This window comes from Tinamus guttatus, unplaced genomic scaffold (assembly GCF_059628265.1).
Source record: "Tinamus guttatus ecotype Peru unplaced genomic scaffold, ASM5962826v1 Tinamus_guttatus_pri_ptg000240l, whole genome shotgun sequence".
Classification (NCBI taxonomy): domain Eukaryota; kingdom Metazoa; phylum Chordata; class Aves; order Tinamiformes; family Tinamidae; genus Tinamus; species Tinamus guttatus.
The window spans coordinates 9,568,714-9,640,802 of record NW_028288774.1 but is presented as its reverse complement, the minus strand read 5'-3'; the positions used below and the strand labels follow the sequence as shown (position 1 = coordinate 9,640,802).

The 72,089-nt window shown below is 39.4% G+C and overlaps 1 protein-coding gene across 2 annotated transcripts; it reads right to left on the bottom strand.

The window, feature by feature from the left end:
• Window positions 1-30,882: 30,882 nt before the first annotated feature.
• On the bottom strand, window positions 30,883-71,409 carry LOC104580981 (mucin-5B). Of its 2 annotated transcripts, XM_088525843.1 has the most exons (48): window positions 70,999-71,409; window positions 69,232-69,487; window positions 67,528-67,642; window positions 66,012-66,099; window positions 65,204-65,337; window positions 64,590-64,815; window positions 63,781-63,906; window positions 63,109-63,226; window positions 61,768-61,906; window positions 61,175-61,276; window positions 60,187-60,256; window positions 59,823-59,960; window positions 59,316-59,480; window positions 57,899-57,993; window positions 56,197-56,323; window positions 53,956-54,208; window positions 52,846-52,898; window positions 52,373-52,473; window positions 51,944-52,095; window positions 51,165-51,303; window positions 50,240-50,350; window positions 49,377-49,556; window positions 48,803-49,039; window positions 47,743-47,899; window positions 47,439-47,567; window positions 46,924-47,008; window positions 46,661-46,698; window positions 44,913-45,068; window positions 44,100-44,165; window positions 43,705-43,797; window positions 42,723-42,964; window positions 42,199-42,376; window positions 41,645-41,895; window positions 40,991-41,174; window positions 40,279-40,471; window positions 39,418-39,596; window positions 38,947-39,016; window positions 38,677-38,798; window positions 38,503-38,534; window positions 37,877-38,054; window positions 36,782-36,886; window positions 36,135-36,175; window positions 35,436-35,558; window positions 34,473-34,568; window positions 33,163-33,291; window positions 32,629-32,668; window positions 31,805-31,928; window positions 30,883-31,257 (listed from the first exon to the last, which is right to left on the bottom strand). In XM_088525843.1, the coding sequence occupies exons 1-48, from the start codon at window positions 71,078-71,080 to the stop codon at window positions 31,083-31,085; spliced, it is 6,393 nt and encodes a 2,130-aa protein (XP_088381969.1). In that variant the 5' UTR covers window positions 71,081-71,409; the 3' UTR covers window positions 30,883-31,082. The 2 variants fall into 2 exon arrangements, with proteins under 2 accessions (XP_088381969.1, XP_088381970.1); XM_088525844.1 differs by lacking the exon at window positions 44,100-44,165.
• Window positions 71,410-72,089: the final 680 nt, after the last annotated feature.

The window sequence follows — 72,089 nt, the reverse complement described above, 5'->3', positions numbered from 1 at the left end:
TGAGCTAAAAATCACTAAGGATATACTGCTGTCATGTTACTGCTTTCATCTGACTTCAGCAATCTGAAGACATGTGAATATAAAATCAGCGCTGATAATAATAGCCTTTGTTGGGCATTTCAGTACTGTTGTACATGGCAGTCAGTTGACCATATAAAGGAATTTATTCTCTGTATTAAAGCTTTTAACACTAATGGCCACAGAGCTATACAAACAGAAACCAATTAACATTTGAGAGGGCTTGTTGGAAGCTGTGTAACTTGTCAAACAGTCGAGAGAGGGTATGGACATGGAACATGAAAATAGAGTAAGTATATTGTGGTTTACCTTAATATAAGAACAGTCACATGGATGCCTGTGAAGAAATAATAGAAGCAATTAATCTTGTAGTGCACTTGTGTTAAGATTGAAATCTTTATAAATTACACAGTAAAGATAATCCAGCATCAAATATCCTTCTAAGTCAAGCAGTACTTTTCAAGACATTTACAAAGTTAATGTTTCACATTATGTTTCTAGTGGTGTTAATAACATAAATGTGATGTAATTGTAGCATTAACCAATGAAATAAAATATATAAAAACAGAACCAATGCAATATATTATAAGTAAAAATGCCAGATAGTTTGAGGATAAAAATCAGCGTGTTTCATTCTTTATCAGAGACTTTTTTTTTATAAGTAAATAACTCTTCCTCTCTAACATCTATTTTTCTTCTGATTCTCTTAAGCAAAAGACTTTGTGAGTGTGAGAAGAAAAACTCTTGTGATTTGATTCTTGGAATACTGTATGAACTTACTAATAAAAGGTACTAAAGTAAACATGTTGGTAAAAATAGGACCTATTATAGTTTAAAAGTCATGTGATTGTATTGAAACATGATACTAATTTTTAAAAAAGCCTTTTAATTAGCCTCTCTTTATTCAACATTGTATGTATGTATTTCTACGTAAACAAATGTAAGCAGTTTGAATAGTTTTAGAGACTTATTTGAGGTGCAGTATTTGCTCTACATTTTCTACTGATAATATTTGGGTTTTGTTAAAGTCTAATATTCCTGATATTCGTAATATTCAATGTATATTGAGACTCTGACTTTTTACCATAGTTCTCACATTAGTAAATGGGTTTTTTTGACCAGTATCTTTGTGTATGCAGGTAACATATTTATTTTGTAGAGTTTAACAATCACCATTTATGTCTGCTTTCTTGACAAACTGATGATGAAGAATTCTAAAAGTTCCACTTTGCAATCTGAAAATACACTATTTAAAAAGTAAACTATTTAAAAGCAAATATTATTTCATACTGTTTGCAGGTAAACCTGAGGGAGAAGTGAGTTTTCAACAGTACTCACCTTCGGTGGAGTAGTAGCAAGCTGACAAAATAATATACGAGTACCTGAGAAAATACCAGATCACAGTTAATTTGCTTTCCTTTCTAAGATCACCTTGTTTTTTTTCGTAACAAACTCAGAGTGTTGTCCTGAGCTGCTTCCAACAAGTGCTGTTACTGCAGTAGAGTGCGTAACAGTCTGTTCATCTGCTGTTCATTGATCCTCAGAGGTTTTATCGCAGCATGCTGTATTTGTTAGACTTTCTCTGAATCGAAGGAAACATCTCCCTAAAACGTGACTTTGGTTCTTGGAAGGTGTTTCCAGACCTGGAGACCTGAGGATTGAAGGGTTCCTCTTTCTGCGGGGCCCTTCAGAAAGACTCATTGATTCCAGAGAAAGGGTTGGGGAGCTACTTCCCAGCAGCGCTGCAGGTTTAGAAGCCAAAAAGCTGTTTGGTGAAAATGGCATTCTAGAATATCCTTTTTACTTAGTAACTGTAGTATCTGAGAACACAGTAATATTTAAAAAAACTGTATGCGAGCTTATGAACTGACATTTTCTTTGTATTTCCAGCTAGCTAGCGGTTTTTGTTATTCTTTTGATCTAAAACCCTTCCTTCCTTCTTTTTCAGCACTAAGTTACACTGAGGCCAGCGGACTCAATTAACTTTTTGATGAACTTGGGGATATTATATCTATGTATATATATATATTTATGTATATAGGTATACACACTAGCTACTGGTGTATTGTATTTGTATTTTGATGGCAGCTGAAGGCAAAGCTTGTAGTTTAGCTATATTTGTTGAGAAGCAGAAACAGCAAAGTAGTAAAGGTGGGAGCAATATTACTGTATAAAGTACCTATGTGTGGAAGAAAATATAGACCTGTATAATGATGCTAAATCAGTCTTTCTTTTGATCTTTTCCTTGTGGACCTCCTCTTTTGCTGTCATTCTTAGCACTGGATTTATGAAATAGTGGCTATAGTTTGATTGGCATAAATGTGCTATGTGCATGAAGAACCATTACAGTGGAGTGTAGTACCTTTATATTATGCTAATCATGGTCTCAGTAAGGACTGTGCTGGTCAATTAGTGATAAAACATGCCTCAGGACATCTATGGAGGATAATGGTCCATTATTTTTCCTAATTCAGATGATGAATATTCCTTTACCTGAACACAGCCACGAGTAAGAGGATGTGCTACATTAATTTTATAAAAGAACCAATGCAATAATAAGGCGGCAAGTGGCTTGACATACTTATGAATGAAGAATTATGTGAAGGTTACAGTGCAGTTTGCTTGAGCAGTCACCCATCTGGCACATCTTTCTTCCTTGCCTTCTGCCACCTGAGCTGGGCACTGGATTTTTATATTTATAAATTTTTACTTTTTAGTGGGGAAAATATATTACACAGTCAGGCTTTTCCTGAAAATCTGTTATGCAACATACTATCACTGTAGTCCATGTTTCAGATTCCCTGTGATGAAGTCATAAGTGCATTACGGTGTTTGGGATAGATAGTCATCAGAAGTTCGTCATAGGGGAGTCATTTAATATGGGGCATTTCCAAATTAATCCATGCTGGTCTAAATCAGCATGGTTCAGAGCTAATGATACCTTGAGCATGCAGAGGAGAAATGTAGCTTCTCCTTTGCTCTATTCTTTTGCTTCTTGCTTCTCCTCTCCAATACATAGCACTCAGCAAAGTGCATGGGGAGCGTTCTCACTTTGGCATAATTTTGACCTCATTGACTTCCTGGTACCTAGAGACATTGTACCCATGGGTGGAGGAGCAAAACCTTAAGACAAAAGTTTCCCCAAAAAAGGCAGGGGGTGGGTAGATCCTTATCTTTAGTAACCATAACAAACCTCACTGTATTGTATATTTTTACGTTAACAGTACTGAATGAAAGGGAATGACGCAAAAGAGCACCTCTCAGTTGATCTGCTGTGAGGATAACAGTTTATAGATAGGGGTACTATTTCTAGGTTGTAACTTATTAGAGGGGAAAAAAAAGGATTTATCTTAACAGCTATTTGATATATTCAGTGTTTGTACTGAATGCCTTTGCCTCCCTTTGCAGAGACAGGACAGGCATAGGCTCTTTATAGTACTCTTAATGCTGTAGCATTCATAATGTAGTAGTGAAAGTACATCATATGAACTTTGTCATAAAATTTGTGAGCTCAGGGCTCATGGGAAAGAGGTAGTGCAGTATTGCTAGACCTTCTCAAAGACTATAAAGTCTCATTCTACTTTTGTCCTCTATTTTCACGTAATTTGAAATATGGAATTAGTTGAAAGCACAATTAGAGAAACAAACAGAGAATCTATCATTTAAATTCAATTATCTGATTTATTCCTCCTTTGATTTATTTCTTTTTATTTTTAATTAAATGTCTATGGCAAAATATTAGTTTCATGAGGCGTAGACTAAGCTTCATCAGTATTTGTGAACATCTTTTTATCTGTTTATACAGTTGACTAATTAATATATTTATCGTACTTTTGAGATTATTTCCAGTCTCCAAAGGGGCGCAAAGTCTCATTTGCACAAGCAAATCTCTCAGTGGTTTCTCTAGGGCACAGGCCTTCCTTGTACTTTCTTCCTGGGTTTCAGTTAGGTCTTGAGTAAGGTTGACTGGAATTAATTAATAGCAAAGACAAAATCCTATAAAATAGGCCATGCTGCTGCATTCATTAACTTCTCAAAAGAAAACTTGGCTGCTTGAATCCCTTTCCAGCTTCCTGATGTATCTGACAGGTGCATGGATGTATGCAGAACAGTATGGTACCTGATAGCTACTTTTGATTTAATAACTTACTAAAGGTGTTGATCGATAAGTAGATATGCAGCCAAGGAGTGAGGGATGCACATGAGAGAAAGACATACAATAAAGTGACTGGCTTTTGGACCATGTCCATTCTGAAGACACAAAGCTCAGACTCTCAGCCTTGGTCCGCAAACAGGTAGGCACTTGAAAAGTTTTATTGTGAAAAAAGCCAACACAGTTGCAAAGAACATTGCACCCAGTTATTTCACTGACTGCTTTGTGAGATAAAACAAGAAAGGATCTGCCAAAGAGTCCCAAGTATTGCATACCGGAGATGACCAATACATAATGTGATTATAGGAGGAATTTGATATGTCAAACCATAAGATTCTTGTAGGATGTTTCCTTCTAGATGGAAATCTGATGGGATGTCACCATGAATCAAAAACACTGAGAACTGTACTAAATGTAGACTGAAACCTGTTGAGCCACTCTAGTACAGTCACGCAAAGCTCATTTACAGTATCTCATCTGTGATTAGATTATGATATGTGGATGTTGCCATGAAACTTGTTGTCTAGGTAAAAACAGTGAGCCAATAGCATGGCCTAAGTAAACATCCACAGAGATTATAAGGCAGTGAGTTTTGGTCAAAGTGAATAGCAGTAGTACAGATTATCGTTAAGAAAATCTCTTTAGAGGGAAATCTTTGCTGTGTTCCTGTTTTATTTTCTGGTCTCTAAAGTTTAATCATTAAAGACAGTGGGATACCCTTTGATATTTTCAATTAAAGTGTTGCATACGTTCCCAACATTTTTTTTTCTATACCAGTAAATTTAAAAAAAACGTGAAGCATTACTTTGAGCGTTAGGTTACACATAGCTGATTTTTCGGTACAGCAGTACCAAAGTAACCAGGAGTCTTGACTTCTAAACTAACAAAAACTGAGCAGTGAAGGAAGGATTGGCCTTTGCTTCATCTCCATAAACAAATGATTTGATATAAATAAGTAAAAAATTGCATAATTTCTGATCCTTTGAAAAGGAAAACACAGCAAAATCTTGATTGAAAAAAAAATGCAATAAAATCAATCTCTGCTTCACTTCACTGTGGTTTTAGAGCAGAACTGCTGTAATAAGTCTCAAAAAACACAAGCTTTTTCTAACGTCTCTGCAAGAAGAAATACCTGATGGGTCCACTTCAGGCATTTTTCTGGTGCAATCCCTTGGAGCTTTGGTTTGGATATATGTGTGTTTGTGTGTGTATTTGTGAGTCATGAAGGATCTCAAGTTTTTAATAAGGAGAAGTAATAATATTTTCAGGAAAGAAATTTCAGAGGACATTCGCACATCTAAATTTAATGATGATTTCCATTGCCTTGCTTCTTTACTTACCGGTGCTAGTAAGTGATTGTGACATCTATGAGCCCTGTAATTCTTCTTGCTAGATACAATCTGATAGCATAATTTAAGCCTATTTATATTAGAACAGCATCTTCTACAGACCCTTAATGTGTGTCATTGGCAATTCAGTAGCTCAGTCATTCACCTTTTATCTCAGGACCACTGTTCCCATCCATTGTGCACATCATTAGAAGATGATGTTTTACTTAAAGAATAATTAGATAAATCAGATAAGAGATAAAATTGAAAATCATGCACAAATTCAGTAAAGTAGAAGATATTAATCCCATATTTTGATCAGATACCAGGCTGATGGATTTTCACGGCTATTAATGTTGCCCTATACTTTCAGCTCAACCTAGTACAATTCTTACCTGCAGTTTCTCTCTGTTCTGTGCTTAGCCTAGAAGTAGAAATGGTCAGTCCACACAATATTCTTAGAACAGCTCATAAAGCCTCAAGGGACAAAAAACTCTAAATTAATGTAAGATAGTCCTATCACTGGGGATGTATATGCTTGAAGGGTAGAGAATACTGCAGGTGGGACAGTAGAAATATTTATTCTAGTAGTTTTCTTTTTAGTTCATTTTCGTTAGAACTGTCTAGTGTCACAAATTAGCAGAATTAAGGGAACTGAAAGACCACCTTTTTTACCCAAGTATGTCAACAGTAGAAGTTATTACTTGGGAAAACTTTTGTTTGTTTGTTTTGAGGAATCTATCATCAAGTTGCCTTGTCTAAGATTTAGCTTCTGAAAATAGTGGGGAAACTTATGATGAATATTACATTTTAAAAAATCTGTTCTTTCCATATTCTTACCTGGTTTTGCATCATTTCCCTAAGTCAGGAAAGCTGTAGCTGGAGTAGAAATTACATTGCCCTTAATGTTGGCCTTGGGCCCGTATCTGCCTTCCATCTCAACTGTAGGATTTTTTTACTTGACCCTAAACGGCAATCCAGTCTGGCTGTGATGGTAGGTCTGGTCACCTCCACGTAGCATGCTGACCCTGCTGCTGCTGATTTCCCAGTCGTCCCTTCTCTGCAGCATGTTTGGAGTCTATCCACGTGCAGATTTTAACGCAGAAAGCCGATGGACAAGAATTGCACAATTCCTTGTTCCTGGCTTCTGACCTGTCAACATACCATGTCTGTTAGTAGAGAGAAGTGTGGAGGAGAGGTAAGTGTCTGCAGAGATGTTGCTAGCAGGGATGAACATCTCCTGGCAAGGTCACTAGCAGCAATCTTGGTGCTGGCTCAAGAAATGCTCTTTAGATAACAAGACCTGGTGTAAATGAGGTAGGGTGACTGGTGGAAGGCAATCTTGGCATACAGATTGTTTGTGCTCCTGTGTTTGTGAAATGGTGTGTTCTTCCCTAAAGTATATAGTAAAAGGGATTCTTTGGGACAGGATAGCTCCTTTCGAACTTCGCAGTTGCAGCATCATCCTGTTGTCAGTGCAAAATGAGGCGTAGCTCCTAAAGTGGATGGAGAAGGAGAATACTGGAAGTTGTTTCACCAAGAAAGCAGTGAAAGTTTTCCAAGAAGCGTGAAGTTGTGATCAAAGCTGCTAAAGGGAGTTTCAAGGTACCTTGGAAATGTAACAGACTTTGAATGAAGACAATAATGGGATTTTTCATGATGCTTTTTTTCTTTCATTTTCTAACAAAACAAAACCAAAAAACAAGGAAAGAGAAAGGTAGAAAAAGCTTACAGCCCTTCCCCATCTTTTCCAGAATTCCTTACTTTTGACTCCCAAGCTCATTAAATTCCTCTTATTCTAGGCTCAAACCAGGAATGCGATAGAGCTGCCTTATGCCCTGCATTTGAAAGGGAGTTAACCAATTTAAATTTCTATTAAAAAAAAAAAAAACTAACACAAGGTTAAAAGTGGTATTTATAGCAAGCTTGCTTTTAGATCATACCTCTTATCCAAAGGATCCCAAGCATGAGTCACCAGCGTTAAGTATGTGCAAGAAGCATCATCGTAAAAACAGCAAAATGAGCCCAGAGAATGCATCAGATAATTTCTCATTGCTTGGGTGGAAATATGCAGAGATCTAAACTGCATGCCACGGGCCTCCCTAGGAATTTACCTCTATCTAAAATTTCATAGCAGGGGAGATATCATAAAAAGCACATACCAAAATGATAGGTAGAGGAAAGTAAAAGCTTAAAGGGCATATTGATGGCTCATGTCCTTGTCAAACTTAAATATCTGTATTTGGTCAATGTTACTGTTGCAAATAAGTTCGTGCCTTATCAGAGTGACCACAGAGGTTAAACTTCTTCCTGGATTTGATATCTTTCCAAGAGTGTGTAGCAAATGATTTGTAGAGGCAAGCCATTTTGCTACAGGTGTTGCTGTTAGACAGAAGAAAAGAGAAATCAGTTGGACACAGTAAAAGCTTATCAGAAATCTTCCAAAAAAACAGAGAATAGGCTCCACTTGCATAGCATTTCCTTGTGTCAAAGCTCAAAGACTGTTTGTGCCTGTCTTAAAGCCAAAATAGCTCATGTTCAGAGGTTACATCAAAATCTCATCTTTCCAGGCACTAGAGTGACAGCACGATAAAGACCAAAAGTGTCAATAAAGTAGACAGTGCTCTATGAGCAGAGGATACTGTGGAAATGTTGCTGCAAGTGACTGCCTGTCACTACAGTTGTGGTAAGGAGACAGCATAAATTTCAAACATCAGTGTGCCCTACTAAAAGCATTTTGCTTGTTTGTTGAAAGGTTTCAGCATATAAAGGGACAATTTTAAATATATTATATATTTTTTTTAATTTTTCTTTTTTATTTTTTTAAGTATTGTCCTAGAAGAAACTTACCAGGAGGCCATAAATTAGAAAGCTTCCTCGGATATAGTCACCAAACTGGCATCAGTTGACAGCAGTGAAGGATTTGGCCTTTTCTTTATACTGTCTTGATCTGCCTCAGATCCAGTTCTGAAATGCATCAGTATTTGAATTTGGCATTGCCTCTGGATAGGTTTTCCATAGGTGCTTTTCCGTAGTGAGGTGTATAATTGCCTTGTGGTGATCAATCAGTGATTACACATTGATTTCTTCAAGCTCCCAAGTCTAATCCTATTCACTGAGTGTAGGATAAAACTGAACCAAATTGTACCTCTACAGTTTCATGCAGATTAGAGGGATTTGGTTAAAACAACACACAATAAAAATATTAGCTTAAGCGATTTAAATTGAAAATTCATTCTAGTATCGATTGCCTTCTTCTTAACCAATTGATAGTTGGTGAACAGTTGGTCTGATCTTTACTGCCCACCTTGTGAACCCTAGAGTAGGTCCAGAGCTATCAGTTTTTTGATGGACTATCAAAGAGCTAGCAAGCCATGAATTATGTTGGATAAATGGTAAGATAATAATATCATATTAAGTCAACTTTTTCTTTTTTTTTTGAAGTATAGAACATCTAACGTTCCCTTAGGAATCATAATCCACTAGTAATTTTTACAAGCTACCTTTTCAGAATATCTAGAAGGAGTTTGGAGCAAATGCTGTTGCTTTGTGGCTTGCAGACTGACCCCACTGATGGATCACTTTTTTTTTTTTAAGTGCATGTTTCTTTTAGTACTATATTATCATTTTAAATCAATCTGCAGTGCACATAAAGAATACTACAGGCAAAACTGCTTAAAGCTCATGAACTGGAGCTGGTGTGAAAAATACTCATGAAACATTTAGACACTAAGAAGAAATAGAATGGAAACATTTCACAGGACCAGCTGACAGAAAATGACAGTTTTCATCAGGAAAAAAATTGCTTCAGCAAGGTAAGAAGTGTTACTTTTTGCATTTCTAATTTAGATCGGTTTTTATTATGTCTTGTGTTATGGGAAAATATCAGTATTAAAAAATGCATGGACTATATTTAATACTAAAAGAAATTTAATGTGCATGTTTGTATATTTATATGCAACAGCATTTAAATAAATTAAAACTGTAACACCAAAACAAACCAAAACAGAAAAATGATATTTTTTTTCCCCCTTTAACACCTCAAAAGCCTCATTTTAACCGATCTGGATTTTAAATGTCTTTCTTTTTTTTTTTCTTCCATTAAAATTCAGTCAGTTAAGCTTGCCTGCTGTACTGCTTGTAAACTTTTGATGGTTCAGAAAGTATTGACGAAAGACAAACTGATGAGAGCAAGGCTGTGTCTGTTGTAAAGGAAATGTTGATGAGAGCAAGGCTGTGTCTGTTGTGAAGGAAATGTAAGGGATCAAGATAAGAGCCCTCTTTATCCAATACTGTATGAATAGGATTCTGCACAAACAACTTTGTTACTAGTTTGATTTTATGACAAACCAACAGTGGTTTGTCATAAAAATAAGAGATTTATTAAGACAAATAAGATAACTTTCCTGAAAGTGTCAAAATTGCTAAATCCTTATGTTGTGTATGTATAGATTTTATTATAGTCTTTAACTGGCACTTGTCTAATCTTTGTTATTCACATAACCTGATAAGAAATCATTGAGGCATGTAACTTGTTATAAAAGTTTTATCTTTTTTTTTTCACTTGTAATCATGTTATGCCACCATCAGATAGGCTTGGAGACTTCTTTATTGGTTCTAAATGACTTTTGTATAAAAGCAGCCTGTGGTTTTCAGTTGGAAACATCTGAAAAAGCTTCTTGAATGATGTCAAATGTCTGAGTGTCTTAAACGGAATACCCAGGAACCTGGTAATTTTCAATTTACAGTATTTTTCATACATAACTAAGATCATCATATTTTCTGCTAGCTCTTTAACACTAATTTATTGCTTAGATTTTGTCTGTCTTTCCCTGCTCCTTAGACACATAGTGGCCTAACCCCTCAGTAATGTAAACTAGCATAATTTCAGTTAATTGAATGTCACTCTTACGTTTTTGAAGGAAAACTGCAAACTACATGTGCTCATGCTGAAATTAAAACTGTTAAGTTTTTACTCAATTCAATGCACTCTTTAGTGTTGGCAGGATTAGGAATTTTATATATGCCTCAGGTGCAAGCAGTCCAGGCATTTCATATTGCCTCAGGGTAGTGTTTGTTACAGTAGATTTTCTGTTATTTTTACTTTTGGCATGCTACCTCCAGTTTAATTTAATAGAAAATAGGATCTTGACTGTTAGTTATAGAAGAAGAGAAATCCTGTGTGTAAAATTTTCATGTGCTCTATCATCAGGGTTTGCTCTTCCCGTCTCTTTATGGAGCATTTTGTGGACTCACCATGTCCTGTTCTGTAATGGTCCCATGACAGCTCCAGCATAAACTGGGACTAGTTCAGGATAAGGCCAACTTAGATTAATAGTTTCATATAAGTATTTTGAAATATATTATGAATTATTTTGAAATATAATTTGGAATAGAATGGGTAATGGCTTTATAAGAAATAAGCATCTCAATTCTTTTTAGCTTGCTAATTTGTCACAGTTAAAGTTTGAAATAGCTCATGTGACTGTTCACGTATAACTCTAAAATAGATTATTTTAAATATGAGGAAGAAGAGCTGTAAATGTATGAAATCAATGACTCCTGGCCATTCCAGTGGTGTAGCATTTTTGTCAGGAGGCAGTTTATATCAGATTTTTAAGCATCCTGGCCAAAAAAAGATGTAATTTATGTTTTGACCCTGAGAGCTGTCACGTAAGTGGCCATTATGAAACAAACAATATATCATACTACCTGGGCTGTGGGCTATGGTTCCCTGAGGGAAAAGGCAACCTCACCAGTCTACAGGAGATCACGTTCCTTTCACTTCTGGCTTTTTTGAGGCAAGTGCCTGATGGATTTTGGTGTACGGACTGACTCCTTGTCCCTGTGTCTACTGCCCTCCAGATCTGCCTGCTTTGAAGTTGTTTCTGCAGATACATGGAGTCCTTCCTGGGTGAAGTTGCCTATCACAGACTTTGGTTTTGTCTTTTTTGGTGTTTCCCCAGCTTTTCTATCCCTCGCTGTGGATAGGATTCACAACCCTGACCCACTGCTGAGCACCAGAGTCTTAGTCTTGGACACCAAGCCAATGAATGTTGCTCTGCTTCCCATCAATAGCACCAAAATTTATCCAACTGTTCCCTTTTAGTAATTTACAACCCCGTCTCCAGAAAGAAAGTGATTAATATTGACAATGTGCATTTATTTATATAGTTTTGCATAACAATTCAGTGATTATGGAAAACAATGGGAATATTTGTTTAAGGTCTGCTTATCAGGATGCTTTTAATCTAACAAAGTCAAAGGAGAAAATGTTAAAACTAACTGAAGAAATTTGATCAGCAACAAAATCATTATCTGAAGGTGGGTTATTTTCTTAAAAATACTGTCGATGATTCTTTCCCAGAGATGGTAGGAAAACCTGGGGATAACTTCATTTTCCAAGGTCTTATATGTGACTTAGAGGCATTGTTCAAGATTAAAAAACAGGTACAGGCCAAACGCAGGATAAAAATCCAGCAACTGAAATCAATAGGTTGGAAACGTACTTTAAGAAAGGATTAGCTGTCATTACGTGACACTTTATAATGAAGCATGAAATACAATATTATGAAGACTTTCAATGTCCTGACAACAAAGTAATCTTTTAAGTGTAACCTTGTTGTAATGGATGGGATGAAAGAGAGGTCTGGAGAGAGTTCACAATGCAAAATTTGTTGTAGGATAATAGGAAGCTGGATGAAATTTTAGTAATTGGCGTGGAGAAGTGTAACATATTGTGAAAAAGAAATAGTCTTTATAATTTGCTTTAGTCATGTTGGAATGTTCCTACCGGTCTGATAAGAATGTGTGATAAGAGCGGATGTGGAGGCACAAGGTCTTTCTCCAACTGACTAGTGGACAGCCCTCTTTTTAGCTGAGTTATTCCTGCTGCGATACTGAGGGAGGTCCTTTGATTTACTGTAGACCTTGCATTAGTGTTCCCTCCTGGGACTGTGCACCCGTGTGTTATGCATCACTACAGCCCTGCTTTGGAGTACTTTTCCTCTATGTCAGGTGATACACAAAATTGCCAGAGACAGCAAACTGAAAATGAGACCTTATTCAAAACCAATGGTAGACAGTGAGAATCTTTCTATTGACTTCTCTGCCCTTTGTACTAAATGGACTGCCTGATTCTAGAAGCTGAAATCGTCCTCTAATACTGAGATGTAGTTATTCATGGAAGGTTACATGTCTGTTTGCTTGCGTTTGCTTCCATGAAATGCCACCGATCATAAGTGTACATGTGATAAGAATGATGCTGGGATTGGGTAGCTTTGCAGGGCTAAGCGATGGAATCAGTGACTGCTATCAGAAATCAAAGTAATATTTAACTTGACTTTTGCTGACAGTGCTACTGAGTTGTATTTCCCCAGAGTTATGGAAAATTTCTTTGGTTATAATATTAATACTGTTTTAATGCTGGCTTTCTAATCTTCAGTGAGAGTCTGTAGTCTTCTAACAAACTTACATCAGGATTTCTCATTTTTACTGCTATATGAGAATTAGAATTGTGAGCTTTGCGGATGAATGTGGATAGAAAGCATTTGTTTCCTACAAGGAAAATACAGAAGGAGTTGTAAAGTACCTGCAAAATAATTACCAAAAAAAAAAAAAAAAAGTGAAATTTGGGTGCAATCCTTAATGGAGTGTCCCCTCTATATTAAACCCTGTTTTTCTGATGGATAACCAATAGGGAAACTGAGAGATAGTTAGATAGTTTGTGCTGTGTAAGTCAGATTGGAGCCCTGCCTAGTATATTTAAATGGTTACTCATAACAATTGCTAATTTTAATCAATGCCAACAATTTACCCACCAGTAAAACATGGGGGTTCTGAACACATTCAGGCTCACTTGGGCACTTAACTGAGGTACCTAAATTAGGACCAGAGACAAGGAGCAGCAAAATAATGATCTCTAATAGGCCAGGCTGCCTGGCTGGGGCAGTCTTGCTGGAGTGCTGAGGGTCTCAGTTTCACTACTTCAGTTAAATGACTAAAATTAGGTAGAATATCCCCAGTGTGACATGCATTTTGGGGTATTTTGGGGTATAAGTCCACCTATACAGACTAGAACTGAAAGGGGATCTTAGGAATCCACATTAATTTGATGGCCACGAACACTCAGAAAATTTTAAACTTTTTGAAGTTTTTGCTACTGCTGTTGTGAACTACAGCCTGAGACCTGACAGCCAAACTGCCCGGGCTATTTCTTTTCTGCCTAAGCATTGTTATGGTTTATATTGTAGCCTTTGTCTTCTGTTTCACAGGGCCACAATATAGCGTAAATATTTGGACTATCCCTTCTTAATCTTCATCAAGCAAACCTATGGCTTAGGGTCTGCACCTAGCTCATGTAAACACAGAAGCAGATGGAGCATGGGGTCTGCATGTTATATTGTGCAGAATACAATACAGATGCTCCAGGAGATTTGTGAGCAGTGTTGGTGTTATGCCAGTCTACGATTATGCAGGGTAGGTTAAGCAATAGGTTGTATTTTCTCATTAAATGAGTTTAAACCAGTGTTCCCATGGAACAGAACTGCTGAGTATGATCATGAGGAATTCAAGTGCCTAATGATCATCTTAGCAGTGATGAGAAAGAAGCAATCAACTCAGGAATGGCAAGGCACCATGTGAGAGACAAAAGAGAATAAAAATTAGAGCTACTGGTCAGTAAGTAAGTGAACAAAGTCTTGTGTACTGTTTGATACTGCAGGATCTGTATATCATTATTTCTGGAGATATTTCTTCTACTTGGGCTCACTTCTTTTTCTAGAGGTGAGTTTCCTTTTTTTTTTAAGCTGGCTCTGCATAGCAGCTGGTGCTGTATTGACCTGCCTGATAGCATCCTTCTTAGCAGAGGGATTGAATGTAATGCTAATGCAGTTGATAATCATTTTTAGTGATTTGCTGTTAGGATTGATTTTTGTAGATATAACTGAAGGTGCTTGTGATACCTTTCTAAACTGTCTTCCACCAGTCACCTCCTGCTGCCCCTCTTTCTTTGTAGTGAAGCAGAAAGACTCAGGCTTAATTAAATCCACTTGGCCACTTCCTTTCCTCTCACTATGGCTCTGAACACAAGTGTTAAAGCTTCACCTTATGGTATACTGTGCAGAAGACTAAACAACCTGGAAAGTTTCAGTTTACTGGGAACTGTTTGGAGTAAATTGCTGAGATTTTTTTTTTCTAAAGCTATGACCCAATTCTGTGCCAATCCCAACTGCCTATAACAGGAAAAGTTTTGACTTTCTTCTCAGTTTACGAACCATTAATTCAGAAAACAATGCCTTAGTTCTTAACATCTCTCCCACTTCTCAAGTTGCCTGGTTGCATTTACTGCATTAACTGTTCCAGCTCTCCAAGTGCAGTAATCTTGGGGCTATACACTTTCTACTGTAGGCATGTGCCACATGCTGTTTTTGCAATTGCATCCTGTACCCAGTAAGGGAAGGAATGCATGGAAGAATGAAGGTAAGATGCAAGAGAGGTGATGTGAGAGGACAGCAGCCTCTGCAGTGTGTAAAGAACCATATCCTGCCATCATCTCTTTTGGGCAGCTGTGAAATAGAGAGAGGTCCGATGGAGAGGAGACATTCAGAATCCAGACTGTGAGCACATTAAAGTTCGATTGGTTTGGGGACGAGGATCTGGTTTGAAAACAACTGAAGTCTTTCTGATTTTGTCTGGGGGGGACAAGGGTTTCAGGCCTTAAGCATTAGGAATTATGTGTATGTACTTGGGGCCTATGTTTATTTAGTAACTGGGAATGGTGCTTAGTAGAAGCAGAGGCAATTTTAATGACTCTTACTTAACTGTAAAATTCCAAATTGTAAATCTTTTTGCAAATTGTAAATCTCTTCATTCACTTTCCTAGAGAAAAAATCCTAGCCAATGGAGAGGAAGATCATCTTTCTCATCCCAACCTCCTTATTCTGCTACAAGGATGGAAGTCAACCAAATGGCAACTGGGACTGGGCTCTGGAGAGCGGTAATTGTATAAGGAGGGATCTGGCATGGTTAAGGCAAGCCAAGTAAGAGATGATTTGGGGAGGGAGCTGTGCTCTGAGGAGCCTTTCACTTACAGAATGGTTTTGAATATTCTCGGACTGCCCTGATCATTTGTACCAAAAATGAGATGGTCTCTACCAGGGCAGGATCCTTATTCAAGAAGCCGATTTTAGCATGTGATTCACTTTAGGCCTCAGTTCCACTGAGTTCACATAAAGCTGCGTTCATCTCAGTTGTCAGAGCAGCTCAAGATATTTGCATTAGATTGAGACCAGGAAGTGATGTTTTAAACTTTTGTTTTTCTCAATTTACATTGTATTTTAGTGACTTGGCATCTTTTTACTCAGACCTTCCTCTGGAAAAAAAACAGACCAACAGCAACACTGTTTTTATTGCTCATGCTGATGGTGTTCTTGGCAATGAATGCAGGGAGACTGGAAAATGATTTTACTGTAGGAATTTCCTCAATACCTTTGGTATTAGACACAATGGAGTGAACATAACTTTGACGTAATAAATCCACTGGGATATTTGTTTAAGGCCAACCCTCCATGACTCCTGAATGTACATCAATCAACAGGGGATGGGCTGGCAGCTCCATAATTTATCTTTTTAAAGAAAAAGTGTCTTTTTTTCAGAAATACCCACTGTAAAGGCAACAAGTATCAGCAAAAATGAAATGAACTTCCTGATGCCTCTTTTATTTGTTGGTCTCAGCTGCATGCTGTGGCTGCTTAAGGAATGGAGAAATGTATCTCTAAATGTAATAGGACTCATTTTATATATTTTTTATTTTATTTATTATTTGCTTTTTTAGAAAAAAAAAACGATCTTTTGTCTTGAGGTCTTGAGACAAAAAAAAAATTGTCTTTTTGTCTCTTCTGAGTGCTACCTTCTGCTTCTTGGTTAAGCAGCCAGGGAGTGGCACATACAACTCTGGTTTTGAAAGAGCCTGATCATCAAGAGCTATCAGTTAATTGCTGTTTTGAGACCAGACTAAACAATGACTAAAGTATAAGTGTAGCCAATTTTCACTTACTTTCTGGAAAATGGCTAAAGTGTAGAGCAGTGGAATTTTCCCAAAGCAGAAGAAAAATTACGAAACCTGTGGTAAAGATCTAATAAAACCGAGTGCCTCAGAGAGAGGGAAGTAAGATATGGCCATGTAGAAGGCTGTGTCTAACTATTAACCAAGATCAAAGGAAATTTGTTTATACGAGATAGATTCCATGATTAACAGGAGAAACCATCAGCTTCAGATACACTATGCTGCACATGCTGCAGCAGAGAGACAGACTCTGGTGAGCTATCAGTAGGGCTGACCAGGTGACACCAGGGCCACAGAGGACCACAGTCTGCCACCATACATTTATATCTTCAGACTGGAGTGCCAACTTTGCTGCCTTTCTGCTCTCCCAACACATCCCTCTCCTTGTCACCTGCCCCATGGTTCTGCAGGAAAGAGGCTGTGGCAATGTGTGGGGCTTTGTGAAACATCATAGGGAAGTTACAGGACACAAAGGGCATCATCTTAGAAAGAAAGAATTTGTGGGTGGCCAGGAGTCACATAAGATACAAAGGTGCAGGTTGTGGGTACATGACTGTAATTTCAGCTGTTCAACACTAATTTCTTATCCGGAGGCACCTAGACGGCGATACATATAAAGTACCAAAAAGCAATGAGAAGCTTTTGGGGAGCAGGGGAGAAGGGAGAGTTGCCATGAAGGAGTATGCTGCAGAGCAACTAGATTGATGAGGTGGAAAAAAATGACTTGACCAGGCCAGACCTCCAGGACAACTGAAAGGTGGTGGTCACTCCAGATGGTGACTGACATTGCTTATGTCAGGGGCTACTCTAGGCTAGCCACAGCCTTGAAGAAGTCTTTTGCTAATCTGGATCGTCTTTGCAGCCTGCAACCCCCTGCAACATGTGCAAGGGATTTTTGAGTGCAAGAGTCCCTTTCAGAGAATGGTCTCATCTGGTGAGGGAAATGAACCCAAGCAAGGCACATGGCTTGCCCATGAGTGCTCTCTCTCTCTCTCTCCACCAACACTGTACTGCTTTTATGCTTTTTAAAGAAGAACTGTGTTTACATGTCCTTAGCAACGTCCAACGGGGATTGCTGTAAATCCAGAGCACCCACTGGGCTGGAGATTCCAGAGAGCAGACTGTGAAGCTGAGGGTGGTGCAGGGAAAGCAGCCCTGGCACTCTTTCCCTGCATCTCCCTGCTGAGAGAGAGAGGCTTTGCCAAAGACATGCAATTGAGAGACAAAAGAAAACTCCAGGACTACCGAAACCCCTGCCCGGGGAAGCTGGGGAGCACAATGGGCTCAGCGTGGGGCCCAAGCCCATCGACCTGGTGGTTGTCCAGATCTGTGACAGACGCACTCAATCAAAACACCTGCGGCAAGGTGAGAAAGTGAACCACATGCAGCAAAGTGAAAAATGTCATCACGTCCTTGGAAAGTCCATAGGGCCCGCGATAGAGCGGGGTTTCCTCTCCATTCCACGTGCCAGAATCATTATGCAATGGCATTTTATAATAGGCACGTTGATCTCCTAGCCTTTAAAAATGAGATGTTAATTGCCAAAATCGGAGAGCTGAGACTTGTGTTATACAGGAACGGATCTTGCCAAAGTAAGCAATATCCCAACATCTCACACTTCCCAAATTATCTCTCTTTCCTGCTTAATGCATTGTAAATGAAATTCAGTTGGACTTTGGCATTATTATGGACTGGATTCAATCCCATTAATATTTCAGCGAGATAGGAATTGATGATAAAGTGATATTGTTTGAACAATTAGTTCACTTCCCTTGCAATAAGTCTTTTAATTGTTAACATATTAATAATGATATTCAGACATTGCATTTATAATGGTGCCTTTCTTCACCAAGGATTTTAAAGCACTTGTGAAACAAGCTGGTTGTACCATGCATGTCCTATCTTAACTGAAAATACATTCAGTACTATAGATGTGCATGTAAATTATGCTTTAAAACACAAAGTTACCTCTTCTACCAGTCCATTGCATTCTCAGTGCCTTTTTTTTTTCCTGTTAAATATGCATCTGCATGTACCTCTACAGAGCTTATGGAGTGTTTTAACAGGAATAAAGGTGCAGGAAAGCTACAGCATTAGGCAGTTTTTCTAAGGCAATATACCATTTGCTGCTTCATTTTTCATTCTGCAGCCTTTCCTATTAACTTTGTTTTCCTTGTTTTCTTGTGAAAATGGGACAAAACTAAGCATATGGGGGGGAAGTATCCTTCCTGAACAATATTAGTATTTCCACAGTGCCAAACTTTCCTTAATGTTGACACTCTGGGAGTGCAGTAAACATGAGGTAAAGTCTCATTGCCATGTGAAGTAGGAATATATTGTGTTTTTTTCAAGAAATCTCTCTGAGGCCAACTCAGGAAAAGAGTCCCTTAGCAGATCCGGCTGCTTAGTTCTAACAATCTTAAGGTATAAAATAAACAATCCCATGTAGATAAGATCCCTCCATCTTCTTCATGAGAAGTGCTTGTAAAGCTAATTCAAGGGCCAAACAGGACTGTGGGCCAGTCTGACTAGTTTACTAATTTATAAATAAAGCTTTGCCTTCTTGCTTCAGTACATGTTCTTGGACAGTCTTGCAAAACTCATATAATTGTGTTTAGTTGAACAAGGCCACTCGATCTGAAATAAATGTTCAGATAATTATTTGAGTGTTGAATACTAATTGATTATTTGTTTAAATCCAAACTGAAGTTTGGATGACATCTAAAGAGGAACAATTCCTCTTTCTCTCATTCCTTAAAGTTTCAACAAGGATGCTTTGGAGGAGCTTTCTGGGAGCTGATCAGTGAAATGCCTTCCACTGTGGATAGCTACTGTAAATCAAGAGTGTCCCATTGCCAACGTGGTCTTCACTGCTACAGTGTCTCTGACAGAGGGGGGAGATGCAATAGTCCCCATTTGTGGCTAGGGAATGAACTGACCAACTAGCTTGCTTGGGGTAGCTGTACTGGAACAGTAAACTGCACCTCAATTCCCACATCTAATTTCAGCACAAAGCCAACAGCTGTGTGCAGCAGCAGCATTAATGTGAGCAACAGGAATGAGCCTCAGTAATGTGCACCATCAAATATTGCTAAGAACATTAGCTGTGCCACCCTATGAGAACACGAAGTGATTTGTTTCTTTTCTCTCTGGATTTGTATATTATTATTATTGTTAGCCAGTGTAGCTAGTAAATGTAGTCAATGCTGGCACTGCTTACAGGCCCCAGCATCAAGATTTAATCGGTCTCTATTCTTTTGGTGTAGATTTTTAGTTGTTAACATAGAGTGACTATGCTAATTATATCTACTGGCCTTAATGATATCTAAGATCAGAAAAATAGGGAAAGGGAAAAGAATGGCAGTCGGGATGAAAAAAAATGGTAGAGGAAGAAACGTCAAATCACATTTCTGAAAACAAAGCGGGGAAACTGTTATTTCTAGGACAAAAAAAAAATCCCCAAATCTTCTGTTGGCCACACGTGAAAAATGTCTGCTCCTTAGATAAAGGTCTGAATACTTAAAAGAATGAGAGAGAAAAAAAAAATAATACGTGGTCTATATAACTTTCTTGAGCTGGTAGTTGTAATAACAGGAAACTTCATAGGGATGCCCTGCCCTCTGAGCCTCTGAGCAGCAGCAAATGCTGTGGTCAGAGCAACTGGAAGTACAGCACTAACTTGGTGGAACAACATGGAATTATACATGCTGTCAAGTCATTAACAGGCCTGCCTCTATTAAAAATGCTGTAGGAACTGCAATGTCCACAAATGAGGATGAATTGCAAATACTCTCTGAGATGCCGAGTCAGGGTGCATACAGAGACTTAGCAGCAGCAAATAAATGTCTGTTGTCTCAACTGAGATCAGATTTTGTGGCTCCGGAAAAGCCTATATTTGGAAGATTTTAGAATAGGAACTGCCGTGCAACTTGTTGTCTATGAAGGCGATTACAGCTTTGTTTTGATATTGTATCATAATGAAAATGTGCAGTATAAATTGGGCAGGGAGAGGGTTCATCCTTGATCGGCCACAATAGTCAATGCAAACAGCCCTCATCCTCCATCTCCACCTGCTTCTTTTGGGCTGCTACAAAATATACTTACATGATTGAAAATATACTTACGTATCATTGAAAACTCCTTGTGCCACACTCTTATGCCAAACAGGTGTATTTGGCAATGAAGGTGATTCAGAAGAAAAGAATTCTGAAAATGGAAAGAGCATCTGAGTCTGAATTAGCTTCCTCCATAGACCACTCTTTATTCTCAGATAAGAGCAATCGCCTTGAAAGCCAGGGAATGGCAAGCGACACAGTTTAAACTCATACACACCCTTAATCCAAACTCACTTCCGTAAGGAGATAAGCTTTCAGCAAGTCCACTAAACAACCACTATAAGTGGAGGAATCAAAACTGGAGGTGTGGGTTCCCTGCTCAGTTTATTTTCCAGGATTTATATTTAATTTAAGTCAGAGGTGAAATGAAACAAATACTCCCATTCTAGTTTACAACAGGTGTGTGTCTTTTTTAGCAAGCCAGTATCTGCTGATAAACTCAGTGGAAAAAATAACTGGGAACCCAAAGTGGAAATGCCACAGCTTTCCAAAGGCAGTGGTGTACTGGTATACTTCAACCATTCTGGATATCTGCTGATTTGCAAGCTATGTGAGAAGCTTAGAGCAAACCTCCCATGGCTATCCTAATATTTGGCTGAATAGAGACCCATCCTTGGTGGGTTTTCAAAAGATACAGAGTAAGGATTATCAGGAAGATTATTAAGGACAAAACTAGGAAGCTACTCATTCTAGTCCCTCTCTTTGCGAGTTTGCTGTACTGGACCATTTCCAGATTGTGAATCTGAGGTTCAGCCCAAAGATGAGACCTTTGTGCCTGTAACAGAGTGGGCTCCTTAGCTCCAGATCATTCTCATAGGAGATCAGAGTGCTATGTCTAGCAGACCTGGTTTTGTCTCATTACTGCTTTATTGGCAACCTTTGATGAACTCATCAGAAGCAGTTTGGCTCAGGACCTTTTTGCAGTGTTGGCCCTCATCATCTCCCACTGGACAGGTTTTGTTTTGTTTGCTTGGGCAACAAGCAGTAGGCCTTCTCCAGCCACCACATGGATCATCTGATGCTCTGTAGGTGGCTCCTATCACTTCCTCTGTCAGTCAAAATTTACTAATTTACTAAATTTGTTCACCTGTGACATTGGCACTTGGTAAAAAAAAGTACTCGGGACTGCACCTGGATAGGACAACTGTAGTGCCTAATATCTTAAAGCAGTTCAGAAGAGCTTGTTCAGTTTGAGAATGCAGACAGTTTTTCATCCTGGTTTTTGAAAGGCATTGGCATCAGCTTGTGGATGCTTTTTTGTAACTAACTAAGCACAGAACCTGAGCCTGTGGAGCCAGCTGTGGCAGACATGACACTTACTAGCAGACTGGACAGAACAGTGTGAGCACAGGCACTTTCCTGTGCCAAAACCATAAAAAAACACAATATACTGTATTTTAGGGTGATTCAGTTGTAGTGACATTTGATTTAGGGAGAAATAGATGTTGTGCCAGTAGAAACAACTTCACCATTGCAGTTTTATTTGGGGCCTTTTCCAGCTCTGCCATGTGCAGTGGCACAAGGTTAGCTGTGCTGTGGCAGACGTGGGGAGCAATTTAATGATTTATTAACTCTATTGTATGCAGGTTTGGAAAAGCAAACATTGTCCAATGCAAGAACACCCTTAGTGACACATAACTTTTTGCTTCACTAATGCTTTCCTGCTTTTAAGAACCTTCTGAAGTATGTCCGAAAAATGCTAGACTACCACTTGTTTTCACAGGATGTGCTATCCTAACAAATAATAAAATTGAACAAGGTTAAAGAGATACAGTCCTATCTTTTTTCAGTATGAAAATGAAGAGAGGCTCTGAGTTCACACCAGCAAATTTCAAACAACATGTGAATCATGGAAAAGAGATGGATGTTAAGGAATCCGCCTCTCATTCTCCTCACGATAAAGGAGGCCAGGTCAGACAATCAACCTCAGGTCTTCAAATCTGTGTGTCCGTAGTGGAGAGTCACTAGTAAGATCAGGTCGCATTGCTGCAATTATAATGGGAATCTTAAACCTACTACTAAAAAAACAATGTGGTAACTGCATAAGGAATGCCAGCTCAGGATGTATGCTCAGTTTGGCAAAGGTCCTGAGCTGTCATGTCATTGCAGTCTCCATTTATCTCAAATCATGTCTTGAAGGCAAGAGGATGAAGTTTAACTTGGCTCTTCTATAATAATGCCAGTGCCTGGGACATATTGTTCAGACAAGCAAGATGAACTTTAATGTGTACTATAAACATCAACATGGTATTCCTGACTTGTGCCACTAAAAATTATATCCCAGACCTACAGGCTAAATTTGTTAAGAATAAGGAAGTGGAAGTGAATGCATGAGTCATCAGATGCCCTTCCTGCATCCAGAGAGACTCATGTCAGATGATAATCTCTTATAAAGTTATCAGTTCCCCTCTTAAGCCCAATAGATTGCTTGCCTTTACCATGCACTCATACAAGTTGTTTCAGAGCCTTTCACTCCTGATGATTTATGAGCTATTGTCTGACTTACAGATTAAGGAAAAAAAAAATACCTCTGCAAAACTTGTTTATTTTTCCACCCTCCCTGTGTTGGCTTTCTGGGTGTTGATGGCATATGCACTAACATATGCAAATTGGCTCTGTATCGCTCACCTAAATACATCTCAGTCAGCACTGAATATTTTTAGTTCTCAACAAACATTTGCCTTTATAGTCAGAAGGATTTACAGTTGTAAGTGGGAATTAGGAGAGCTACAATTTTAAAACAGGACATGTGAAACAAATTAATAGGATTGCTATGCAGTCAAATGGGTGTATTACTAGAAAAAAAAATCTAATATTTTCATGTAAACAGAAGAATAACTAACTTTTTCTTCACACTAATTTTTACCTCAGTAAAAGTCTATTGACTTCAATGAATTTTTTTTAATCCTGCCTTAGGCTGGCCTAAGTAAAGGCAGAAGTCTACCTAACAACTGCGTGACTAGAGGCATAGCACTCTATCAGTTTGCCATTACGTTCCCCTATGTCATTATTTGTATTGTTTCAAATAGACTTAAAGGGAAAACCAGTCAGTATTAAATATTTCCACCCCACATGCATATGCTATGCTAAAGCAGGTGGAAAGGAATTACTAATCAGCTGGTCCTAAACTAATTGTATGACTGTATTGAGAGAGATCCATTGGTAATATGCCTGCACTAGACCTTGATGCAAGTGGAGGGGGAAAAAAAAAAAAAAAAAAGAGGGTTTAAAAACATTCATCAGGAAATATGAACTTCTGTCTAAAAGAAAAAAAAAAAAAAAGCAATTAGATACAGTTCAGTATAGCTATAATAATTACAAATAAAATTCTCCTCATTTTCTACTGGTTTGACATTTAATGAAACTGAAATCCTATATGTTAATTCAGGTAATTTATTTTCAGAATAGCTATAGAAAGATTTTTTTTCTCCATGTTTCCCTTAAAAACAAAAGAAATTCCAGTAAATCAAAAAAATGTTTATTCAAGAATGAGATGTGGTCATAGTATATTTTTTTTCCTCTTAATATTTGATTGTCATAGATGCAATCTATTCTAATCCTTTAGCAAATCATGGGAAAGCATCTTGATACTTTGAAGTATAACATATGTTTTTGTCTCTTAATTTGTTCTGTTAATAGCTTTGTTATGCTAGTTGTGCTCTCCTACTATAAAGAAAGGTCAAGACCTGCAGGAGTGAATAAACTGGCAATTTATAATGCTTCATTTCTGCGCTGCCTACAACATCCCTGGTAATAACTTAAAAGACAGAGCACAAATAATGTAATGAATATAGCAGTATGTAATCTAATCTAAGTCAAACATTTTAAAAAAATTCACTTCTGAATTTTTTCACCTTGGCAATCTGCTACCTTGGAAAATACTGCAAAAGTTTCCGATGAAGGTTATTTTCTGACACAGGATTCAACATCTTTTCACAAAGAAAGAAACAATGGCTTTTGTACAACAAATCAGACGCCTTGCTGAGTACTAGCAGTGAGCGCAGGCGGAACAAGGTAGGAGAAAGCCAGATGATTGGCAGGAGGTTTCTCTTTCAGGGATGCAATTATGCATGAAAACTTTTAAAGCCAGAAATTGTTACAGCCAGGGTTACTCTGCTGGGAGCTTGTGGGATGAAAGCCTGGGGATAGGACTTTGTGTGAACGTTGAAGCCAGCTGCAACGCAGCGCCTGGCAGGGCAGAGGCCCCGGCAACAGGCAGTCCTGTGTGCAGCAGGGAGCAGACCAAAAACCAAAAACCATTCAGTGATGGGGGAAAACGGCACTCGAACAGCACTGGCAGGGGCCAGGCTTGAGGCAAAACACTGGAGAAAAAGGGATCTACATGGTCAGAACACAGATGAGAGGCATTTATTTCAAACTTTTAAAAATCATGCTTGCCAGCCAGCTCGGTGTTTCCCCTTCTTAGAGTTACCGGGTTGTAGATTACTCTTTAGCATTCTAGTGCAATCCAGCTGTAGAGACTGGAAGTATCCGGTATTTTTTGGCATGGGAGGGTCCTCTTTGCTTTAAAGACATTCCACTTCAGTGAGCTGTCTGGCTGACCACGCATTTCTGCAGTGTCCTAACACTGCTTTAAATGTCAGTTCAGATTGAATGGCAGACTGTTTTTTCATAAAAAGAAAGTGCTTTTTCCACTTCCAGATTAGATTCATGTAATATATATTTCACACTCATTTCCACGCCACTCGAGGCATCTCATTTTGCTATAGATATAGTATAAACTTATCATGTTACTGATTTGCATTTCCTTCAGGGAAAGCCTTGTGGTTGAAGCAGGGTCTCCGAGTTCTTGCAGAACTCATTTGTATAAAAAATTATATAGTGTAATGTTTACTCCGTGATTTTGATTGCACAAACTTTTCTCAGTTACTAATTGCATGTACCCAGGCAGCTGAAGCCTACACCGTTTTCCATGCTTTACATACAAAGTATTTAATCTTTGTTGCTGATAATGAAGAACTTCAGTTATTATTTATCATATAGCTAGCAGAAGGTTTCTTGGACAAGGCATCTACCTTATTAGGGAAATAAAAACTAAAAAGTATAGTTCAGTTTCAAAGCTGTATAATAGAAAAGATGGCTCCTGAGTTATTGCATATTCATACTCTAGCATTAGGATGCGAATCAGAGCTATTAGTAGCTGGCAAATTCAAAGTGATTGAGCATCAGTGAAATGTAACTGTAGCAGAATCTCTGAATATCTACTGGGACAAGTGATATTACAAAGAGACACAGTACTGTTCATCAAATTAAATAATGGCTCCTTTTTTAGGATTTTTTTGTAGAACAGCCCTTTCCTTGCCATGCTACCTGAGGACTAGAGCATCAGTTCAGTATTCTCGGAGGTCATTGCTCTGTCACACAAAGCTTGGGTAAGAGGACATGCTAGACCTGGGTATTTACTGTCTCAGTCACAGAGCTGCCACTGATGCTCCCTGCAGCACTGCCTTGCTCCATTGTTGTTTTTTGGCAGTGTGAAGCAAGAGAAAAGACTCATGTCACCAGTACTGTTGGACATGCACATCTGTGGGACGGATGAATCAATAATCATAGCTGCAGTTTCTGCCAGGAATCAGTAACTGAGTGCGTAAGTATCCAATTCTGAAACTATGGCTATGGGGGCGGGGGGGGGGTGAGACTTTGTCTGAATTGATTTTCCTTTAGGAAGGCTAAAAGTGCCATTTATTGTAATCTAGTCTGAGACTACAAAATTTGTCCAATGAACATAAGAGCACAATGCAAACTCCAAAAAAGTTGGCCAAAGCACCATCTGCTACTAGAAGAGCAAAAAATGTCTTGGATGCATGATGTGCTTGGAAAATCTTTTCCCTGACTACCCTGAAAGGGCTGTGGCTGAAAAGGTTGGAGAACATCATCATGAGCATATAGAAAGAGTAACTTGGAGGTCTCGAAGTAAGTCAAGATGCTTTGGGATGTACAGGTATATGAGGTAGTCCTTGAGAGACGTGACTGCAGGGAAAAGCTAATTCCAGGTGACAAAGGAGCAAATTTTAGCAATTTGATGGTGTGGCCATTGGCACTTTGGGGAGAGGGAGCCTTTTGTTTTGTAGAACAATGCTCACCCAGGGGCAGATTAAACTCTGGCCTCTAACCAGCTTTTTAGGGTATTACTGGTTCAGTCAATTCAGAAAAATGCCTGGATGTTGAGAGGCCTGAAGGCAAGTTCATGTGAAGGAGTCACAGCGGACTTGTCCCATGGCTATTTTTACAGAGTAATGGAGGGAAAAGTGGTGGCAGAGAAAAAACTGCGTCAGCAGTAGTAGTACAATGGGTTTGTAGGGTCCTTCAGTGACCTTCAGAAATTAAGCTGAATCTAACCTACAAATAAACACAGGAATAGCAGCAAATTACTTATCAGATAAGTTAGCTCCACTTTAAGGTCACTTTGAGCTGCTGGCATAGTGCTAAGGGAGATCGGCATGTGTCAAAATATGGCTCATTCTGTATCATGGCTAAAAATGAGAACAGTTGCTATGGTATACATTAAAAAAAGAAAAAGTAGTACAGGCAAAATTCACTTGCCTGCTGCAGTGTTAAAGTTGAGAGAGATAAAGCCCACCTAAAGAATTTGTCAAAAACAATTAAACTGTTTTCAGCATCATTCTTGCTATAAATCAGGCTGACAGAGTCTTTCACTGAAAACCATGAGGCTGGTTGAGGTGTCCAAGGTGAGACACAGGGCCAGCAGAATTTGGTATCCGGGAGTTTATATATATAAATTATATGTGTATGCATATATAAAACTGGTATTTGGAATGAGGTTCTTAAATTGCTTTAAAGGATTTAGATAACATAGGTACTGCCTTAGGCTGCCTATGAAGTCAGAAGGCTATTTCCAAAGGACATGTGAGGTCTCATGTAAGGTGGACAGCAATTTTCAGCACCTCTACAGGCAGCTTACAATGTCTAAAGTCCTCATTTATTCATATATTTTTAAAACGTAAAGTTAGGCAGACTGAGGTCCACCTACTCAGTCCTACTTGATTTCTTCCACCAATATCAATGGGAGTCCTCACCTGACTGCCTCGTCTAGAGGATCAGTTTTCAAATAATTTCCTTTCTAATAAGAACATTTTTTAAAACACACTGTTGCAGAAAGCAAACTCAGGTGAAACTGGACCATTTCTAAGCAGAGTGCTCAATCCCAAGCTATCAGAAGCCACCTGACAGATTCTTTTTGAATTCAAAAATACTTAGATTGTAGCCGATTAGTATTAATAAAACTGTTTTAGGGACTTCTGGTGAACTGGGCTTTCACACCTACAGAACCATAATGTGCATAAGGAATTACAACTTTTCTTCACGCTCATGATCATACCCTGGCCTGCCTTTGACTCAGAGCCAATTGCCTGGGCAGGGAGCCGACTGGGCTGCTCACTTAAAAGAGGGATTGTTGTTGTCAAAGAATTAAATGGCTGTGAGAATAGCTTTGTACAAGGTAAACTGAGACTAAAAACCCATTGTTGCCCTAAAGATACAGACTAACCAGATCCTTTGGAGTATAAAAAACAGAAAGATTTTCACAACCGATACCTTTATCTTGGTATTTCTGTAAAATTAGCCACACTCAGGTAAAGGATGTTTGGGAAACCAGCCTAAAAGGAGCGTAGCCCCTTTGGATTTGCAAATGCAACAGTGCAATGAAGACTTTGTGAACTTTCATGTTACAAGAGCATAAAGAAACTAGGGCCTGCTGCTACACTTAGCTTAGATCAGAAAAGAAGTATCAACAAGGTCAGTAAGGTGTATCAGAGCACGTCAAACTGCTGAGAGAGATGTTGGATCACACAGTGTTTGCTTTCCAACTTACCTGCAAGGTGATCCACAGAATTTGCTATATTTTTTCTGGCTCATTACTAGCCAGGTAACTCTCCTGAGTGATATTCAGACAAAATTTTTCATGTTTACCTTGTAGCATTCTCATTTTAATTGTTAAGCCAATATGCTGAAATGGAATAAGCGTTGTTTTACACAATCCCTTCTGCATTAGAGGGCATTTACAGTTCACAGTCTTTGTTTTTGGCTCAAGATTATAGATAGCAGAATAGATGGATATCAATACAGTGCACTGTAGATAATACTAGACGGCTGATTCCCCAGCCAGGAAAGGGAAAGGTTTGCAATACACTAGAGTCTATTCCCCTCCAAAAATTATTTTATTTATATTTAACTTTTCTCTCCTCCTTGCAACACCAATAACTGGTAATAAAAGCTAAGCAGAAGTTTAGTTATACTATGCCGAAGCAGCTTTGGAAACAGAACTTTCAAAGCCACAAACCATTGGGCAAGTCAGAGTTCATGTTCGAATGGTAACCCTGGTTCAGTGCACACCGGTGCAAGGATAACGTGCCTTGGGACTTGTTCACCTGACAAGAGGCAATATCGCTGGCAAATATTTATTTTAGCAATGTTGGACAGCACTTCCTGGTTTGTTGCCTCAGAACTGTCCAGCAAGTGGGAGGACCATCCTTTTACGATATCAGAAGAATGGCTACAGGCTGAAACCAGCTGAGCTCCAGCCCGACTGGTTGCCTGCAGGATGGTGCTCTCAAAGCCACGCTGTTAAAGTGGATGTTGACCTAAAGACTTCACGCAAAAGGGAAGAGAGTTCTCGCAGCAACACCATCGATCTTGGTTGTGTTATGTAAAGGAATCATTTGATTTGTGGAGACAATTGGCTGAGTGGAAGAGATGATCTGTGATTGCAGAGGAGGGTCTAAGAGCACACACGAGAGAAGTGGTCATGCAGCAGCAGCAGGACCACAGCATCAGAGTGTGTTCAGTGCTCACAAGAAAACTTTTCAGGAAAAGTTGTCTGTTTCTGCAGGATCTCAGAGAGAGGCTTTGCATCACATGCTATGTCTCAGCTAAATAAAAATCTGACTCAGCAGTAGAGGCGCAAGAAGTTCAGTGTAACACCTGCCCCCCAAATTGTAAATAGGATAGCACAGGTCAGTTAGAAACTGGCATAAGTGAGCAAATGATTGCTCAGACCCAGTGGAGAATGAAAGGGGTAAAGTAGGAAATTTCATCTAATCTGTTCTGATCTCCCTTCAAAAGTGCTCTGCAGATAGGCATATGCTTTTGCTTCAAGTCTAAGCTAAAGTAATTTTGCTCAGCAGAAAAGCAAAACACACAGCAAGATTGAACATCAAAGTGAATCTTTAAATCAAGACCACTCTCAGTTTTCTGAGTCTCATTAGAGTCTCATCATTAGCAAAACACATGGGAAAACAGACTTCATAGAATCATAGAATCCTTACGGTTGGACAGGACCTCTAGGGATCATCTAGTCCAAGCCCCTGCACACACAGGGTCATCCAGAGCACGTGGCACAGGGCCGTGTCCAGGCGGCCCTTGGAGATCTCCAGAGACAGAGACTCCACAGCCTCTCTGGGCAGCCTGTTCCCGTGCTCCGGCACCCTCACTGCTGATACATTTTTCCTTAAGTTCCTGCGGAACCTTCAGTGTTTCAGTTTGCGGCCGTTTCCTCTAGCTCTGTTGGTGCCACCGCTGGACGAAGCATACCAGATGAGATGAGGTTGTCTTTTATGGCCTTCTTCCACCTGAAGTTAATGCAGATATACTGTGGGTTTCCACTAGCATTCTTGCTAAGCTGTCCTGCTGAGGATTGAGGGGTGAAGTTTACTTGAGTCTGTATCTGTATGATATGATGTGATATGAAGTATGATATGGTCTTTGCAATTAAAAGAGTACCCTAGGGTAGTAAAAATTTTTCAAAGGCTGTGAATGTAATAATGCTGCTGCATATATGTAAAATGTGCTTTTCACACTTCTGATAGAGTGCTCACTGCATAAAAGGGAAATAGCATCTTGCTTTCCTCCAGTGATGCAGTTTCTCAGTGAAAGGGGGTGTAAAATCAGTGGGAGAAGATTGGAAAGGTGCAGCCTTCCCCCTGAGCTCAGCCATGCCTGGTAGCCTGAACTACAGCTGTAAAAGCTGTTGCTGTCTCCCTTATGAATGAAATGAAGTGATATGTATGGGCATTGTTTAAGTTGTATTTACTTCAGGCAGGACTTTTAAAAGGGATCAGCTGTCTCTAGAGTGCCTTGTAATAACCTCGGTCTACACGTCACTACAGGAGGAAAGGTAATTGTCATCTTGCCCCATTAACAGCATCACTGAAACAGGAGAACAAGTCCTCTTCAAAATGCGATTTATTCTACAAATACATAGAGCAGAATCCTTTGGCAAATTTCCATAACTGCATATTTTATCAGAAGGAAAACATAAAGGAGAAAAATAACATTGTCTGAAGGTTGCTCAGAGCTATGTTCTAAACTACTCACATGCTAGGGAAGCATTAAGTGGGAGCCAAAACACCTCCATGAGTTTACATTCATGTTCTCTTCTTTGGGCATTTGGTTTCCATGCATCCACACTCATCTACATGTACATATGTGAACTGGACTGTCTTATGCTGAGAGCAAACCAGTTCCACTTGCACTTCATGACTCTTTTTTTCATGGCAGCAAATGCATTTGTGCTCCATTTCATTGGCTTCAAAGGAATACCTGTGGAAATAGGATTCATACATCAGCCCACAGCCAGGTGTTTTCACAAGTCAATTGATACTTGCTCCTTGGAACACAGGTACTTCCAAAGAACATTTCCTATTCCCGTTTGGATGGTTCAAAACAGTCTATCCTCATGATGCTATGAGCTATACAGGGCCTAATCCTCTGATGCCAGTGGGAAAAATCCTAGTCACTATAGTGGATTTTTGGTTAGGCCCATTCCAGCAAATCAGAAAAGAGTAATTTATGCAGAGTAGGAGCCAGAGATGTTTAAAAATTGCATAAGGAGATGTATAAGAACAGATTAGTTACATTTTATAAGGTCTGTTTTTATAGTGACCTATTTTCTGAGTTAAGAGAGGGCACATCTATCACACTAAAGCCTAAGTATGACTTTCAGCCACATAACTAAAGGCTGCTCTTCCGCACACTCTGTGGCCTAGCCAGGTCCTTCTACAGCTGGAAATGGACAAACAACTGCATCTGCTGGGGAAAAGAACCCAGGAAGAGCACATACCAGCGAGGACAAATTTTTCCCACTTACACAGAATAGGTACTGCACGTCCCTTCGCAGAATGGCACAGGGACTGGAGCAGCAGACTTACAGTTGTTGTGAATGATATACTGTTCTTTCATATTACGTTTGCATTTATGTGGTAGGTCAACACCTGTGTGGGAGATCATTAGACTTACTCAGATTGGAAACATTTTGAAAGATACTAGGAAAACATGGGCAGATCATCCTACTAAAACATGTTACAGTTCAAAAGCATAACTAAATATCGGAGACACTAATTCATAAAAGTTATTCCATGCTTGTCAAGGCAATTTCCTATTTGGGGAATAACTGAAATGAAGACATATATATGAATTCAGATAGAGCCACTGAAATGAAGACTTATATATATGAGTTCAGAAAGGAGATATAAAGGATTTTTGTTTGTCATTCATAGCCATAAAAAACACATTTGCTAACATGTGTGACTATAATGGCCAATAGTTTCTGGACAAATGTGTGAATTCTAAAGAGAAAAGAAATATTTTTACAGGTAATTTCCAGATGGAAGAACAGAGAATGTACTTTCTGCAAATTATCTCCCCAGGAATACAGTTTAAACTATTTCAATTGTTTTAAAATATAGAAAAGGAGATCACAAAGATCTTCAGTATCCCTACTGCAATAATGAAGCAGATCTGAAGCCCCAGCTATGAGGTACACAGAGCAGTTCTGGAAAGGTATGAACGATCCCTTCAGTCCCACAGGTATCTGGGAAAGTGCAGGTGCTCACTGTATGCAGGGTAAGGGCTACAGGGAGTGGAGAAGCAAACAGTGCTTGATTAGGGAAATCACTGATTTAACACACTCACATGTCTTACAACAGCCATCCGAAGTCACGTCAATTGTCCCCTGTGTTGAGAGCAAACATACCAAGAACAGTTCAGATACTCTTAAGATGGGCATATTGCTAAACAACTAATAGCAATGGTGGGAGTTCAAACACCTTCCTGCTGATTCCACATCACAAAACTGCGAGAGTACCAGTTATATGCAAAAGAGTTTTAAAGAGATCCAGGAAGGAAAGGAGTGAGTTTTCTTAAAACTACGAGTCATATCACAAGCCAGGTAAAATGTTCTGTAAAATAGGCCTCCTTTATGTACATCCTATGGAAGCTATTAATCCTTGAAAATGAGGTCACACAAGTTCCCTTGTTATACATCTTGCTTATTCATCTACCCCTTCTTTCCTCAGCAACGCACCATTTCACAGATGACACAGTGTTTAGCAGTTCTCGCAGGGGTTCACAGCAAGTTAGTTTTACTCGCTTTCAAAGCGAAACCCTCCAGAACAGCAGAAGCAGAACTCATACCAGAAGGCTTTTATCTAGTTCTAAAATACTTACTGGGACACAGTTTGATGCCTCAAATGGTAGGCAGACCTTTACTGTACTAGTCAAAGAGAATTGACCTGCTAATTCAGTGCACGTGTACTTAGTACAGTTGTCATATGGATCTTTATAACTCTTTCCAACCTGAATAAAGACAGAAAAAGAAATAAAAAACAAACACAAATTACAATATACGTTAGTATTAAAAATAGAATAATACAGGAGTAATGCGGTCAATGAACTGCCAGGAGAACTTGGTTGCTCATATCAGTTTGAAGGTGTTGAAAACGTCTGGAACTTAAATCTGCAAATTATGTACAAAACTCCCCTAATATCAGCCTATACAAAAATCCCTTCTGTTGCCACATAAATGGAAAGAATCAAAAGCCAGTGGGGAATGAGTACGGAATTACAGACAGAAATGCTAAGCAGCACTGTTAAGTACAGCATGTGGGTGTGTTATTGTAGGTAGAATGAAGTATGAAGGGGTTTCAGCAGCTTGCTTTTTCAACAGATGGAACCAAAGCCAAAAATGCAACAGACAGAGACAGTCTTTAGAATAGAGGCTAATGGACAAATGCAAAGTCTACTCACAATTGCCCCCTTTGAAGGAAAATGTAAGAAGAATACGAATATGAAAAGGTAGTTCAAAATAAAAATTACCAAGGAATAAAGGGATAAATAGAAAAGATGCAAAACAGAGCTATCGGAGAAGAAATAGGATATAAGTCAGCAGTAACTGGGTGAGACAGTGTTATTAACTGTTCACTGTTTCACTGTAATGAAATCAAAGAGCTAGCCTGAGGCTCAGGTTATGCCTACACAACACTAAACTGAGAAGACACGTTATATTACGTGGTACGTTACCAAGACATGCTACACCAAAGCAGCTATGCCACCTTCCATTTCAGTTAGAGCAAATTCTGAAATGGCAGCAATTGAGCTGTATCAGCTTACTCAGACAGTTTAGTGCTATATCCCCATAATGACACTGTTTCTAGTTCTGGAGCACTGTGGTGTGAAGCCAGCTCACATCTCTCTGCAAAAGCTGTATTACACAATGTCAGCCCCCAAATTTTTCTCTCTGTTGCATTCTATTCCTGACAGAGAGGCATAATTCTCAACACAACTGTGGAGAGAACTGCAGAGTTGAGATGTGAATAGTAAAGATAGCAGTCATATAGACATCTACATTTAATTTGGAAATACATACATTTTTAAATCTACTAATGGACTTCCCACCCTCAAAAAGTATGATTCTGCTTCAAAAATGCTGAAGTCTTTTTGGAACTTCAGCCTCATGCGCAGAGCAGGAGAGTGCTCACCTCAATGGTCACATTGCCAAACGGGAAAGCTGCCACACAAGCCACTTGGCGGCACTGGCTGCAGCATTGACCCTCTTCTTCCACATAGCGGAACCCCTGGGGGTAGAAAGTTATCATTTAGCCATGTCACTTGAGATCTTCAGCTGAGGTTCGCACTCCCATCATTTTTTCTGTTGTCTTAGGTCTTTAGAAACCTCTTGAAATTGCTCTAAACCAAACAATGAAAGCTGAAAATTCAACTCTATTTCCCTAATTGAACAGCAAACTCTGAGGCACTTCCCTCATCACAATGACCTTGGCATTGGCTACTCTGCTCCATGCTTACACACAAGTTAATTAAGTTAATTGAGACAAAGAAATTATCTTGGCATCCCCAAGTGCTTGGTCTACATCATTGTTCACAAGTACTGTCACTGTGTCAGACATGTGAAGATATCCACGCACACATTGATTATTTCCTCCCTCTTGTTTTGGATATACTTCACTTCCAGTCTTTTAGCTGGAGAATGTGTAGGTGGCCTGTAGGTAAAGGGTGATGGTTTTATTCATTTTTTTGGATCGATAGTGGGTCTGGCTGCATCTGGGTGAGAATGGAAAAGTAACTGTACTTTGCTTGCCTTCAGTACAGGACTCAGCACTTTGTATGCAGACCCTCAGCTCCTGGGTACCAGGTTATGTCTGGACACAGGTAAATCACTTAGGAGATGCAATATCTTTGCAATCTTAATTTTTGAGTTGACAATAGACAATGCAAACTTGGACTTTCAGCACTCAGTTTTCACTTTAAACGGTTCACAGTCATTTTCCCTCAGGACATCTTTCTAAAGGTGACTTCATAATTTTGATAGCGAAAAAAATATCTAATAGAAGATTATATCCTGCTCCCTTTTAGGGAGGAAGCCTATTGTCCCAGTTCTACAGTATATCCCCTCAGCACCCATTGTTCTTGGTCTGAGAGCTGACCTGCTGGCAGGCAGTTTGGCATTTCACTGGAACACACTGGATGCGGTTGGTTTGCGTAACAACATCCTGCTCGTCTGTGCACACACAGTCCTCACAGGACTTCCCAGGCACCACTGCCCCAGGCTGAACACAGGAAGAAATAGAGAGAGGAGTCAAGACACAGCAAGGACTGTAGGTTCAAGGATATACATATGTTCTCTTGACAACAGGAAAATAAATGGCTGTGCTTGGGATTTATTTCTGGCAGAGCTGCCCATAAAGAACAAATTTAAGATCTCTGACTTCAAAGCTCTTACTGTAATATCACAAAACTAATGCGAGGCTGATGCACTTACATGCATCAGTGCATCAATCATTTTAAATGTATTACTCTCATCACATGAATTCCATATTCCATTCTTTTCTCCGTTTGACCTAGTTAATTAATTTTACAACTCCTAATGAGATTTAAAATTTGTATTCAATTACAATCTTGATTTCTTGACTCTAACGCACAGGTAAGATCTCATTTAGTAAGCAAACTGCTGGTCTCTAGGGGCACCTACTCAGTACTATTTCCATTAACAAATAAGACTACTGTCAGAGAAAACTTATGGGATATTTCAATCTTGTTTTTTATGCAAATGTTGACAAATGATCAGAGCATTCCAATTCAGGCTGCAACAGCCCATGGAAAGAAATGTCCAGAAGATAACCTACCTTATATTCAACACCTTCAAAGACACATACACCTTTTGGTACTGCAAGAAAAAATAAAACAAAAAGGCAATGCTAAGCACGTAGTAAATTACTGTACGAATGTCTAAATTCTCAGTGATTTATAGGAGAGTCAGAGAAGAACTGACCTTAATAGCCCACACGAAAGGGGAGAGAAAAGAAGAAGGTAGGTGGGTCATGCTGCCAGTTGTTATCCTGAGGCCCACATGTAACACCTGCTCTGATTTTCTGCACATAGTGGGCAAAACTCTATATCCTGGCATTTCCCATATGGCAGACTATTACATCATATATTTTTACTCAAACCTGAAAAATCAGCTGATCTCCTTTTTATTGTTTACCATCTCAGTGATTACAGAGCAAATGGAAGGTTAGGTGAGCCAAGAGATTCCGAAAATACAGCTTTGAATTAAAACTTCTGGGTGGTTTCTATGTAACAAATTCAATGTGTGAATATTGGCTACAGATAACTTGTACCAGTTGCCCCCTCTCAATAAGATTTAAAGGCTGGGAGGAGGGGAGAGGAGAGGTTGCTTTTCGTGATTTTCATCCTGGGCAAAGTTCTATTTAGAAAAAAATACAAAAGTTCAAGGAATACATAAAACACCTTAAGGAAACATAGTACTTACTACAGGAGAAAACAGGACAACAACCATCCTCAGATATAGCTACCACTGGTTGGAAGCCTAAGCTGCATGCTGTTTTGTTGATAATGCAGGTTTTTATATCACATTCTGCAACAGACAATATAGATGAAGTAAGCCAAGGCATCCTTTTTGGCAGTTTTACCTGTACATCAAAGTCTGAACATCCAAGTCATCTCCTAGTTGCTCTCCTTTAGCAAGATTCACTTTCTGACCTGCAAAAACTCTGTTTGAAAGGACTTAAATTCCCAAAGGCAAAACTCGGTGCAAGTTCCTATGCTTAAGTGTTTCTTACTGACAAAGTCTCTTACTGACTTTTGAAGGCTTTGAGTTAGCTAATAGGAATTACTAGACAAGGGAATTTGTCCAGTTCCCTTGAAATACATGATTTTTGAACCACACATTTTTGGAAATTGGGAAGATATTCAGGGGAAGTATCTAAAATTGTCCTATTCCAAGCTCTTCCCTAGACATACACTTTTGGCTCTTTCTCCTGCTTCTCTTCTCCTGGGTTCCACCTCTTGCAACTCAAAGACAAAGGAGATGACAGAGAAACAAATCAGGTAAAGACAAATGAAAAAGTGAAAATAAATGAAGAGGCAGTGAATGAGGGCCAAAAATGTAAAGGAACGAAGACACAAGGCAGAGTACCCTGATAGTGCCCATTGCTCTCTCAAGGAGCCTAAGGAGCCCAGTAGATCTCTGTCTGCAGGCAGAATAGTGTGAGGAGCAGAAACAGACCCTGCTGTCATCAAGATCCCTCATCACTCTCCCTCCTGCAGGTGCTGGGAAAGAGGCTGATGAGGAGACTGTGTGCCTTGATGGGTGTGTGGACCCAGGAAAATCCAAATGAAAGGCTGAGGGAAAACCATGCGTCACTGATGATGGTGAGAAGTCCTTAGGTGGAAGAAATTAAGTCCTGCATGAGGTGGGCAGAGGTTTGGAAAATATTGATATGATGCAAATGGACCGCTCCCATGGTTTTAGTTGTCTTTAGTTCCTGGGAAGTCCGTGCAATCTCACTTGAGCATCACTGCTAAAAGCATATTATGCCAAATGATAAGATATATCCCTACTCACCACAGACTGCCTCTGTGCAGCATGGGTCATCTGGACGTGCTCTTATTTTTTGCACAAAGCCTTCTTTAGTGCAATTGACAGGTGGAGACTTAGCACAAGGGCGGGGAAAGCAGGAGATGTTCAAGGTTGTTTCATCACAAGTACAGTATTGACAGTCATGCTCCCAAGCCTCGCTGGGCTGTGAAAACCAGAGAAGTAACAGTTCAGAGAGCAAAACCTAGAAGTATTAGAGTAATAAATGCCTGCTTCAAGGCAAGGTGGGTCTGAGTTCCCTAGGTCATTATATAGGAAGATCAGATCCAAATCCCTGGAGGGAAAGAATGAAACGGTAAGGAAAAATGCTATTATTTGCTGCCTTCCTTTACAAGTTTATATGTTTCATAAGGGAAACTTGATAGTTCTACCAGAAAGCAGAGATTCCCACAAACGGCTAATTCTGCTTCCATATCTCAGGTGAGGAATGAAAGTCAGGAGTTGATAATCTGTTCTTTTCTTTCCCATTTTCTTTCTTTCACTACACTTCACTGGTATGCAGGATTAGAATTAAAGGAACAAGAAACTCATGCAACTATTTTTACACTAGTTAACAGCACTCAGTTGCAGCATGAGAATAGCATTTTCCTTACCTTTTTCACTGATCCATCTTGTGCAGTACAACCTGTAAAACATAATAAATTACAGATTCCTTTAATAATTGCATTGGAAAAACAACGGAAGCAGTAGGGAACTCTTATGCGCAACTCTAATTCGGGTCTTGAACCCTGCCCCCTCCCCACCCTGCCTTTCATATTATTTCTTACCACAGACAGAAACACAAATGCCATCGTGATCATTCAGGAGAGTTTGTCCATTAGGACAGTAACATCCTTCAACAAACACTGGAGTATTATTTTGGGTGGGAAGGGTATCCGCAACAAGTTCTCTGCGCAGTTAAAATATAAACAGGAAAAGAATGAGAGGCAGAAATGTGCCCACAGGCAATCTGACACTGAAACCCCAGGAAAGCACTGTCACCCTGCCTTCCTTGGCACTTTGGAAATCACAGACCTTTGCCTTCGGGAATGACCTACCTGTTGAAGCAAGTCTTTCTTTTTGCTTCCCCGCAAGGCTTGTAGACCTGATCCCGAGCACACTTGGCTTCTGTGGAACATCACAAGAAGGGGGTTAGATTGCCCACATCTACCAGCACCCATTGGCACACAGTGCCCAGGCTGACAAGCACCCTTTGGCGCACACAGACCAAGCAGAAACCACCCTTCTAGGAGGAGGAAGAAGCTGTATATTGCCATCTAGTGATGAAGCTGTAAATAGCGTGCAAGGGGGAAAAATGAGACAGGTCCCATCTCTGCTGAGCTGCTCAAAAGGGCCTCTGGGACAGTCTCCCACTTGGTTTGCATTAGTTCTATGCAGGAACAACTTCTCCGACTTGTTCCTGCTTTTCTCAGGGCAAGGTTTATTATGATTATGCTGAGGAACAGAGGTGTGGGACGCACAGACTGGTGATGCTCTGCTACCACAGAGGCTCTTTTTCTGAGACTTACCACACCAGCCGTTGGTCTGACTCCGCCAGTCAACGCAGACCCCGTGGAGCCCGCACAAGGCTGCATACGTCTGCATGCTCTGGCACCTTGCCTGGGGGCCCAGCTCGGAGCAGCCACTCGCCATGCAGGCTGCGTAGTAGGGTTGTGGGGGAACCACGCCGTGGCAGGCAGTCAGATTCCTTTGCAAAGGAAGAAAACAGGCAGGGGCTTTCACTTCCTTGGACTACTTCCAAGGACAAATTCAACTCAGAACCAAATGTCCCCATCTGGAGAAAGACTCAAGATAAAGTTCCAACTGCAGATTGCTCTGATAGGGAATTTGTCCATGGCACTATATATTATGCAGACCTATGTAGCTTAATTAAGAATCAGCTTTACCTCACAATAGTTTGAAAGAAAGCAATTTTACATTGGACTGATATCTGAAAAGTCATCTTTTTAGCTAATAACTGTAATTCTAGATATAGACATTTTTATTAGCATGTTTGACAATCCTATTTTAAACCACAAAGTTATTTTAAAAAAGAGACACATACATTTGCTTACTGTTTTGTTTGTGTCCCTTTTCATCATGATTTTTTCAAATACTTCATTACATCTAAGAACCCCGTTTAACTTTTCTATACTAACATGCTAAGGAAGTGCTAAGCAGCAGGTGCTATTAAAGGAGGAATGATTTTGGTGATGTACTTGAAAAATATCTGCCAAGCCCAGGAGCATTCACACTTTATTTCACAGCTCAGCTTTAAAAGATAGTCATCATTTTCATCATGTCTTCTAGGCAGTTCTCCCAGACCACGTAGTAAAGCCCAGAAACACCTTGTGGGCTTTTCCATCTGACACATTCAAGAGTTGTCTTACCAGATGACTTTGCAGAGATCAGTAGGTTCACAGCGCTGCTGATTTTCAATCTCAACCAGTTCTGAAGCACCTGGATTACAGTGTCTGTTGACAGAATCTGGCACTTTCCAATCTAATGCCATCTCTTTGAAGGACTCAGTGATCTCCCCATTCCTCTTCATAGCGTCATCAGACTTGCGGTTAGTGCAGGTACCTGGTAGCAATACAAAAGCAAAATGACAGCTCAAGGACAAGCAATAAAGTTGCTTCTTGAGGAAAAATGGAAGCCCTGACCCTTGTGGGGAGGTTACAAACACAAGAGGCCCTGGACAAGCTCACAAGAACTGTGTATAGGAAGGGAAAGGTAGAAGAGCTAGCCACCATGAAAAGCAGAATTGAGATATTAACTGATGCATAACCTCTGGATGGCTAAAGCAAATGGTTGCCGTCCAACACAGGGCCCTTCGATATTTCCTCTATTCCCATCCCAAGTATGGAAATAGACTTTAGAAAAAAGCTGCCCCCATCCACCATCACATGTAGGCAGAATGGGAGTGACTTAAAACTCCATATTCTAATAGTGTCTTTCCACCAAGTAGGGAGAGATCCATTAAAACTGTGCATCATGTAAAATTCACTGGAGTAGCATAGATTCAGAGACATTTATAAGAGTATGAGAAAAAAGAAGAAACCTTTATTACATTCATTGCTGTCAGGTGAATAAGACACTCACCACACAGTCCCACGGTATTGTTATAAAACAGTCCAAAAGGCAGTTTTATGTAAAATGCCAGTCTACTGTAGGAGACATAAACTTCTAATTCAGGTATTTCAACTATGACGTGAAGGCCAGAGCTGGTTATCCTGATACCATTCTTGGAAATGTTCGGAACAACTTTCTTATCATTGAATAGGATCTAAAAAGAGACATGCAAAAGTGCTCTACAAACATTCTTCTGTTGCGCAAAGTGTACAACTTAGGTGGCTGGAAGGCATGGCACGAATTTCAGAGCTCGGGTGCACCAAATAAAATCTGACAAAAGCAGTCATCTTAGCAATGGCCTTCTGGTTCTTTATGATATCTATTTAATACGTTGTAATTTGTATTTGAATACTCATGCTATTTTCTTAGCATGAACAAAAAAAAAAACCCAGCTTTTAATTATGAGATCATTTCCCATAATGCAAATTTTTAGAATATACTTATTTTGGTTGCCATTGAAAAAGAGAGAGTCAGAAACGTAACTGCATTTTCCACTCATCCCCCCCCCCCCTTTTTTTTGTTTTAAACGAGCTTTCTTCTATACCATGGCAGGGCACTTGGAAGGATAGTAATATAACTACCCTGTAATAATATAAAAGAATGTATTCTAATAAAATACTTCACCAAGTTTGTTTCATTTCCGTGTTCTATTGCTTGTGTCAGAATAACAACAGAGTCGGAGTGAAAAATGAGAAGAGACATTGAGCAAATTGCTCCATCAGTGGTAGCACAGTAGTAGTTGTCTATGTGAATCCAGAAGTTGAAAGAGTAAGGTTGAACTGGCTTCACAAGCACATAGGTGCAGTTTTCTTGGAAATGATAGTATGTTCCATCAAAAGTCACATAATGCTCATTTCCCCATCCACTGCAAATACCTGGAAAACACAGTGACAGGCTTCAAGTTGGGCTTCCTCTCAATTCTTTGCAAGTAGAAACTGTATTTTTACTCTTTTTATCTCTTTCCAAGAGAGTTGAAATGACCGGTGAGATGCAGAATATCTACCTTGCCATCTACACCTTTTTCCATGCTTAACACGTGGCATTTTAGGTAGGAATTCTGCTTCGTTACCTTCCATTGAATTAATCAAAAGTTAATATAGATCACATAGGTTTATCTTGCTTGAGGGCCAGAGGTACATAAAGTAAATTTCAGGAATTCCTCTGCCACTTGTACTTACACTGACACTCAAAGAGTTCACAGCAGCCAGTTTCATCATGGCGTTTTGTGAAAGGGAAACCATTGACACACAGTTTCAGTTGCTGAGGAGGGCAAGTCATACTGGACAATTTAATATTGTCTTCTTCTCCCATGCAAGTGGCAATCTGGCAGTTTCCGAAGTTCCATGATTCATTAAACTATTGACAGATTAAAAGAGAGCAAGAGAAACGAACCAGAGTAATATAACAAAGTTTAAAAAAATCACGCATGCCAACCACATTCTTTACAGATAATAGCTTGGCATTCCCAAGGTATACCTACAGTCCGTTAGATATTACAGTTGAACAGAACAATTTTCAACTCTTCCTAAATTATTTTGGGACTTACGGTATGCTGCCAAATCACCCAGGTCTACTGCTACTGCTGGACTGCAGGTGTGGCTCTTACTAGCATTAGAGAAGAGTGTATTTAGAGAAATCCAAATCTTGGTGGCAGGAAATGCTACAGCTAAAGAACTATGTCCTCTTCTTTCAATCCTCTCACCTTTCTAGGAGGAACGAGTCCAAGACAGTCGCTCACAAGAGCTGTTGTAGGAGCAGGAACTGGGCTTGTTGCATTCAGAGCAGGTGTCAGTGGACAGGTTTCAAAGTCTGGATCACAGATCTTGAGAGGCTCAGTATGACCTACTTCACACTCTGTCCAGATCAATTCAATCTGGCATGATGCATTGCAAACAGAGTAAGCACAATGACCCGATACGTTCACTGGCAGAGAAACATTTTCTCCTGCAAGGCCAAAAAAACCCTCTATTTAGCACTGAGTTGCCCATGAAACTGGTAAACATTTGCTATGAACTCTAAGAGCCCACGCAGCATAGAAACGCTTTTCTCTCACATCAGCCACCTACTCATCGCTGTACGCAGCTCTGCTTTTAACTAGCTGGTCCCATCTGCATCTAACGGCCAAGTGCAGAAGTGACTCTCAGTCTATAAATCCTTTAAGCTATGACAGAACCAGAGTTCAATTTATGCAAAGCAAAGGCTAAGGCTTTGCAAAGGCTAAGGGAGGGCCACAGGTGCCTCATCTGCAATTCTGCTGTATTAAGCAAGTATATTATTAAGAACCGAGTGCAACAGAGGAGCATACTAGTATCTTACTGACTGCAGTCATCTTCATACAGAAGAGGAGATGGGTGCTTCAGGAGTTACTAACAAATGAAGAGACTTCAGTCCTCTATCTTTGAAATACGAATGTGGACTACAGTTGGGACCCAAGGTTTGTTCCAGAGCCCAGTGAAGTTAGTATCTGCTTCAAGCTCCCTTACAATAGGGAAATTCAAAACAGGGCAAAAGTGCAGGGTATAGAAGAGCTGTAAGCCTGAATGTTATGTACAGTTCAGAGATGTAACTAGTCCTGGTAACATGCAGCTGTATCAGGCTGAATGAGCACTTGTTTGAACACATTTATCTAACAATTCATCTTCCTACATAATGATGCAGATAGAAGAAATCAAATGGTTTCTCACCCATTGGTATCAATTGCCCATTGTCACTGCAGAAGCAGGGGGTGGCTTCCGTTGTTGACGGTGCTGCAGATGTTATAGGTTGCATATGTATCTCTGTGGGAAATGAAATCAATTAATATTCAAGTCCTCTAGTACTCTAAATTTAATTCTTGTATCATCTATCACATGCTAGACAGCCACAAGAAGAGGAAAGAACCATTTTATATCCCCATCACAGTCTGTAGAGTTACCTCTGTGTTTATACACTCATGATGCCTGCTATTGGAATCATGCACACATACTTCACACTGTAGTCAGACTTTCTCTGTATAAAATAAAATTCATAGGCCTTCCCTGCCTCTTAGTTCATTCTAAATTAAGGTTTCTTTGAACTTTCTAATCATCTAGGACTTCACCTGGCTTTGGAGACGTGATTTCCAGTGGGACACCATTGTCTCTTTTAATGCCTGGTTGCAAAGTATCTGTTGATTTAAATACAGACAGATCATTTAAATGCTACTCAGCTACTCTGCAATCTGACTTGAACACTTTCATTTCTTAGCCATCATCCCACTATAGTCTTAATCCAGGTGTTAACACGTGTGGCAAATACCAAATATATGGGCTGACCCTTGAGTCTTCAGCTATTCTACTCAGTAGAGAAGTTAACCTTTAATTTTCCCTGTCCTGCTTCAGAAGTTTGCCACCAGATTAAGACTTTTTTAAGCTAAATCATGTTTCATATTTACATGTTTTCTTTATCTCCTTTTATCTTTCTATTTTCTCTTTATTCTCTTCCTCTTCATTCCGCAACTTTCCATTTGTAAAGGGAGTAAACCACTCCTCCTAATACCTTGATTTTCTTGCTCCAATGACCCATTTGAGATGTACTGACTCCAAGATGGAAACCCAAACAGTCAGAACAAAATTGGGACACAGGTAGTAAAAGAGAAGAAAACAGCATTTAGAACTCTGAAAGTCCCTAGCTGTTATAAAAATTGTATGGAATGTCTCCGTTCTCTCTTTTCTTCTCCAAAAGTAAGAATATATAAAAATAAAACAAAAAAGATACTTTTGCTCCTACCATGAAACCCACAGGTTTGCCCGCTCCTGCCTTCAATTGCCTAAAATTCTGCATTTTTCCGAGCACTCAGAGTAAAGACAAAGGAATCTTGCTGCCATTACAGACTTCTCTGAAGCCACCACCAAGCCCTGTATAAATCTAGTACCTTGTGCCGGCATGTACGAGGTTCTGCAAGGGATGAATGTTTTAATGATTTCTCCACTGGGGCCACAGACAGCATTACTGCACTCGGTCCCATCTGTTTGACTGTATATAGCTTCATTTAAGGTGTAAGTCTTCCCATTGTAGCAGCAAAGGCAATCTGAAGTAACAAGAGAGAAAATGCCATGGTACGAGGAGACACGATCTTGTAACAGAAATACAAAGGACACTGTCTCACAACACAAATGAATCTAAATACCCAGACCCTCTGGATTTACCATCCTATGGCTCATACCACTAAATATTAATTGTCCAAGTATAAAGTTTTCTCAGTTTCTACTTGAGGAATCACATTGATGCTCTATCTCTTTTATTAAAACTGGGTTGGATTTTTGGTGGTGTTTCGCAGAATCAGTTTGTGTAAAGGAGTTACTGGGTAGTGAAATAGTCAGAACTGGCAGAGTGATCTCCAGCCTGAAGCGCAGGGGCTATTTCATCTTGACAGATGATGTGACTAGGATTACTTATCCCCAAGCAAGGGTGATAACACATTGCTAAAGAGGAAGTTGCAATGACACCATTGTGCGGAAAATCGCACTGTCAAGAACTGAACATCCAAAAAGGAGACAGAGGAGTCCTAAAACTTTATTTGAATAAAGGGAGAGTCCACCAGGCATATCCCTGTGGGGTCTCTCCAATTGCTGGAGCACGCAGCCCCGCTTTTATCCTAATTTCCCGACCAAGGGACACCCTCTCCTTTTCCCCATTGGCCAAGGTCTCAGAAGTTACAGCCTTCCTGGCCTGCCTATACCAAACTCCTGCCTCCTGCCATCTGTTCTCACCTAAGGTCACCTGACTCCTTTGTCCCCTTGCTGAAGAATATAGGGGAATTCCCTTATTTCCCTTATTTGTAAAGGCCCCCAACTCTTGGCAGATGCTCTTTTGTCCCACTCACTCATGGCTCCGCTCAGTCTCTCCCCTCCCTTTGTCCTGCTCTTCAGCCAGACTGTGGGGGAATCCCCTTATTGGTGAATACACAAACTTGAGCATTCAGCTCACCATTTTCATTTAAATACACAAGAAACTCCACTTCCTGGAGAACGTGTGCTCAGGAACCCCAGAAGATGATGTCTATTACTGTAACAAATCAGCAGAACTGAAGAAGTATTGTCCACTGGATCTAGGATTCTCCCTTGGCTTCTTCCTTATGGTTTCTCCCAGTTGTGGCAATGAACCAATACCTGATCTTTTGCATGACTTGCTTAACATTTCTTTGCAGTTCTGGGAACAGAACCCACATCTCCAAAATACCTTGAGACATATGAACATCAGTTGTTGCACATAACATAGCTGCCTAGGTTTCTTATATCATTAGGACTCAGAAAATAACACCGCTACAGAAAAGAGGTGCTCACTAAAACACTACACCATATCTTTCCACAAAGGAAAGGCTGCAAAGGAAGTATAAACCTGATAAACTAGTATTTACCTAGCTGAGATGAATTCCACATTTCAGGCCTCTTTCCTTACTCCTCTTGATTATTCTGTAGACTTACTCCTCACGATAATGTTTAGATTTACCCTTTCTTCAGGCCAAAGGCTTCTTTTTGCTTATCAACACACTGATGTGCCTCCATCTATTGAACTAACTAGCTGAATTCAACTGCAGCACCACACGATATTGGGTCAGGCCTTCTCATTTTAACATGACGAACAGGAGGGGGTGAACACGTGTGGGTGGTGAGAACTTACCATTTGAATCCAAGGTACACAGTTTTGCTTCAGGATCACTGAGATAAAGAGGAAAGAATAAGATTATTTTACTGCTTTGAATCAATATATGGAATAACAACAAGATGAGTGCAATTGTTTCTATTTTTACAAATCCAAGCCTTCTCTCCTTCAGGATTTAGTCATGATTGCCACCGCCATAAATTCCTATAAACATAAAACAAATATTATCTAGATAGTTATGCCCAATCCTATCCTGCCCATCTAATCATCACCTGACCTACCATGAGGTGCAGCTAAGGAGAGAAACACACTCCCTCTGGTCCTCATCAAAATACGGCTTCTCAGGACCACACTCCGGGTAACAGCCTGAAAAGTTAACATAAACCAAGTGTCCTTGGTCAGCTCCGCACAGGCACAGGGCAAACACAAATACCTCTATCAGCAGCATATTTGATTCCCAAAAGAATGTGAGGTCTTCATATTACCAGTTATTTGTCCTCATCTTTTTCCCCTCTCCCCAAAAGGAGAGAGAATTAACCCCAATTAACTCTATTTATAAATCTTCTGTGTAAATTTAGAGTTATCATCCTTGCATTTCTGCCCAATCTTAAAGGCAACAGGCAAATCCTGCTATCCCATTGCACAATGGGGAGTTAGCCCAAGACTCCACCACCGAGTTTCCAGAAATGGAATGGAATAGTCTGTCAAGGGAAGACAGCAACACTGATGCTTAAGACATTTTAAAGTGGACTACTAGCTTTGCCTCCTGTACATCTCAAAGTCACGCAAGAATTACCTTCCAAACTATACAGCAAGTTACCACATTTTCCTTGTGGGTTCCTGCAGGTCTTTAGACAAGGGGCTCCACAAGGTTTATAAAACCACTCGTGCTTTTCAGGTGGATTGTAATAGTCACAGAACACAGCTGGAACAGAAGAAAAAACTCCAAATCTCAGACATCTGCCAAGGTTTTAATTCTAGTTGGTAAGAATTGAATGTAAGTCATGCATGTGCACGGTCAGAATTCTCCTCTTTTCTATCCCAGATGTGACTGGGTACATGCAGCACTGCTTTTCTGTGCATTTCACAGGGACACTTACGACAAATGGCAGGAGTCCTCCAGTCAATACAGACACCAGCTCTGCTACAGCTTCTTGAATAAGCAGCAACTGAGGTACAGAAGCACTCACAGTCTCCCACACTGTCACAGCCACAGAAGTCAGAAACACAAGATTCATAATATGGTATTGGGTTCACCTATCAAAATATCAACATCTCTGTTATCACAGATATTCCTCCCACACTGTCTTTTAATGAGAGAATGAGCTCTGAAATTCTGCTATCCTGTGTGAGTAACTTGGGGAGAACCAGGCTGAGTCAGCAACAGACAGACTAGGATTGTCATAAAGGAGCTCTGATATTTGACAACAGGTAAAGTTTTCTAGTTTTCACCTGTTAGATGGACTTGGACTGCAAATCTTCTCATTCTCATGTTTGCAATACTGGCATCTATTTTCAAAGTATCTTTTCAATGTAATTTCTACAGAAAGTATCTACCTTGGTTTCAGTTAGCTCAAATGCAAAGCGTATGCACTCTCTAATGGAGAAATAATGACAAAGTGAGTATCCAATGAAATCTGTTTCCTCTGAATTTCACATCACTTTTGTTTTAACCTTTGTCAACATAAGATGACCAAGGAAATTAAGCCAAATTAACTTTTAAAATATATTATTACGCTGCATTGAAGCCTTGTATAGACATTCTCATCAAGAATTAATGGCCCTTCTTCTGTTTAGATTAATTTAATTTGTTTTCAAAATACACCAAATAATTCATTCCTTTAGGTAATTTGAATGGACTTTCCTAAGGATCCCAATAAGAATGCTTGCATGCAAAGTTATTTATGAATTTCACAATATGATAGCTAGCTTTTTATATCCAGTGCACAACACTTTTTGTCTTTGATTACAGGCAGCACTCTGGTTCATTAGTACAGTCAACAGGATTTAGCTCACATAAAGTGAGGTTTTGAGAAATGTAGTCATTGTACTCTAGGATGCTTTGCAACAGCATTTAATAGTAATGATTTGTGCACAAACATGCACTGCAACTGCAAAATACACCTAGTGTGAAAGTATTGCAGACAAGAACAAGATTACCTTACTGTGACAGGCTTCAAAGACACTACTCTTAATGATGCTGCAGTGCTTCTGTCCCAGAACTGTCTTGAAAGGCTGATCAGCACACAGGTCAGTCATGTTTACATTTGAGCAGGTGCTGGTTATTTTCCAGCTATTTCCAAACTCCTGGATGCTCATCTCCATTGATTGCCCTCTGGTTGTAAAGTCATTCTTCGAGCGGCCATCGAAGTCCCCACAAAGGCCACAGACTTTTCCCTGTGCAATTTGCAGAGATACAGTTAGCAGAAAAGAAAACAGTTGCATGTTTTTAAACACTCCTCAAAACATGTCTTAGGAAAAGCTAGAGTCTAAGTGACAACATCACTCTCAGGCCTCTAATACTGCAAAGCATCTAGCTTTATTTCTAGCTCCAAATATTCTGGAGCACTTTGCACAGATTGCATATTGAAATAAAACAAAACGTGGTCCACTGGCTGCTTCTTGTTCACTGGATTGCACATTTGTCCAAGTCCTGCTTTTCAGGCTGAGTGACCAGTTCTACACATGCAACTCTGAGTTTAACATTGCATCCCTCAGTTAGTCTTGCACTTGCCTGGAAATAGGGTGCCACATGAACAATAACTGTAGTCTTCTGGTCCCACATGAAGATCATCCCTTGAGTTGTTTCAATCACAATATAACCTCCTCTGAGATCCACCTTGTAATTCTTCTCAGCCGCTGGATGAGTAGCTATCTCCTGGATTCTTCCTTCCAAGAGCCTGATTTCACTGCTCTACAAGGAGCAAATAAATGGAACGGCTTACCAACACGTTCTGACTCTTGTCATTCATCTCATTTTTCTGTAATACTTGCATTATATCTTGGCCTATTTCTATCCTCAGAATCGTGATAATTGGTCTCCAAGACACATAAAAGATCCAATGAATTCTCTGGGAAACTTCTGCCCACGCATTGTAAGGTCTATCTCATGGACAGAAAAATCGTTCCCATTCTAGCAGGAATCCCAAGAGCACAGGCAAGTGGGAATGCTCAAATGCCAGTTGTCATGGCTATCTGTTTCAGTCTTCTTTGACACCTCCCGGGAGAAACCACTTTGTGCGCTTTGGTAAGCCAGAGGGGAAGGAAGAAATTCTTTCCTCTCTAGTTAGGTCTGCCCTACGCTCAAGCCATGGCACAGAAATATGCTCTAAAAACTTTATCACCATCCCATCAACACCAGTGTCACAGATGCATATGCACACCCTCACAGAGTGATTTGTCTCCCTGCATTTGTTCTCCCCTGCAGAAGTGCCCAGCCCTGGCAAATTCTGAATATCAAGACACTGAATACACCTCTGATTTCTGGGTGTTTGCCATTCTCCAGCAGAGGTGAATTGGAATATAAGGGCATAATGCTCTTACTGCTCACATAATTAAACCTCACGCCTTCGCAGTTATAACTCATTCTAGACAAACCTCAAAAATGAGAGTGATCTTCAGAGAACAGATGGAGAGTGACTTCCCACAGGCATTATTCTGAATTACAATTCGGAAGGTGCCAGCATCCATGTTGTTGGGGCAAAAATCCTGAGAAACATTGGTAACATCGTATTAGATTAGTCTACTATTAAACATTTTCAAGAACTCTAAACAAATGATACTTCTGTCTGACTTCCACTGTCCTGTCACATTTTTGTTTACCAAAACTCTAAACATTTTAGAAGAATTTGGTCATAGTTGAACTGCTTGTACTTGACCAGAAATTTAAATGCAAAAGTCTTAGATGAAAAATTAACTTTGTGCAGCACCAGTCACGCACTGCCAAAAATAAACAAGTGTTGTTAATATTAGCACCAGTAATGCCGAGATGACAAAACATCTCACTGAATTCTGTCTCATTATATGTGGTTATTGTACAAGAGTTACAAGGCTCACACATGAACAGTTACTTGCTTCACACACCAAAAAAAAAAAAAAAAAAAAAAAGTACTCTCATACTAGGATGGTCTATAGAAACATTTAGCTTTTCCACACCACAGAAATGCCTTCCCATGGCAAATGCTGGGATGACACCAGGAGAATCACAGAACAGTTGGAAGGGACCTTTAGAGATTATCCAGTCCAGATAGAGATCATCCTTCTAGACCAAGGCCGTCCATTCCAGCAGTAAAACATTTAGGAACACACAGTGCCCTCTTGTGTCATTTCTGAGGGGCAATTGCTTTGCTTTTACATGGAAAAAAATCTTAACTGCGTCTGCTCTGGGTACACGAGGCAAGGGGCTAGGCTCTGCTCATCATGGTTTACTATCTTGTATGAGACAGCCTTGCAATTATTTAGACTGAGTTTTGCAGTGTAAGCTGTGAGAAGCACATGGAAAGGAAAGTGAAAGCTTTGATACCTGAGCCAAAATATAATCACAGTCTCCCAGGAAATCAAAGTTCTCTCCATCGAAGCTCATGTAATGGCCATTTCCATAGACAGTGCAGGTTCCTTTGCAGGGGTTGTCTGTACATTTCCACTGTCTTTTGTCACAAGTGCTGGGAGAGGGAATACAAACATTTACAATCTCTGCGTCAAGCACAGTTTTCCTTCAAAGAAAGCATTGCCTTTCATTCTTCCAGGCTTTCCCTCACAGCTATTCTGAGACCATACCATAAAGGGGATTACTAATAAGGATTTTTTTTAATCAAGATACATCTTTGAAATTTGTATATTTTTATTTTATTTTTCCTTTAAATATCTTTTACAGCACAAAAGCCTGACAGCAGGAAGGAGGATTTAGGAGACAAGTACATGGTGAAAAAATATTTGAACCGTATTTAAGCCCTAGAGAGAGAATCAAATCCCCTCTCAGGCTTGTGTTCCTCTACAGTGTCCAGCCACAGACCAACCTGCACGGGGCTGGCATTTCCAACTGCTGTGCAAGCAGTCTACAGAGGAGGATAGAAATCATTTGACAGAAAATCTCGGTACCTCTCTCCACAAGTGCAGGTTGGTGCGATGTGATGCAGAGAGGAAACGTTTCTTTTTTATTTTCACTAAAAGCCTGACTGCTCTAGTGATGAATAGGAAGGTTTTAAAATGCATCCTGCCCTATGTTCTCACAGTGTACTCTGCTTTATTAGGTATTTTTCTTGAGGCTGCAAACTGTAAACAAGACTCCCTGGGATAACATACCATGTGTTGCAGTCAACTTTGATGGTTTCCCCAGGCTTATAAAATTGTCCTCCATGGACACATGGGCATTGATCTTTTGAAATACAGCCCCCACTGCCGTCCAGTACCAGCCCATCAGGACACATGCAGCCAGAGACACATTCTGTGACATACTGTACATATGAAGATAAAATACAAAGCAGTGAGTTGATTCACAGAAAGTATAGAGAGCTAGCGGTCATGCTAGCTCTGGATGCCAAACTTTTAAACTGTTTTTAAATCCCATGACTATAAACAAAAACAGCAAGGAGTACAGCTTTTAATTGCTGCATTATCATGAAAAGGGTTACTCTTTACAGAGTGTAACATATTCCCGTCAGCATTTGCTAAGCACAATAAACCATGCACAATCACGATGCCCCAGGCTTCTGCTAGGGGTGAGGTCCTTACACAGTGCATGTCCTGCGTCTTACAACTTTTTTGACACTCTGATCCGACTGCACCAGGACCCGCAGAACTGCAGTTGAAGTAATACATGGGAGCAGGGCAATCTATACAAGGAAGAAAACATTTTAGGCAGGTCATTTATTGAAAATAACGACGCCATTAGAAATTCAGTCATAGAGCAAATTCAGAGACAGTGGATAGCATGTGCCTAATAATTCCAGTTTCTATTGGCTTTTTCTTCCTTCCAACATCAGCAGTGGAAAAGGGGTAGAAAACCACTAAGCTTGATGAAATATCTTCAGTTTTAAGAATTCAGCAATTCTGGTGACAGCTTTACAAAGGCAAGTGTTATCAATAACTGACAGATGTCAGGGAGAAGGCAAAAATGGGCCTAAAAATAAATGTTGTAGAAAGTGAGAGATACATTGAAAACATTATAAATACTGTATAAATACACCATAATGTCAAAATCTCACCTTTTACTAGGACAGTTTCTCCAATGCAGTCTAATCTTCCTTGAATGCATTTACTAAAGAGATTCCACAAAATGAAACATATCAGCTCTTCACACATTTACTCTAGAGAAAAAAAATCACTGCAAAGCTTTGCTAGTCACACAAATAGTAAAATCTCACTAAAATAAGTATTTTGTACAGCTATCAGGTTCACAGAAATGAGTTACCGCCCCCAAAAGGAAGACTAAGGCACCCAACTCTTAAATCCTCTTCCTTCATCTGATACCCATTTCCTTAATCATTCCTGTCATAAGCATATATTTCCCACTCTACGGGATGTGATCAATACTTTCTTAAATGAGACTTCTTCAATTAACAAATGAAATCATGTTTACGAAGTAGTCTAAAATTCATTTTAAAAAGCTATATATATACACATACACACACACACACACACACACAGAGAGAGAGAGAGAGATAGAGAAAACATGCAGACATGTTTTCTGTAGGCAACTGAAGACACAAAAGAAATTATTTGAATAACTCAGTCTTTCCTTATTATTTGTGCACATTATTACCTTGAGTGGGTTGAGAATGGAATTTTTTTTTTTAATGGGAAATGCAAGATATTTACTTTGGTGTTTTTATGCAAAATTCTCTTTTGATGTTTCAAAGCTGAGATTTTATTTTTCTTCCTGGGCTATTTTTTTTTTTTAATAGCAAGTAGGGTGTTTTTCACTTTGTTTTTTTCATCTCAAAAACAAAAACTTCCCCATGCTCACTATATCTTCCAGAAAAACTTGTTCCCACTGTATGTGGGTTTTTTTTTCCATATTACACATTCATACTTCATGTTTTCAGAGCTTTGCAGAACTGACAGATCCCCAAAATTGCTCTGTTTTACATCCTTTCAGGTTCCAGTTTACTGCTAGCAGGAATATGGGACCCTAGATTTTGTTGTGGCTCTCCTTCCTGGCAGCCTAAAATTTGCTTTGGTAGTATCAAGCAGAAACATGTCATTATTATTCCTTACTCTAATACACCACCTTTCAGAGATTACAGCACGGACAGCCCCACCTGAGTGCTGAGCTTTCCCAGGCACGCGCTCTTGGAATCAGCAGCCCCGCTTACCACATCAGCTTGTCCTCTTGGAAGGAGTTCCCGGGCTGAATAATCTTGCCTTTGTAGTAGCATGGACAGTCTGCTGGAGTTACACACTCCTCCTCATCATTGAGGTAGGTCCCTTCAGGGCAACCACAGCCCTCCATTGGGGTGATCTGAACTTTGCACAGTGGGTCAGGTTCATCCAGGGAACGGCAAGACTGGTTGCAGAACTTCACGCTATAGTTATAAACCATAGTCTCAGGACACTCCTCAGAGGGATCTTGGCAAGAAAAATAAGACGGATGTATGGCCTTCTCTGGCAACCATCATTCATGCTCTTTGTGCAGCTTTCTGCCCAGTGGTAGCCATAAGTGTGCTTTATTTCAAACCTTGTCTTCCAGTGGTCTGGGGAAAGTCTGCTCACATACCTTTCAGAAACTAGGTGATATTGAATGTTGAACTACTCAGCAGGGAAAAATTGTGATCGATCAGAGGAATTTCTATGATTTCTGTTGTTTCTAAAATTTACAGCTCTCTCTTATGTCTGGAATCAAACCCAGTAACTTCTGACCTGTCTCTGCAGTTAAAAAGGATTTTGCTATCCTTTAGTACTTCTTTCTCCATCCGGGAGTAACTTGAGGAATGAACACATTTTATAGGGGGTAAATTGTGAAGTTACATGAGTAGTGCCAGAAAACTCTGTTGATCAGCTGATGTTACCATGGAAACTGTCTGATTTCTCACAGATTTTGGAAATGTCTTGGGAAAACTCTTAGCATGCTGTGATGAAATGAAGAAAAAAAACTTTCTTAGTCCTCTGGGACTAAGACCAAACAGTTAAATAAAGAAACCTAAAGGGTTCAGCTGTCCCTTTAAGGTGGTGAAGAGCTTATCAATCTTTATGGGCTGTCAAAAAACATTACCTTCAAATATATGCTACAAAATCCGCAGTAAGAAGGTCTCCTTAGGGAACCATCAAATTGCATTAGGAAATACCACCTGCATAAAAGCTGGGATTTTCAAGAAAGTCTGGCATCCAAATTCCCCTGAAATTCAATGAGAACTGGAGGCCTAGCCTTCTTGGGCCCCTTTGTAACTCACCCCCCAAAGATTTACCTTAAGAGTTTCTTTTTTCAGGTACACACAGATCTATTAGAGGGGTTGTTTATGGGAAACTGAGTTGGCTGGTTGTGCAGCAACAGTATCACCAGATCAGCAATTAGATTCCATGCTTAAATAAAGCTGTGTATGTTTTTGCAGTTCACCATTGCAGTATGTGTTCTTAGATTAGTATGCTAAGTTTGTGTACCCATAAAGAAAAAACAGCTACAACAACGAGCGAGTAATTTCCTGGTCTTGGTTAGAGGAGACCAATATCCTGTGGGAAAAAAGGGCAGCCCACATTTTCCTACTTCATAGGGGTACTACAAAGGTGAGGCAACTAGTATTTGTAAGTCACACTGGACCAAGTAGATGTATAGGTATCCTTATTCGGTAATGGATTCAAGCATGAGCTTTCATCCCATTCCACTTCATACTCTAGGAGATTTACCTGAACGGGTGTCTTAATTGTTAATTATGAATGCAGTAAAATGATATGTCTACTTTTTCCTCTTAATTTGTCCACAGAAGGAAAAGATCAATTTTGGTAAAGCCAGGTATTATGAAAAAAATATTATTTGATGACAGTAATTAATGGACAGGAACCTAGGACAAAAATCTGCATGATTTTAGGATAAAGAACTTCTGTGCACTTGCTATCTAGTTCTGAGCTGAATTAATGTATGCCTTTAAACACTTTTACATTCTCAGCTACCAGCAATACAAACTTGTTAAGAATAATTAGTACTTTAATGTAGCATGGAAAAAATAAGGCTAACGAGAATGATAACAGGGGCATGGGCAATGTATGTGACAGCTGGACTGACCTGACCTGTAAAAAGTCTCAAAATTAAAGTACATGGGAAGGCCCATAATCAAAGCTAAGATTGTCATTCTTTGTTTTGATTAATACACTTAATTATTTTACCCACGTCGTACTAAATTTACCCAACCTTTTACACAAGAAACATGCATCATAAGGACCCCTTCATGAAGGGGACATGAACCGCTTTTGGCAGACAAGTTTTTTTCCTAGAGTATGTGCCTGATCTATTTTTCAAAGACCCATGACCATGATGAGTAAGCATAAGAAATAGACTGCAGGAAGAAAACACTCTTCTGAAAATGTTCCCCCATGTCTCTACTGAAGTAATATAGGATGCATACCACAGATCCTCTGCCTCCAGCCCTTCAGGGTCACACCTGCTGCAACGCAGTCTCTGGAGTAAGTAGAGAGCACACTGCACAGTGCCACTTCACTCTTCTCAGCATTACATGTGTCATACATACATTTCTAGGTGACAGACAAGACACAGGTATTATTATGCCCTGCTCACAGTAGGACATGGAGACATTTAGCAATTCAAAAGGCTTGCAAGCAATATATTTTCAGAAAAGTACGACCAGCAATGAGACTTAATTTGTAACATCTCTAATCCAAAACATATGCTAGTGAAACACTCTGCAAATGTGAGATACAGGAAACCAATTACAGCTATATAACTTCAATGATGATAACAGTCAAACAGATGAATAATAAAGCAATAAAAGACACCTATCACTCATTAAAGCACTAATAAATGTCTACACCAGACTCCTACGAAGATACACAATCTAGGATATACCCAATACAACATTCAAATGAATAGAGAGAGTGAAAATAGTAATGACAGGAGCTTATGTACCTAGCCAGCGTGTAGATAAGATATCAAATGAGAAATGATTTAATAGGGAATTTTATGCAATGGCCTATAAAGAACCGATTAAATAGGTATAAAGGGGATCTAAGGCTCAAGTTATTTTAATTGTGCAACTGGACAGAAGAACTCAGGAAGAAAGTCCCTTGATAATCCTTCTAAATACAGGCAGTTAATAGAGTGCGTTAGGTTTATATTGCATAGATGGTGCCTTATCCTACCACCAGTGACATCAAACCCTTCTGCAGACCAGGTTTGAAAAATCCTCTAAGATGAACAGAAACAACAAACATATCCATAAGACACTGGTTATTACTTCTTCTTAACTAACATGAATTTTCAAGGAAACACTTCTTGAGGAAAACTTAGCAGCAAGGAGAAAGCATAAGCCACATTTCTCAGGGATCCAAAGACACACTGAATTAAAGCAAAATTTCCAGCCTCAGAATCACTCAGTAAGTTGCATCTCACACATCACCTATAAGACTTTACTGAAGTTTCTATAGAAACTGCTTCACTATCCACATAAATGCAATATTCTCTAGCTCAGTCAGCTTCCACAACAGCATTACAGAGCTATATACCAAGAGCTTAAGGGCTGTCTCTTGCATTCTAAATACAAAGAAACTAATCTGCTTTAAAAATATGGCCAAACCTACAGATTTCAGTAGAACTACACAAGAAACAACCCCCACCCCACCTTCCCCCGCCCCCAGAAGTTTTTCTGGTGACAAATAAGGTTATGAGTTTCTCACCAGAGCAAATATTTTAAACTAAATCACATGTCTGAGCTTTTTCATATATAAAGAAGACGTGGGAACCAAAAGTTTTTTTCATGATGGGGAATACAACCCCTGTTTGATTCCATGTGGTTTGGGTTTTCAAAGACTGAATAGCTTTTAGAAAAAAAATAATCATTTTTCCTTTTTTGCTTCTGTGCCACACAACAGGAACTTTCAATGATAGCAGTGCTGTTTATGAAAGGCAGTTAGTTAATATTTCCTGGGCCACAGCTATAAAGGTTTTTCCCCCCTCCCCCCATCAGAATCAGAGAATATCTTTGCAAAAAGACTTTGTTGTAATCTTTTTAACTCCTATAGATCACAGCACACTTACAGCAGATATAGCCTCTGGACTAGACTAAGACACCCAAGAATAGAATAGAGATTTACCTTGATGTACACAGAAGGGTCTACAACAGAATGGCACTCAGCAAACACACTGCTTGTATCAGACAGAAGAGCACACCAATGCTGGGCAAATTTTTCTGAAGCGGAGAAAAAAAATTGTTCTTAGTCGCTTGGATCACATTACTGTGTGAATTAAAGCTATCAGGAATCAGACCTAGAATGTCATATCTTGATGATGTTCAGGTAATGCTGAAAGGAAATAGTGGTCAACATACCAAGTTGAAAAGCATGTTAGCTGGGTGACTAGCCAACTTCCTAATAGAAAGGTGTAATCTTTCCAAACGCTAACTTCATTATCAAGTCATAACATCAGACATCTAACAATCAGTTAGCTATCTAATCAAGAACAGTAGCACTTATTACCTGTATTACCCGAGAGAATAGACTCTGAATCCTTCATATAGTCAAATCCTCACTGAGATGCTACACAGGGTACTTTGTGCTTGCTGAATTTAATACTGTTGGTAACTCAATCCTCTTGACTTCAATCTACTTCTAAGAACTTTGATCAGATGAAGGTCTCACCCAAGTATGGACCAAGTATTTTCTGCCTTAAATATAGATTGTTCTGATTTATATCCTCTGTGTTTTCAAGTCAACAGTAAGTTCACAGAATCACAGAATGGTTGAAGTTGGAAGAGAGCAAGAGATCATTTAGTCCAATGCCCCTGCCCCAGCAGGGACACCTACAGCATGTGGCACAGGGTGGCATCCAGGTAGGTTTTGAAGATCTCCAAAGAAGAGGATTCCACAACCCCTCTGGGCAGCCTGTTCCAGTGCTCTATCACCCTCCCCATAAAGAAATTCTTCATCACATTAAGATATATGCAGATAGAACTTCCTGAGTTTTAATTTATGCCCATTATCCCTTGTCTTGTCACTGGCCACCACTGAGAAGAGTTTGGCCCCATCCTCTTCACATTCTCCCTTCAGCTATTTATACATACTGATAAGATCCTCTTTCAATCTTCTCTTCTCTAGGCTACACAGGCCCAGCTCTTCCCTCATATGATAGATGTTCCAGTCCCTTAATCATATTCTTGCTCTAGAATTCAGTCATTGACGAACAGGGTGAACAGCATTGGGCCCAGTACTGACCCCTGCAGGACACCATTGGCCACAGGCCTCTGCCCCATTTATCACCACTCTCTGAGCTCTGCCATCCAACTAGTTCTCAACTCACCTCACTGTCCACTGATCCAACCCACACTTCCTGAGTTTCCCCATGAGGATGTTATGGGAGATGGTTGTCTCTCTAAAGAGAGACTTCAATATTCTCTCTATTAATAGTCTCAGAAGCAGTGGCTTTTGAGGGCTATAGGATTTCTAAACCTTTTTAAGTTGTCCAACATAGGAGAATTATTTAGCACTTATAATCCAGAAATGAAAAGCTTGCTACCTTTATCCATACTATTTGCACAAGGATCTTCAAAGCTGTCTTCAACATCAAAACAACTGGCTCTAGTTTTCCATGAGTTACCAAAGGCAGAAGCTGAATCTTCCACAGCTCCAGTGACTGTTCTAAAATCATCAGTCTGGATGTTATTGAAATTGCCACAAAGACCTTAAGTGCATGTTAGAGAGAAAAAAAGAAAAAAAGCGTTAGAAAAAGATAAGCATTGGAAGGAAGATTGGTGGCAGAACCAAGAACATAGCCTCTATTTCACAAACCTCTGATGAGGTCTATTTTTGCACATGAAGTCTAAAAATCTGCACACACTAAACACCACAGAGCTTGTTTTACTTCTGCTGATTGAAGGGTTTGGCCAATTCTTTGTCTCTAGGAAGACTACAGATTTAATCAAGGGTTCTAATAACCAAAGTCAAAATAAAATCAAATAATTTGTTAATTTAGAGTCATGGACAAATAGCCCTAACTGAGGTACCAGAGCATGATGTGTCCTACCAGCTGTGCGATTCTGATAAGAATGATCCACTGTTATGGAGAGCTGCATTATAGGCTTCAATTGCACTTGAATCTGTACTCCAGTAGAGGACAAGATTTTGATGAAAAATGTAGAGGGTCGGAAGATGGTGATGCCATCTAATAATGAAAAGATGAAAGTGTATCTGTACTTGCAAATCAGTACAAAGTAAAGGGAAACTTCAATTTACATTCAAAGGTAACACAACCATTCTCAGACCTATTTTCCAGCTTGTCAAATATCCTAACAAAGGACAAGACCAACATTCTTCAGAACAAGGCACAGGTATCACTCTGTAAATAAATACAGGCTGGTCTGGGGAAGATGTGATGGAGAAACACTTACCTTTCCTTACTGGCAGCTTCACAATAAAATTGTTCATGTAGATATTTCCACAGGAACATATTTTTATAGTCTGCAGGGAAAAGAATAATAATTTTAAAAGTCCACAATAATAAGTATGACATGAAATAGACAACAGTTACTTCACAAACTTCATTAAGAAGGTAACATCTTTAAAATGCAATCATCTCTGGGGTTAATATAATTGTTAGATGCTACAGAGTGATGTAGAGCAAACCCCCTACCTAATAGTTTATCTTTTTGAAAACTGCAGTCAAGACAGTATATATAGGCCTGGATCTATCTGATCAGAAATGTAATATTCTCCAAATTAGAGCTACCTGTCTCAAATCCCCTCAATAGTCAATGGAGGGAGATAGGCGCCTCCAGAAAAGGCCTACTATCTTAAGTGGGCTGGCTGGTCATTTGGTTATCCTCATCTTCCTTTATTGACTATAGAAGGAAGCTAAAATGACAAATCTCCTAATGTCTTTACACCAGTTAAGTACCAGACAGACAGGATGAATCCAGGCCTCCAAATAAATCTGTATATCTTTAGAAATGCAAAAAACTGTCCTAACTCTGTCTCCACTAAAGTCAGTTTAATCGTATTAGTGGGAGAAACCTCAGGCCTTTATCCGGAAAATTCTGCTACTTCTGCTAGTAGCAGAGAAAACCTCAGGTCTCTAAAGTCTACAGTAAAAAGGAAGAGGTTTTGTAGAAATCTCCAGCTTTCAAAAAGGAAAAAAAAAAAAAAAGTGAAAAAGTTTTAAGTCATGAAAAGGAAAGCCTATAAGGATAATTTTAAACGTACTACCTCGGAAGCAAATGGAAAAGTCAGAATCCAAAAGAAATGGAAATCCAGTAACTCTTGCAGAACAAAACTAATTAACACATGTGCTGGTATTAATCTTGAAATCTCGGGACTGCAATAGAGCTGATTCTAAGTAAAAGTGGCATATTATGTGTCAATAACTAAAACATTACTTACAGTTCTTCCTAGCGTGACTAATACATTCTTTAAGCAAGTCATTGTCTTTGATGTCCCACACTGGACGATCTCTCCAATCACCACAAACGTGTCGTCAGTATTCTGAAAGGAGGTAAGAAAACAAACATGCAGACAACTTTAGCATGCTGCAGGATGTTAGCTAGAAGAAAAAGAAATGTGTCTCAAAGTCTAAAATGGATCCTTGAAAGAACTGGGGCACAGCATCTGTAACTGCAGGCTAATACCTTTCATAGCCCAAAATCGATCATGTTCACTGCTTTTCCTCTACGCTCTGTTTCCTTGCTACCAACTTGTGTAGACAGTGTATTTAGAGACACTCACATGGATGCTAGTCTTTTTGAAGGAATCAGAAACTTCTTTTTCACGGTCATACATGAAGAAAGCTTCATGAGAAATGCTTAGATCTACTTGTGGTCTATTGCAAATGGGAGATTACATGGCATTTAAGAGGGAGTATAAGCTGAAGTACTTTTCTGGACTGGGGCCATTTGATCAAATGAAGTCGTATAAAGCTCAGGCAATGTCTCTTCCTATGTTATAGATTCAGGAGTGAAATGGAAGATTGTACATACCTTAGCTAAGACGTAATGGCAATTGCCATGAAAATTGAACCTTTTATTATCAAATGTTGTTATATGAAATCCTCCATCTATATGGCAACTTCCGGAACAGGGCAGAGTGACACAGTTCCAGTGACCTGCAGTGCAAGTACTGTACAAAGTTCAAAAAAATGTGTAGTTAGAATAAACACAGCTTTAAAGGAACAAAGTAAAAGATAATATCAGCATCTGAATCTGCACAGATCAGTCAATCTTTCTTTGTCTTATGAGCTTGTTAGTCATCTGCTTTTCAAATCCCTGTAGAAGAAAGACTTTACATTGTGCCCTTTAAACTAAAAAAGCTGAATGTCTGTCAGTGGAAGAGTTAGTTGCACCAAGATTGAAATTAGGTCATTCAAAGAGACATTGACTTGGTCAAGAAATGTCTTCCTGGGTCTATATTGTTTATTTAAAAAAAAAAAAAAAAAAAAAGAAGGCCTCCTCAACTAGGATCACACAACATTTTATACCACTAATGCAACTGTTCAGCAAGTATGTGTAGAAGATTTCAGTCAATGAACAGTTGAACTTCTCAGAGCCATACGCACAAGCAGAAAACAGCAGGCCTCGTACGCTCAAAGTGAGAGATAAGTGAAGATGTGGCTAAATTGGAACTGAGGCCTTTGGGTCTTTTCATCAAAATTGCAGAAAGAATATTTAATCCAAGGGGAGTCACGGAACCGCAGAACATCTGCTATACCCCATCATATTTCCTGGGTCCCTACAGTCAATGTTACAACTAAAGTCAAGGAAAATATACTATGTCACAGGAGCATAAATAACACATACGGTGTTCATTCTGTAAGTGGGTATCATAATAAGAAATAAAACTGTTTTGTAAATTACGTACCAGAGATCTTATCAATTTCACTAGGGCAGGGGAGATGGATTCAAGCTATAGGCTTTGCTCCAAAACAAATTGTTCTCAAGGATTAGGACTTTGAAACAGCCTTTTATAGATGTACAGGTTGTTGGAAATGTAATTCATTAACACAGCATGAGTTTCTGCAACTCTTTAGTGGCTAATGTCTGAGCTAACTAGCAAAGAGTCGAATTTTTATGCATTCTGAAACCTTGGGCTCAGTCTTTGCTGGAGATTCCAAGGGAGGATCAAGCTATGTGACGTGGACATCTGTCTCTAAATTTTCCTGGAGATGCTGGAATTAAGATCTCAGGTTTAACATTAGTGCATTATAAAAGACAAATGTTAGCAATAGGGAGGTGAGGGGGAAAGAGGCAAAAACAACAGAATACAGTTCATCAAAGTTCCATCATGTTTTTCTCTTGTTAATGCAGTCAGTCTCACAACAGTACCAGTTCTGGCAAGGAGTGGAGTAAGTCCCTCCTGATGAGTAGACTTTTCCTTGAAACATACATGGGCAGCTGTCTCTGGGGATGCATTTTTTGCCACTGAGGTCATCCAGGATAGTTCCTGTTTAGACATATTGGCTAGTTAGTATTAGGTGAGTCTGGGCCTACCATGAAGGAAGAACAGAGTACAGGAAAAAACAAACAAACAACAAAAAAAAAAAAACAGGAGTACTTCAATATTTCTATAAATGAATAGAGTAGGTCCTTAAGGAAAAGGATGTTTCAGGCCCTTCCCTGCTACAACAAGATCAAACATCCAGTAGGCTGGGTATTCGTCCAGACTCATAACAAAGAAGCACCTCAAAAGACATCTTCATCTGTTACCTAGAGACCACTTCTCCTTTTTTCCACTACACCTATATCATTTTTTTTTCTGTCTAGTCCTTAGACAGAAAGGCATCTATCTTTTCCCTCCTCAATCCTAATGTCGAGATCTTAAATCTACAGAGATTTGATTCTACCAAGAAAAAAGTTGCTAATTATACTAGAAGCAGCAGCTTGTTCATAGTCTTTAGTTTTAAATCCTAAGAAAGTAATTGCTGGTAACTGAAAGGGCTACCACTCCCTTTTTGTCCCTTTGTCCCTTTGTAGGCCCATTAGAAAGAACTGCCTTACCAGGAGGACAGAAGCAACCGTCTGTACATGGAGCTTTGCAAATCTTGCTCCTCTCTGGGTCAGCACATGTATCTGCACAGGAGTTTCCACATTCCATATACTCCATATTGTTTGGGCATTCCTGATCTGCAGGATCATATGAGATGATATATCCAAGTTGGAATGTGTTAATGACTCATTTGTAAATGCTCTAGAATCATTATATCACTACCCATTTCCTTCCACTTTTTCTTCATATCCTGGTTGCCAAACTTTCTTCACAGAATTGCCATGTTTTTTAAAACATTAAAAGAACTTACAATCACTGTTACTTCATCATCGGAGCAAATAGTACTGCTTGGAAATATGATTTCACATTATTTTACTAGCTGAAGTTTGGCTGAAGTCATGATAGCAGCAAAGGACACTGGAATCATTTATGGAGTCATAATAGCTTGTTTTTGCCTTAAATATCAGACCTTCCAGCATTAATCCCCTGTCTAAATCCACAATTGTTATTTGGAAGAACTTTCTGTAGCCCTTCCCTGAGATTTCCTGTAATAAGGAAATCACTGAAACTGCAACACAGGAGTATAAATGCATATGATAAGAATAAACGTGTGAGACTTCTCTGACTTTTCCTGATGCAATAGATGTCACCAAAAAAAAAAGAAAAAAGAAAAAGATAATTCACGAGTTAATTGCATGGGCTAAGAAAATGAAAAATGAAAGAAAAAAGCCATAAGGACTCTCAGCTCGGCTTTGCTGACATCAAGGTTTGACCCTCTATAGCCAACCTGAAAAAAAATTCTAGAGCACTAGCTACTTACAGCAAAGCTCTTTGGTTCTCCATCTCCCAGGATCTCCCTTCCTGAGGACACAGTCTCGAGAATACTGGTTTAAAGTGCTGCATATGCAGCTGGAAACCAAATCAGAGTGAGAAGAATTAACCACACAATGGCACATATCTTCAGTACAGGTGGCTATGTAGTCATCAAAAGCAACCAATTTGGGGCAGTTTCCAAAGCGGGACAGAAGCCTCTTGCACTTTTTTTTCTGGAGGAAAACAAAAAAAGAAAAGCAATAATAAACAGTTCACCAATGTTCAGGCTTGTATGATAAGTCAGATTGGAAGGGATCTCAGGATGTTATCTAGTCTAATCTATTGTCACGCAGTTCTTTTTCTTGGATTGAAAGCTGTCACTCACTCATATGTTTTCCCACTATGCATTTCTTTAACACTGTAGTAGCACATTCTTTCAGCTGTAAGATCAACTTTTTCCTTGGAGGTATGGTTGGACTCCTAACAAATTCAGCTCAGTACATGCTCAACTGTTCAGTTCGGTATGTATCACTTCTTCCAATACAATCTCCCTGTTAGGAGGTGTTGTGGAGAGAGAGGAGAGGTGAGGAGGGTTTATACTCCTTGACCATACATACTTACATATTTACTGCATCTGTCATCCTCCCTCCTAGGATCTCTTCCAGTGTGATCATCTGGACTCACATCAGCACACTTTTCTGATGGATCTTCTACCTTGTGAAAGTTCCCAAACTGCCTTGGGTGCATTTTATATCCTGCAAAATCCACAGATGCATCCAAGTAACCATCAGATCCACAGAAATTCTTTAGATCAGTTAATGGTCTGTGATTATTCATTTGATCTTTGTGTTATAAGACAAAATATATTCCTCATAAAAACATCCAGGTCTAACCACAGCTTCCATAATATGGAGGATGACAGCCTGATGTAACTTCTATCCAGCTGGAATCAGGCACTCTTGTACCAACGACTGTTGACAGTCCTAACATACACACACACAAATCACATGGGACTCTCAATCTTTATACTGCAGCTCATCAGTTTCAGAAATTTTAGTTCTTTACAGGTATATCTCATCTACAGAGTTAGGTATTTGCATATGTAACTGTGACAGTTTCGTTTCTTTCAATCATCATATCCTAGGAGCACAGCCTAAAGTGATGATGTTACTAATTATCTGGTAATTACAACTCTTCACTGGCTAGAGAAGATGGGAAGTGACAAGAGGACACACACAACATATGCATACAACACTAGGCAGACAGGTACATTTTCCATGTATGTCCATGTATTTTCCAAACATCTATGTATTTCAGAATATCTGTCAGGAAAACTGCAACCCTACTTAGAGAAAATGGATGTCAGGTTTCATGTCACATTATTAATGCAGTCCTGTGTTACAGATAACATGCTGTAATCATGGCCTACCATCCAAAATCAAATCATTCTTCTTATTGCCATCATAGTTCCCACACAGACCACATATTTTCTCTTTATATGTTTCTTCCAGGTCCAACTAAGAAACAAAAGCGAAGAGGAAACACAGAGTTTAAAGACTTTCTCCTTGTCGACAGCACGTTATTACAAAGCACACCGTGGAAGAGTACAGTTGTAGAAAAGTGTTTTATTTCTAGGAGTTTCCTTTTCAGCTATAAATCTGCTATAAAATTTATCAGTAAAAAGGCTGAATTTACACGGGAAGATAATTCTCTAACAATTGTTATTCCTACCTACTAAACAGCTAAACGTAGCATGCTGAATATTGGACTAGTTCTTGGACCAGCACCTTCCAGTACACATCTGCTTCCTTTCTCACGCAGGGTACCACAGCTCTGCTCTGGGCAGAAGGACAAGCTGTGCTGTGATGCTGGGTAATGCAAAGGAACAGCTTCTAGTCAACTCTTAGCAACACCTAATGTTTTTTCTGTTCCATTGGCTAAATGGAAAATTTTATTTTATTTCTTGAATTGGGCCTGCCCAGCATATCTTCATCTGCCCATATTCTGTGCTTTAAAGAGCCAAGTTAGCACAATATTGTCTCTCTTGATTGAACTAATGCATCCTATCATTCATGCATGGTTGGGGCAGTACAGAACTTACTCAGGCCCATCTATCAAAGGTGGTCCTTTTCCTTTGGGTGTGCCTTCCTAAAATTGTGTTCTCTCTGTACATGGTGCATGTTGAGGCATTAATTAGTACACAAGGAGAGAGCAACAAACACTTGCTTATATCAGAATTGCTACTTGATTGCAGACGCTGGATATAGTCCTTATATTCTGTCTGGACTTCTACCTACACAAATCTTTCCATTTTTTTTTTTCCTCTGTTCCATTTCTACCCATTCTCTGTCTCTCTGTACTGCAAAACATGACCTACAAACTCTGTTTTATTTAGGTATTGGAAAACTTATCATCCCGGATTGTGTAGAATTTCTGTTTATACCTAGAGTTGTACACAGAACACCACAGGAAAAGGCATATTGGGGGCAGAAGCTTAGAGGGGAATTCCCTCATGACAATATGCAGACGTGGAATGAGAGATGCCATGGACAGAACTGAGCATGCAGATTAGTTTCCCACATATGACGTGCATTGAGACAGAGGGTAAGTAACAAGTCAGAGCTAGGGGATAACTAGCTTGGTTTCTGCCAGAGCTCAATGCAGGAAGCAGATAATTACAAGAATGCTATTTCCAGGGTGCACAGTGGCATCTTTTCTCAGGTATATTTGCTTGCAGAGACCTACAGATTGCAGTTCCAGTCACCTGCCTCATGATGTAAATTGTGTGGTATTGTTTCTGAAACAAATTAGTGTGGTATGCCCCCATCACCTTATGGACAGCCCCTGCCTCAAACCCCAAATCAACATGGTGCCTTGTGTGCAGCTCTGCTTTCCACCATTGATGAGGTTCACCAAAAGAAAAACAACTAACTGGCTGTTCATACTAGGAGAGTGTCAGCCCAGTTCCACTTGAGTGTCAGCCCCAGCTTGGAAGTGACTTGCAAGTAAGCACAGGTGTCTTCAATCAGGATGCTCTTGAAGCTGAAGGGCAGGGGAATCCTGAAAATTGGGAGAAACAAAACAAACAACATTGAAGGGAGAAAGGAAAAAAAAAAAAAAGAAAAGAGAGAAAGACTGATCAAATCCTTTCAGAGATATGAGAAGAAAGGCTAAAGTCAAAAGGAGCCAAATGAGCCAGAGGGACCTTCTTTTCACAATCAGGCTTGATCCACACCACGCATTAAGCTTAGGTATAATAACTTTTGATATTGTGACCTTTCGCTAACCTTAATCCATAAGGCAACATATTTTTGTCACAAGTGTGTCACTACTACATCAGCTACTCTACTGATACCAGTACAGCTTTGTTTACATGAAGGACCTAACTGCTAACGATATGAGGAGCGAGATCACACTACTGGGAAGCAATTTCCCATACGAGGACACAGCATGGAACTCATCATTTCTCCAGGCTTTTCTTTGGTGCGTTGGGGGTGCAGAAGAATTTTCATCCGTTTTATTGCCCATGTACTGACATCACTCAGACAGAGAACACTTTTTATTTTAACATCACCAAAGACTCAAGCAGCCAACCTCAGCTTAATTAAGGTAATTAATTAAGACTCTCAACCTTTCCCACCTTTCTCTGCATTCTTTTTATTCCACATCAGAAAAGGGGTAGTCTGTCTAGGTAACATGGGAGAAGATAGCAGATATATTGCTTCTTTGATATAGGATAAATCTGGATTATGCTACTACAATTACAGCCAAGTGATACTGTTCTGTATTGAGATTTTTCTGGAAGACTATCAAGAAAAGACAGGCCACAGTGCTTGCAATTCTCTCACCAAAGTTGTGAGAAACTTTTGCTTTCTGAGCTGTGTTTCTTTTCATAGTCAAAGCTTGCCTGAGCTTGATACCTATGTGCTGAGAGCAGACCACTGCGCCTCCCATGTACATTACTCATAAATTTACACCAGTCTCAACTGTTATACTTGACTACCCACTTTGTCATGGAATATTTTTGCCCTTCTGCCTGCCATTTGCTTTCTGGTTCATTTTCGGTTGGAAGCAAAGGTGTGGTTTTTGACTTCTGAGACTTCAATCCTTTGCAGTTATACATAACTCCATAACACATGGCAAAGTGTGATCTATGAAGAAAGATCTATCTAGCAATTGCTAGATTCATCTATTATCTAGAAACAAAACTTTTTCTAAAAGGACCATCTATTCCTGAATGGAAACCAATAACAATAAGCTTAGTACCACAACAATAATATTTTGAGGAGAAAAACAAACAAACAAACGAAAAACACACTTCTTCAAAATTAAAATCTTCCATGAATAAAGTGTAGATCTTATCTCCTCCCTTCAATTAAAGGAGTCCTCCCCCAACCAAAAACCCCATCCAAATAATCCACACCTTGCATTTTGTTAGAGTTCCATTAGACATTATATTGCCTTCTGCTAAGGCAATTCCTAGGCATTTACGTGTCTCTTGCCTTCTCCACTACTATGGAATGGACTCTGTTTAAAGTGAGCATACAGCAATTTGCAGGAGAGGACACCTTTTCCAGACAGACCACCCCTAGCTAAAATGTAACAATAAAACAACAACATAAGAAAACAATAACACAGTCTTTACTCACGGGTTCCCATTCACTGTGATTCCCGTTTCTTTCACCTCCAAGATTACTCCATCAATGGTGACAGTGAAATAGATCAAGAGAGTATTCTTGTCACTGCGCCTTATTTGGATGTTAAAGTCCTGGTAGCTATCATTGCAGTGTGAAGCAAAGACATAAGTGCAGGTTCCAGGGAAAGTGAACTTAACATGGTCAAATGTGTGAAAGTGAAAATTGCCCCAGGTGGCACATTCACTCTTGCTTACAGTAGAGACCTGGACTGAAGAAAGAAGTAGAAAGGTTAATGATTCACTCTACATGTGCTGGTTTGCAACTGAGATCACTGTTGAAAAGTGTTAAAGGAGACATTTTCAGAAGCAAAAATAGCAGCCTCTGGAAGACACTAGGAAGGAAATTCATCTCATTAATTTTACAAGCCCATTTACAGACACCTCCAGCCTGAGCAGATTAGCCCAAGCTCCTTTGAAGTCAGTGGTGAGAAACAGAAAAGATTCAGCTACCCTATCTTATATATCTACCTAGGAAAGACCATTTCTCTACTGACTAACAAAGGGAGCTGCAGTATGTCAACTTAGAGACATATATCTATGGTGTAGAGTCTAATGCAGAGAGCAGAAGTTCATTCTGGGAAATCCCATGTTGGCCACCTAAATCTTATTTCTGCGTTTGAAATCCTACCCTCTAGGCAAAAATTTGGCCTGAAGTCTTCTATTGACTCTCCTCCAGAAGATATGACAAATGATCTGACTTTTCAGCAAAACATCAGCCACTGATCTCAGTAGCTGAGCCTGCCATCAGTTTCAGCAATCTGCTCAGAGCTACTTATTTTTCATCTCAACTAAAATACATGCTTTGGAGTAGTACATTGCACTTCTGCCTAAGGCATTGATAGATGCTTTAATTACATAGAAAGTAGCTTTTATACCACTGATTGCACAAAGCCATTATGAATCAAAGATACACTTTGAATTAAATATGTGTTTGCCCTACTATGTTTTCAGCATCTCTCTGGGCCTGTGCAGAAGAATGTCAAGAACAAAGGGGCAAGGGGCAACTTTCTTTCTGTTGTTGATGTGGCATGTTTAGGAATACCGACCTAGCAAGGTTCACCACAGATCAAATCAAAATCATTCATATACTCAGTGAGCACTAAAATATTATGAGATATTCATATTTAAGAAGCAGCAGATGGGCATTGAAACAGCTTTTTGAAGGGACTGTAATTTGCCATAGCTGTTTGCAGCACTAAAGTGGAGTATGGTAAATTAGCACTCTTCTATCCAGTAGTGATGAGAAATGAGAACGCTTGGCTTATTCTAGAAAGGAGAGTTGCTGAAATTACCAAGACAGCAAAAAACATCACAGCAATTATTTGTGTATTGAGTGACTGGGAAAGGTGTAAGACAATCAAAACAGTATAGCAGAACACCAAAAAAGTGACCGCTCAATTTCATACTGGCCAACCAAGCTTAGGAGGCATTATGCAGACATATTTCTCCTATAAAGAAGATAAGCAAAATATGTGTTAAAAGGGATTTAGGAAGTGTACTCTTTGAGATTATCCACTTAGGAAATTAAACAGTTGTTAAATTAGTATTAGTATCTCAAAGAAAAACACTAAAATATTAAATGGCTTAAGCTAAGGATGCATATGCTTACTGTTAAACAATATCTGGCATGTCTATAGCTCTTACATGAACACGTTATATTTTCAGTTGATAACTCTATTTGTCACAGCAATATATAATTAGAGAATTAGATTTTTCTTACCTATCTTAACTGGTTCTTTGCCCTTGCAAAAACACCAAATCAGGCAAAAAATCCAAAATGACTTCCCTGTTTTTATTTCCATCTTGCCATGAAGTGGTAACTTGAAAAGCCTTCCAGGGAACTGTTTTTTTCTTGGCTTATAGGCAGATTTTTATAGTCCAGGAATTTGGCATGAGAACAAAACATTGATGGCATGGTCCCTAAAAGGTGGAGCTTCTTTCATTTTTCTTTCAGTGATTCATGCTTAGCACCCAGCAACTCTTCTTCTCTTTTGGAAACATGTTTTCTCCTGTTTTACATAGGAACAGAGAACTGTCCTTTCTTTTTCTCCTTCCTTACAGAGATTTTTTTCCTCCTACCTTTTCTTTGGCAACAACTGTTTTTCTTTTTCATAGCATTTTCTTTTCATTTTCTTTTTTTTTCAGTCAATGCTTTTATTTCAAGCTCTCCTCTGGGTTGTACATGAGGACAGTTCCCCAGCTCAATAAAAAGTGTTTGTTGCCTCTGCTGGCTTGATGGCTACTTCTAAGCGTTAGAGCAAATATATAACATACGGTTAAATTAGAGCAAAAACTTTTGGCAGGAGGTAAATAGACTTTAACAAGTGAATTCAAACTATTTCACAAAAAGACTGGAGATTTATTGCTTCAACAGACCAGAAAGTGCATTAGTCTACACATTGCATACTTCTCACCTCTGCCACACAAATGTAATTTGATTGCAGCAATCAGACATGGGGGGTTAATTTTCTCTATGCACACAGATTTTTTTTTTTCCAAAAAGCATGGTAGTGATGCCCAAGACCCATCAAAACAAAAAGAAACACAGCTCCTTCCTTCAGTTCTTAAATTACACTGCTTCAATGCGGTCGTTGGCAGTTATCAGTGTTTTAATATCCCAAAACACAAAAATCCAGAGCACTTAGTCATCAGTCAAAGTATGTCCTACTGTGAGACACAGCCTAGATTTCCTAGCACAGATATGCAATGTCAGTAGTTTTAGGTCTTCCTTTGGAGAGTTACCTGCTTTAAAGGCACAGGCTGACCTAATGACTCAGATAAAGTAGAGCAACAAGAGAACCATCACTGTCA

Coding starts and splice junctions, on each gene's coding strand:
- LOC104580981 (XM_088525843.1), bottom strand. CDS start 71,080: ATGGAAATAAAAACAGGGAAGTCATTTTGGATTTTTTGCCTGATTTGG. Junction 46,699..46,923: donor CTCCTTAGCTGCACCTCATG/GTAGGTCAGGTG, acceptor TCTTTATCTCAG/TGATCCTGAAGCAAAACTGT. Junction 36,176..36,781: donor TTGTCCTGTTTTCTCCTGTA/GTAAGTACTATG, acceptor TTTTTCTTGCAG/TACCAAAAGGTGTATGTGTC.